At 33.5% G+C, this 72,089-nt stretch overlaps 2 protein-coding genes across 2 annotated transcripts; both read right to left on the minus strand.

The window, feature by feature from the left end:
* Window positions 1-7,997: 7,997 nt before the first annotated feature.
* LOC120075019 (transcription initiation factor IIF subunit beta-like) lies at window positions 7,998-13,332 on the minus strand. The gene is made up of 6 exons (XM_039028156.2): window positions 12,749-13,332; window positions 11,586-11,694; window positions 9,166-9,296; window positions 8,987-9,061; window positions 8,751-8,900; window positions 7,998-8,456 (listed from the first exon to the last, which is right to left on the minus strand). The coding sequence occupies exons 1-6, from the start codon at window positions 12,941-12,943 to the stop codon at window positions 8,337-8,339; spliced, it is 780 nt and encodes a 259-aa protein (XP_038884084.1). The 5' UTR covers window positions 12,944-13,332; the 3' UTR covers window positions 7,998-8,336.
* A 6,448-nt stretch (window positions 13,333-19,780) lies between these two features.
* Window positions 19,781-35,578, minus strand: LOC120075324 (glutamate receptor 2.9-like). The gene is made up of 6 exons (XM_039028617.2): window positions 35,076-35,578; window positions 33,804-34,111; window positions 30,440-31,351; window positions 28,528-28,843; window positions 27,008-27,405; window positions 19,781-20,472 (listed from the first exon to the last, which is right to left on the minus strand). Exons 1-6 carry the CDS (start codon window positions 35,356-35,358, stop codon window positions 20,062-20,064), a joined length of 2,628 nt encoding a protein of 875 aa, XP_038884545.1. The 5' UTR covers window positions 35,359-35,578; the 3' UTR covers window positions 19,781-20,061.
* Between the last annotated feature and the right edge of the window lie 36,511 nt (window positions 35,579-72,089).

The following is a 72,089-nucleotide window of genomic DNA, read 5'->3' on the forward strand; positions in this document are numbered from 1 at the left end:
AAGAGCAAAGTGTGAAAATTGAAGGTTTCTGGACAGATTAAGAAGAATTTGAAGCTTAGATTTTAAGGTAAGCAAGTTAAGACATTTATAAACAAGTTTGTAGAAGAAAATTTTCCAAAATAAGCTTTGAAAAAAAAAGTTATTCGAGCTCAAAGATGAATCTGGAAATTTTGGTTGAATAAGCAGGCAGTTGCAGTTGTTGAGCAAAAAGACAGCTCAACCGGGCAGGCTGCAGGTGTGCGCGAAGGCAAGGTGTGTGCTAGGTTGCACGTAAAGGTTGTGCACGTGTGTGCGTAAGGCGCTGAGTGCAGGCGTGTTGGGTGTGCAACTGTGTTAAAAGGATGTGCGTTGACGTATAGGGTGGCTTGGTGGCCGTACAGCTTAAGCAACTTCACCCAAGAAATTTTCTAAGTGTTGAACGCATGGAGGAGGTATGCGTTGATATGGGAAATGATGTTTTTAGTTAAATGTTAAGCTTGTTTAAGTGAGTTAGTCTCACAAGGGGACTAATAGCATTGACCAAACATGTTTATCATTTCCATAGGGTTAACACCAATAGGGAAGGCTTATCAACCCTAGGAGGAATGATCTGTTTGGGTTGATGCCCTAAATCTCGTAGGGTCTTATAGTTTGTAAACCTTGTATGAACAAACTTGTATATGATTAGTAATATTTGATATTTATTCACTTTGTCTATGAAATATGTGATATTGCATTAACCACAAACCAATAAACTAACATCCAAGGCTATCGTTGTAACTTAAACATGCATGTAGAGACATACAAGTGGATCGTGTTTTAATGACAACCTAAATGGTCTATAGTATATGGATAAGGCTGGATACCTTATCTTGGTGACACTACGAGTATGATCCGCTTTGTAGATGTTACAAATATTATAAAGTGCTACAAATGATTTGATCTTGATCATTCATGTATTAGACATGCGAGCGGGGATATTCTATACAAAGGAATTTATATAAGACTGGACCACGAAATGTTTAGTCTCATTATATAACACCGTTCATAATAAAGACTTTCATTTTACTAGCATGACCATAGGTAACATGGCCTTAATCCTGAGTGAGTTGTGAACTCCTGCCTATGAGGGTGATCCTTTGATTTGTATGAGTGAGGGTGGCCAGGTCGCCGACTCAATAAGCCTACCATTTTGGAGATTTGTCTGATTGAGGAGCTGAGAACTCAACTACACAAGATGGAATTCACTCCTTTCTCGAAGCAAGGATAAGTAGATAAATTGCTCCCTTAAGGGCTGACCCCTGGCCCGAGAGGGGTTTAGTCATAGTAGGACTATGATCTATGTTCATTAGAGGAATCAGTGGTACTTAAGGAGTTAGATGTAACTATAGGAGCAAAATGGTAATTTGGTCCAGTTGTACTTACGAGTGATTTGTGAAGGGTCATCGTACTGTTGATTGGTTATATCCAATGGACATAGAAATAATTTGTAGTGCGAAGAGTGCAACTGTCGGTCTTTAGTAGAGTGTTCAACAGTTAACAGATGGTGGATAATATAATTAAATAGTTTAATTAATTATTCAAGTACGATTGGAGCTTCAAGCTACAGATCCATAAGACCCCCTTGGTAGTTCAAAAGAATTTAGTTGAGAATCGATTAATAAGAGAGAATTTAATTATATATGATATAATTAAATTGATTCAATTATATATGATATAACTGACATAATGTATTTTATACATTATAGTTTAATTGGAGGAATAAATATTTGAATGTGATTCAAATATATTTTCTATGAATGAGATTCATAGTTATTAAATTTAATATAAATATGATTTATGTTAAATGCCAAAAAATAGAGGAAAAAAACTAAAGTTTATATTGTATATGATGCAATATTAAATCTATAGGTTATAAATAATATGATAAGTTGGTTATCATATTTATTTATATTAATTAGTTTTCAAAATGTTACAATTTTAAATTTTTATTTGAGTTTTATTTGAATTTGATCCCTAAACTTTAAAATTTACATTTTTAACCTTGATTTTCACTAAATGTTCACTCGAATTTTTGGTGCTAATAGCTATTAATTAATTTAAAAATAACTTTTTTGTGAAATTTAAAAATTAATTTTAGTGATTAAAAATAGTGAAATTTAATTGATTATAATTTCTTTAATTTTTTAAAAATTAATTAATATATAATATAATAAAGGCGGAAAATAATTATTTAGTGAAAAATCAAATTTAAAAAGTGAATCTTTAAACCTATGATCAAATTGAAACAAAGCTCATATCTTAATATGATAAAAATTTGAAATCTAAAAACTAAATTAAAATCAAACTCAAAACTTAACTAAAATGTAACATTTTTTAAGTATAGTACTGGGGGATTGAACCTAGGTTGGAGTGCATGACAATATTTCTGAACTAAGCTCACTTTGGCACTAAAAATGTAACTGTTTAAAACTTATGAACCAAAGAAAACTTGACATAAAACCCAAGAACGAATGGAGATACAAGATATCTTTTGGGCAGTTTGTATGAGTACAAATCTATACTATATTAAAAGGAGCTATAACGGGAGAATTTTCTCCTTTCCCTTTTGCCCTTACATATTTTAATAATTTCCTTCTTGCCCTCAATAATAGATGACCCTTTAATCCACGTAGTAGTTAATGTGTCTGTTGATGTTGGAAAGAAATAACTATTTAGGTTTGATGACGATGAGTCAAACTCTTCTATTATAAGTGTATGGATGTGCGTTGCACCTATAAAAATAAAGAAATTAATGATCAATGCATTCATAATCATTGCAAATTTTAAAATTCTACAAAGAAAAAAAAAACATTGAGAAGCAAAACATTTTGTTCCTCAAAGGAAAATATTTTACAACGTTAATGAAGAGGTACTGTTATCCATATTTTTTCTTTCTTTATTTATTTATTTTAAAAAAATATTTTCACCCGTAAATTTTGTTTTGAGGAAATTTTTGAAGTGAAATGTTTGCCTTAAAAATGTCATTCCATTAGAAGAAAAAAAACAAATAGAATATTTGAGACAAGACTTAAATTTGAATGGAAAGTAGTTGATAAATAAATTGGACAAAGTGTTTCACAACCTAATTGGGAAATTCTTATAAATAGAAAAATTCCAAAAATATTTACGCTCTGTAACAAAAAGTTACATTTGGAACTTTTTGTTAAATATTTTTAAATATTTTTTTTATATTTAAAAAGAACCCAATATATCATCATTGCAAATTTTCAAATTTTACAAAATATTGAAAAGCAAAACATTTTTGTTCTTAAGTTAATGAAGAGGTAATGTTATCCATCTTTTTTCCTTATTTATCTATTTAAAAATTTTATTTTCATTAAGTTATGTTTTGAGGAAGTTTTGAAGTGAAAGATTTGCCTTGAAAATTAGAATATTTGAGATGAGATTTAAATTTGAATGAAAAGTAGTTGATAAATAAATTGGACAAAGTATTTCACAACCTAATTGGTCCTCTATTCATTCTCAAAGTGAGAAGCAACTAAAATTTTTTGCAACAAAGCGACATCATTCAATGAATTAAGAAGCGAATACTTACCTCGAATAATCGTTATTCTAAGGTTATGACAAATTTTGATTGAAATGATAATTAAAACTTGAGAGTGAAACGAAATTTGATCGATTGGTGATGACAATTTTGTCGTTATAGGTTTGCTTTTTATATAATTTTTTTTAGAGAATAAAGAGATATGATAGAAGAGGTTAGAAATTTAAGCAACTATCATATAGGAATTTATTTAATTCTTTTAATTTTAACTTTGTAATTGTTGCTTCTAAATTTATCTCTTCCTTTTCCGTCATCCCATTTGATTACTTTTAGGTATTCTATTTAATTAATATATTATTTATTGTTTTTTTAAAATTATTAAGAGGTGTTTGATAAATGAGTATGAGTTATTGAGTTGGGTGAGTATTTATTACCCATGTTTGTTAAGTCCATAAAAAAAACCTATGGGTTATACTCAAAACTCCTTTTTTATCTCTTCAAAACTAACCCTAAGAATCAATATATTTTCATTTCTTTCTCTCTCCCTCATGTTTGCCATTTGGATTTAGATCTGATTTTTTTTTTTTTTTTTTTTTTTTTTTTTTTTTTTTTTTTTTAATCATGAAACCTTTAGATTCTATTTTCATTTCTTTCTCTCTTCCCTCATCTTTGTCGTTTGGATCCTTTTTTTTTGCATACGTCATGACATGTAATTTTTGTGTTTGTATTATGATACAGATATTATAAGTATCGAAAAGAACATATATTTTGTGATTTTTTTTTAGAAACGGCCACATGTTCGGTCGGTTCATATTATTTTTGTGATCTTATAAAAAATATTACTGTACTACATCACATTCTCACCATCATAATCAAATAAAAGGTAATTATCCTATGTACAATTTCAATTCCAAATTTACTATCCATATTATATAAAAATAAACTGTATGATATGTGAAATAATAAAGTTAAGTCAGTAAGATTCAATATATATACATACAATATACCAATTAGTAATTGGGTTAATTACCTTCAATATATATACATACATTCAATATATATACATACAATATACAGTATACCAATTAATTGAGGAGCAATATGAAATATATTTTGTTGGTATGTTTTACCGATTGAAGAGAATTAGAATTATTACAGATTTTGAAAAGAATATATGAAAAACAATCTATTATGTTCTACAAATTGAGAAAAAATTGAGATTGTCTAGTTTATGTCATAAATGATTTGAGAAAATACGTGTATATTTGAAAATTAATCAACAATAGCAAAGCATAAAACTAAAAAATAAAAGAATGAAATAAAAAAACAAACAGAAAAAAAAAGAACTAATCTCATTTACAAAAAACTACATCAGATCCCCAACTCACAACAAACACAGACAATAATTATCAACTCAACTCAACCCCGCAAACAAATATAGACAATTTAACTCCCTAGATAATTTAACTCTCCAGATAATAATTACCAACTCAACTCAACTCAACTCTCTACTTTTATCACGCACCAAATACACCCTTAGTAACTTATTTAATTTTGTTTGAATTTTTTATTTTGCATGGAGATGAAGAAGGAGAAGAGGAAAATGAGAAACCAATAATGTGCATTTTCTTTTTCTATATGATTTCTTAAATTATGTGATTTGTTTTACTCCATTTTTGTTCTTTTAATCTATTTGCAATGGACTTATATTATTTTACTTTTTTTTAATCTAATTGCAACTCATTTAGATACGATGATCCACCGTAGTAAAGTTCAATTAATTCATAGATACATATCTTCAACCATATTTATTTTAGCTAATTTTCTAAATATAATTAACATGAGGAAGATAGAAAAAGTTGGTCAATGTCAAAGGAGAAAAAAATGGAAAAGATGGAGATATTCGGATGACATGAAAAAGATTAGGTAATGTGGAGATATAGAGAAGTTGAGAAAAATACCGAGATATAAATGTAAAAAATTTAGAATTATGAGGTTTTTGGAAAAGAAAAATATGCTTGACGTTTTATTTTAAAAATTATAAATAAAGTATCTATTTTACCTTCTTTTAAAAAGTATCTATTTTGCATTTTAAACCAATATTAAACAATATTAAAATTGTTGTAAAATTTTTTGACAGACAATAATTGTTTTTCTTAAAAAAAAAAAAAAAAAAAAAAAAACTAAAAACTAATTCTTTGGGTGTAATCTCAACACACACATATAAAACGTACAAAAATTTATTTAAGAAAAAACCTTTCAAATGTTTGAAAAAGAAACTAATAATTAGGCTATCTTTTTAGTACGCTTAATAATTATTAAGCCTTATACATTGAATAAATATATCCTAATACATTAGAGTAATTGACGCCATTTGATTTTAAAAAAAAATAAAAGTTACATTTTTTTGGTTCATGAATAAATTATGAAAAAAATTTAGAATTAGGATTTCATTAGTGGCAACAAATAATACAAATATAAATAATTTTCAAATAATTAATATCTTTCAAACTAAATAATTAAAAAAAATGAATTTTCTTTTTATCAAATTTATGGTTAATAAAAAACTTTGGCATGATTCACAATTAAAAAAAAAAAAAAGAATTTTCAACATTCACTACAATATTCAAATGCACAAAATTCCTTACTAGTAAATTAAATATAGCGATCAAGTGAACGGCAACAATGCGACCATGTTGCCATGTTTCCCATTTAGATTGGCTCAGTTGACTAGTTCCACGAGTGGAAAATACTGCAATGGATAGTATTTTTTTGTAACGAATAGAGTTGGTTATGTAGCATTCTTATCAGGAATATACTTCTTATTTTAAGTTGGTAATTATTAACGAGTAGATTGAATTATAAAGGCTATTGAGCTTGGTGTAGAATCACAATCATTACACTGAGTCGAGTAAAACCAATAAAATAAAGAAATAAATCTATTCACCGAGTAAACGGAAAGAGGGGGATTCGAACTCTTGATAGTTCTAATACCAGTTTTTAAGACCGAAGCTACCAACCACTCGTAATATCCTTAAATTTTATATATTGTGTCAAAAATATACTTAAATCTTCAAAGTTTTTTTTTTCTTAAAGAAAAAAATATATACCTTTAGACTTCCAGAAAAAAAAAGAAAAAGAAATATTAGACAAAAATTTTAAATGGAAACTGGGAGTGTTTTACGAAAAGAAAAAAATACCCTTAATAATTGAATACGTATAAACTCTTTTGTATTTAGCTATTCACCGCTTAGATATATTTTAAGAGGATATTTGGATTATAAAATTTTGTGAGATTTTATGTTTTAATTTAAAATTTTGGTTTTTATTTTAGTTGTTGAGAAAATTTACGTAAGAATTAGACAAATAAGAAAATAAATTGAGAGTATTAATATGAAAAAACAAAACAAAAATATCAATATAATTTAATTTACATTTGTTTTAACAGTAAGAGTATTTTTACTTTTTTAAAAAAAAAAAAATTTAAAGTCATTTTTTTTAACAAAATATTAACTGTTTTTGTCATATATTAATAGTAATGATATATCCTTTTAAGACGTCTATAAGTTTTAAGGATATTTTCAATACTTTTAAAAATTCAAGAATATTTTGTTAACAAACGAATTTTATCCAAAACTAACAACAAGAGGGCATTTAGTTTACACAGTTGAGTTAAGTTGATAATTATCATCTTGAGAGTTAAATTATTTATGTTTTGGATGCAAAGTTAAATTGAGTTTGTAATTAATATGTGTCTTGAGATTCTGAATTGAGTTAAATAAGTATATGTTTGTTATACAAAGTTGAGTTTGATTAGAGTATCTGGTACAAATTTTATGAACAAAATTGTTTATGTATTGGAATTTTTTCCTCTCCCTATTTTTTTAAAAAAATTTCCAACTATACACATTTTTTTAAAGGTATTTTTTAACCCATCATGTCGACAAATTGAATAGTGTATAATTACAACTGCTATAAGTCGACATAATAATAATCAATTGCACAAGTGAAGTTAGATCACCTAAAATATTAAAATCCTAAAAATTTTCCATCAAAATCATTGTTTTTTAATAGTTGTGAATTCAACTTGCGTGCACATAGGCTATCCGCACAATAAAATCGTCTCATTCTACTACATTTGACCATCAACGTAATTCATTAGATATTAAATCCAAAGTATGTAGCCACCATGAAAGAACTCATTCCCTATTAATCTCTTCCTATTTTCATTAACCGTTATCGACCACTAGGCCAATCCATTTTGGCTAATTTTTTATTTTCAAATATCATTGTGATCACAAATCTCACTCACTCACTCTGAATATCTCAGACAAGTACCTATGAGATAGTCAAAACCGAGGTTTTGACTCCTCTCGCCACTGCAAACTACGCTTAGGCAGGAGAAAAACAATTCCCTTGACTAGTAATTAGAAAAAACACTATGCAAAACAGAAGTCAATGAACAATCAAGTTTGTGAAATCCGTTTTCCATCATCTTCGCATGCTCATAAAATTCATTATACAGATTCATTTTGCAACTTCCTACGGCCTTGTACGTAATTTTGGATGAACATGCCATAAAAACTCCCCCCAACTTTCACTTCTCCTTTGGTTTCACTTTAGTATAAAGCTACCTAGCAATTATTTTAAACCAACTTGTTTCAATTTTCATCCTCCCATCTCTCCATTCCCATGAAAACATAGTAAAAGCAAAATAATTTTCCCCCTCTTAATTAGCAACTTTACTTCTGATCGTTTTCACTTACCCCAAGAGAAAGGAATCTATATAATGGTACAGTAAAAAACTAACCTATTCTCCGCCGGTATCTTCAACAGATTTCTTGTATTCGGGCTTAAGCTCGTACGTTCCTTGATTAGTCCCTCTTTTGTTGTAGACACAAAGCTCATTCAGTATCTCTTTCAAAAATTGCTGCAAAGAGAAGGAACAGAAATCATTCTGAGAACTCCGACACCATTTTAAATAACTTAAAAACCAAGAATCACTATTATGAACACTGGCAATAGACGGAGTTAGCCACAAAATTTATGATCTCTTGGGTGTATGGATTTATGATGAACTTTTGAGTTTGGGGGAAGGAAAGCCGTGTCGTGTATGTCGAGTTCTCATTCAATATCCTCTCTAGCGACAGTGTCACGGAAACAGAATAGAAGAGTAATATTTTAAAAAATCGTTGATATATGAGGAAACAATCAGTAGACGTACTGCAGGTTGATCAGTCTCTTGGACTAGCTGCTTTAGGGCCCAATTCGGCTGTCTTTCAAATAGCTTGAACATGATATCTTCTAGTTCCCCACGATCTCTTCTGGTTCTCTTCACGTCTGATTGTTTAACTGGCGCCACCTTCTTCTTTTCCTGCAATAAATGATTGATTAGAGAATCATACTTAGAACACAAAAGTTCAGAAGGATGATGAAAGAAAAGGCAGAGAAAAGACGTACCTTCGAAGTTGAACTGATTAAACCAACCATGCCAGGCATAGGCCTCATATGCACTCCACGGTCATTGTCTATCACCTTACCAACACATCAGATGAACGTGAAACATAAAATTAATTACAAACATGGAGTATTAGGATTTAAGGAAAGTATTGAGGAGAAAAAGACTCTTGATGATGTACTTGAATTTGTCTATTCTTAACCATGGACTTGTTTGTCCTTTCACGGCACAATTTGCCATACATTTCAAGATTTTCACTATGAGGCTTCATATCAAATTTATGTTCCACTTTCCCTTCCATAGACATCTTGCCTACAAAAGACAAAAATATAAACTGCGTCAAAAGAAACATAAAATATGCAACATAAAGCTAAAAAAACATGGATTGATTCACTACACGCATTCCAAAATAGCCTTTGTTGAAAGACAATCTCTGAGAAACAAGAGGTGAATGGAAAAGATAGGCTTTGTCCAAAAAATTGATCAAGGCTTATAAAAAAAAAAAAGAGAAAAAAAAAAGTCAAAGGAACTGCTTGGATACTATCATAAACAGAAAAGGGTTTGGTAACAAATGGTGAAGTTAGATCAGGAGATAGCTTTCTTCAGTTAACTACTATTATTGTCCACAAAGGACCTAGAAAGCAAGATCCACAATTCAAGAGGAATTTGTTACGGGGATCCCTCTCCTGCTTCCTGTCTAGTGTCTACTATAGTTGTTAGACTCCGAAACCATGCCAATTTTTTAAGATCTTGTTGAAGGTTTCAGGGAAGATGATCAATATATCCACATTTCATAAATTCATTATGCCGATGACAATATTACTTTCAGCTTTAACAGAGAGGTAGTTGAAAGCGGAGGTAACTCCTTAACTAATTTCAGCAAGCTTCTGTTTGTCAGTTATTTTATCCGATCCTTTCTCAGTTAGCATCAACTTTGAGAAAGGCAAAGCCAGAATACATGTTGGCACTGTGACAGTGAGTATTACTTATTGCCCTAATCTCTCCTTGGCCTCCCTATAGGTGAAAATATAAAATCTTGCATCTCCCAGGAGCCTTCTTGGACAAAGTGACTAATAAAATTGCAAATTTGAATAATAACCCAAACCCAAAGAACAGTAGATTCAAATGTTCGCTTAAGAGGTTATCTCCATCAATCCAAACTATTACTTCTCTCTATTTAAAATCCAGGCAACGTTTGCAAAAAGTCTGGAGAGATTTCACTTGGAAGAAGAAAATCTCAGCCAAGGCAGCCCCATTTGGGTAAGTGGAAATCAATCACTCTTCCATACCCAACTCGAGGCATAGGGCTTGGAATCACAGGAAAAAAGAAAGAGATTATACAATTCATATGGAGATACTCAACGAGGAGAATGTTTTAAGAAGCAGCGTTCTTTGGAGCAAGTATAGTTCCAACTTTCTTGAATGGTTCACAAAAAAAGATTGAAGGTAACCGTGGAAGGGGTTTATGCCTTGAGATTAGAAAAGGGTGCATTTTCTTCCTCCTTTTATTAGAAAAATGCATTTCCTTCAAAGTTGGAAACAGAGCAAATTTATTTTTTCTAGAATGATTCCAGTATACTGAGTACCTCCTTCCCCCACAATTTAGGCTATTTCATAAACTAAATGTTTCAAAACAAAGACATAAGGAGACTTAGGGTGTGTTTGGTTTAACTTTTCAAGTGTTTAATTTTGGAAATAAGTCATTTTGGAAAAAATTGAAGTGATTGGCAACCATTCAAAATATCTTTTGAAACACTTTTAAAGTGTATTTTAAACGGTTCTTATTAAAAGAATTTAAATAAAAATGACTTTTCTAAAAAAACATTATTTTTTCTCTAGTCCATCTAAATGCCCTTAATTCTCTGGACAGAGTTGTAAATTTCAAGTGGAACCATTCTTCCAACATATTAATTTCCATCAGGCCCTAAACTGAATGAAGTGGCTCTTTTCTGGTAAATCAAGCTAACTTAACAACTTAAGATCCAAATCCAACTGCTCTTAGTTGAGTATCCTGCTACAAAGATGAATTCTAGAAACTTTTGGGCTCAACTCCTGTTTCCCAAACAATAGTCTGATTGGCTCCCACAACTGCTCTCAAATTGGTGACTTAAAAGTTAAATACTAAAATGTTATTGAAAAGCATGGCTAGATGACTTTCGTAGTCCATTTAGCTAAACAAGAACGATGCGATATTTGGTGACACTTTCAAGATTGAATGTACCCCATATGACTCCCCATTTGGAGCACCTCTTCTAGGGGTTTTTGTAACCATAGCCGCTTCTTGATAAGTTTAAAATGGAGAGGCTTTTTAAAACCTCCTTGGCAAAGGGTGAAAGGGAAGCCTCATCTACGTTCTATCCCTTTTTAGTTCAATGAACTTCCCTGATGCTTATCTAAAAAAATACACAAATGTAACTAAAATAAAATTCAACCAAAAAAAAAAAAAAAATCAAGCCCAAATTAATGTTCATAACAGAGGAAACAATATCCAGAATAGAGGAAGAAACATTTCTGGATATCAGAAATATTCACATATTAATTCAGGGTGGCAGCATAGTCAAAGAAAGAATAGACTATATGGATAAGGATCATGATGCTCACCTTGACTTGCCTCTGAAAATACACACATAGGAACAAAGTCTTTAAACATATTTAAGGAGAAACTTTTCGGCACGTTTCCAGTCTCAGTTCCAGCCATCTCCATCTTGAACTGAGGTTCATTTTGAAGTATGTAAGGGAAAACAGTGTTAGACTAGAAAAGGATAAATAATGAGCCACAAGTCTGCATGTTGGCACGCATATAAGTGTGTATGATCTAACAGATACTTAAAAGAGTTAAAAAATAGCCTGCACAAAGAACAGCAAGACAAGAATAACCAAAGCAAAGAAAGAAGGTGGAAAATATAGAACCGCGCCATAGAAATATCGGAGCATATACTGGTTGTTTTTTGTCATGAAACCAAATTTTCATTAGAACAATTGACAAAATACTGAATACAGTTGAACAGTGCAAAAATGTATGACAACATTGCTACCTTTCTACTTAAGCTGCTAATCACTTTAGTCCAATTAATTTCCCAACTAAAACATGTGTCTGTTAACCGGTAGTCATTAAGACTAATTGAAGAGCCATTTCCTAATCTCATATGTACTTTCCGTATCACCATCGGAAGACTTAGTCTCTTATATTAATAAATAAACAAATAAACAGTGTTCCTGACGTCAATATTATCGTGAGTGAGCTGCCAAGTGAAGATTTTAACTCTTTTAGGATACTCAACATTCCAATTGTAGTTTCAAGCGAAGGGAGTAAGGGCACTAACCAAATCTATCAAGATTTCACAGCACACACCAATGGAGACATTATCCAAGTAGGACATATCTTTTGCAACATTTCATAACTATTTCAGCTTCATAACAAATAGTCCCAAAGAAGATTTGAATCTTCTTGCACAATTTGAGGCCAAAGCTCAGTACGTACGATAAATAAACTAATCACATTCCCGTTATCTACAACGAATTTGTCAAAGAACTTGGCAACACGTATCACAAGATCAAGCTAACCCCCCCCCCAAGGTATCAAAATTACAACAAATCAAAATCTAGGGTTCTGGTTCCACATTCAAACGTCGATCAAAGTCACGATTCGAAACAACATAATTCACAAGATTTAAAGCCCAAGAAAACAACTAAACCTACTAAGAAAACGAGTTCAATTAGTTCACCACTTAACCATGAATTACAGGTCTTGAACTAGAGGTTACCTGGAGAGAAGAGGACTCGTCGGATTGAAGAGGATCGAGAGAAAGAATGACCTTCGCGAGAGGAAGAGGATCAGATGGAGGATGAGCCTGCCATGACTTAGCAACTAACAACGGGCACTTCATCAGCCACACCGACCTATCCGCCTTTCCTGTATCCAAGTTACTGCTACTACCGCCGCCGTTCTCATCTTCCATATCTATTGAATTACAAAATCACACACTCTCTCTCTCTCACTCTGGTCTGAACTTTCGACGGCGAATTTTCTGCAACTCTGTTCTATTTTATTCTTTTCTTTCTTTGAGATGACGGTGGCGTGAAAGTCCGCGGACGGGAGTGGACCCTAAAGAACCGGAAGGCGGTGGTCGGAAGTCGAAAGGAGCTTCGATATTACGCAATCAATACCAGAAGATTATCGTACAACTGATGTAATCTGGATTCTCAAACAAGTGTCTCTCATCTATCTATCCAATTTTGACTTTTTTATGATCTCGACGCTGGTTTGTGGTGCGACCGACTGCTTCCTATTATTGCTCTAAATAAGAGTTTTTTTTAGTAAATTTTGTTGTGAAATCAATAGCACAACGAGAAAATATGATATAATAATATGTTTATATAATAAATAAAGAAAATATAATTTAAAATAAAATAACTAAAATTATAAAATTAGATAATAGAAAATTTAATAGAATTTCAAGTGGATTTCTTACCAATGGATGTGTGATTTTAAGATTCACTAAATGCCACTATTTATAGGCACAGTGACAAATAGGATATAGACTTACATGGACATAAGTATAAATAACTATAAGACACATGGACAATATGAAGGTGACACATGATTTTTGGGATACTATGCAATGTGCATCTATTTATTAGTATAATATTCATAATAAATTAATATTTTTTTTAAAAAAATATTAATATTAGACTACGATAAGTGTTCAAGTGCTCTATCACTACTATACCATACGTATTTTGATTGAAGTTTGTCCCTTTAATCATTGATCACTAATAGACAATTAATTAAAGATGAAACGAGAATTAAGAAAAAGTTAAAAACTAAATTTACGAATCAATATAATCATTCTATTGTATTAACTAATAGTTAATTTAGATTAATAACGACTCTTGGCTTCCTTAGAAGGGTAACCGAAAACCTCTTTTAGTGCCCCTCACTTGTAGGGTTATAGTGTGACATATCTTATTTTGAACGTTGATCATTGGAAGGAAGATAATTCATTCGAGCTTTCTTCAAGACGACGAACACAATTCTCCAAATCTAGCTATCGAGATGACATCATGATGATGAGATCACTTGGGACCTCGATAAGAAGGGAGTTTTTAATGTTAAAAGTGCTTATTTTTTGGGTTTGAGATTAAATAACTTGAATAATGCTTGTTCCTCCTCTAAGGATGCCTTCAAGAGGTCGTGGCAATCCTTATCAAATGCCAAAACCCTTCCTAAATCTAATATTTACTATTGAAAAATTATTCATGACATTTTTCCTAACAAAACGAAAAATCTTGCGAAGAAAGGTATCTTGAATGATATAAAGTGTGTTTTCTTTTGTAGGATTATGTGGAAATTGTTGCTCACTTGATGTGGCATTACCGATTTTCAAGGAGATTTGGTGCTGGTTCCTTTCCACTAATATTAGCCCTTTATGTGATGGTAGGGCTTCATGGAGTTATCGAGATTACTGACATTGGCTCTATGATCCTATCTCCTCCATGAAATGGGATAAAGTGGTGATCATTGTCTGATAAATTTAAGAGGTAAGGAATAAGATGATGTTGTTCCAATTTTAGTCGGTTGATGTTGAATCCATTAAAGAGTCAATTAGCTGGCATATGTAGAAGAGGTGATTGATGAGGTGAGGTTCAATGAGAAAGACAAGTTGGAAATCTGCCTACTACATTCAATGCTCTTCCTGAAGGAACTCTTAAAATAGAGAACCAATGAGCGAAAGTAGATCGTCCCAATTCCCATTGTGAAAGAACATGAACATTTATAATCTGACATCAAGATAGTTATGCATCAAGTAAATTACAACATACTTCAAAGACTAAAAACGAAGGGATCGAGTGAATCATACCTTTGAAGAACTTTTCTTCTAGTATTCCCTCGATCAACACCAACAAGGTGCCCAACAACAAACTCAACGCCTTTAGAATATCCTCGAACACAATCGAGTAACACTCGATCCTCGATCCCCGAACAACAAACTCGACACTACCAAGAGGTAACCTTAGTATTCTCGATGTGAGAATCCAGAAGGTGTGGGCTTTGTATGGATTTGGTAGAGGGAAAGAGGAACTATACGATCGAGTAAGTGGGAGAATCAAGAAACCTATTGTCTAGAATTGGATACTCGATCGTTGAGTAACGAGGAACTATCGTCTAGCAATCACTCGATGCTTGATTGTTTACTCTCTTAGGGCTACCGAATATCTATCTGCCTTATGCGCGATTGATTATGAAAAAAATGGAAACGTTTTTCATTTTATCCATCAGTTATCAAAATCGATTAAAACTTCCTACTCACTCGGTTAATAGAGAAAAAGATAACCAACAACAATTATCTCATAATTGTTTTGTTATAAATATAATAACTATTATCATATTATATTTATAACCTATAGTTTTAATATTACAACATATGTAATATTTAAACCATAGTTTTTTTTCTCCTTTATGGCATTTAATATAAATCATATTTATATTAATTCTTCCAATCAATTAATGTATCAAATACATCAAATCAATTATATCACATATACAATTGAATTATATCATATATAATCAACTTCCTTCTTGTTAATTTGAACACTTCAAACTAACCCAAAAACTGATTCTCAACATGAATCCATTAAGCTACCAAGGGGACCTTATGAACCTGTAGCTTGAAGCTCAAACAGTACGTGAATAACTGACTAAACATTTTAATCATGATATCCACTATCTATTAACTGTCGGGCATTCCACTAAAGATCGATAACTGCACTCTTCGCACTACAGATATATTTTTGTGTCCATTGGATATAATCAATCAATAGTATGATGACCATTCACAAATCCTTTGTAAGTACAGTTGGACCAATTTACCGTTTTGCCCCTGTAGTTACATCTAACTCCTTAAGTTCCACTAATTCCTCTAATGAACAATACGTCATAGTCCCACTATGAGTAAACCCTTCTCGAGCCAAGAGAAGGTGTGGCGCCATATCGTTCAAGCCCCGGAATCAGCCCTTAAGGGAGCAATTTATCTTCTCACCCCTACTTCGGGGAAGGAGTGAATTTTGTCTTGTGTAGCTAAGTTCCTAGCTTCTCAATTAGACGAATCCCCAAATTGGTTTGAGTTGGTGATCTGGCCACTCGCACCCATACAAATCAAAGAACCGCCCTCATAGACAGAAGTTCTCAACTCACTCAGGATTAAGGTCATGTTACCTATGGTCATCCTAGGGAAATGAAAGTCTCTGTCATGAACGACATTATATAACGAGACTTAACATTTAATGGTTCGGTCTTATACAAACTCCTTTGTATAGAGCATCTCCACTCACATGTCTAATACACGAATGGTCAGGATCAAACCATTTGTAGCACTTTATAACACTTGTAACATCTATAAAGTGGGCCACACTCGTATCGTCACTAGGATAAGGTTTCCCTCCTTTATCCATATACTACAGACCATTTAGGTTATCACTTAAAGCACGATTCACTTATATGTCTCCACATGCATGCTTAAGTTACAACAACAACCAATGATCTTAGTTTATTGGTTTGTGGTAAATGCAACAAAATAACTTATATTTCATAGATTATAGTGAATAAAATATCTCATATTATTACATCACAAAGAGTTTGTTCATACAGGTGTTTACAAACTACAAGACCCTACGAGATTTAGTGCATCAACCCCAACACTTCCTAGGTGGCGTCGCCTGAGAAGACATTTGGAAGGCTAAACATTGATGTTGTTTAGGGTCTTGTATCAAAGGCAGATGGGCTTAGGTGGGTGCTTCGAGACCATTTGGGTCGTGTTCGTCTTGCGGGTTCTAAATTCATTCCTAGATGCGATAAGGCTAAGACACTACAAGCTAGTGATGGAGATTTGTCTTGGGGAAAACATTTCCCAAAATTCTTCATTCTAGCCTCTTGCTTGAATCTGATTTTCTTAGAGGTGATCAACTTGCCAAATAACACTGAGATGATATCATAGAGGTTTCTTACTTTATTGAGGAGGCTAAGACTTGGAGTTTGGGAGTTATCTCTTTCTTTCAAGTTCATCGATGCCAAAGCTTTAGAGAAGTCTGAGTCTTCCCATCTTTCTACTCCTTACCCCAAGTGGTTTTCTATGCTTATTTTGTTGGGATGTATGCCTTAAAGCCTTGTAGTTATTTGTTATATGAAATAATGGTTGATTATTTTATATATGCAATTATCCATTGAAGAAAGATCCAAAGTTATTTTATGTAACATAAACATGTATGTGGTTGACATATTGGTGGATCATGTTTAAGTGACAACTCATATGGTCTATAGTATAAAGATAGGTTGGGTGCCTTATCCTGGTGTCACTATAGATACGACTCACTTTGTAATTGTTACAATAGTTGTAAAGTGTTAAAACGATTTGATCTTAATCGTTCATATGGAGACATGCAAGTGAGGGTATCCTATACAAAAAGTTTGTATAAAACCGGACCGGAAAATGATTAGTCTTTCTTTATAACGCTGTTACTTAAGAGATTAACCTATCATAGGATGACCATAGATGACTCGATCTTAATCCTGAGTGAGTTGTGAACTACTATCTATGAGGACGATCCTTTGATCTACATGGGTGAGAGTGACTAGTATCACCAATTCAATATGCCTACCATTTTAGGGATTTGTCTGAGTAAGAAGCTGGAAACATAGTACATAAGGTGAAATTCACACCTTCTCATCCTTAGGGTAAGTAGATGAATTACTCTCTTAAAGGCTGATTCTGGGTCTTGAACAATGAGGTCTCACCTCTCATTTGCCTAAAAGGGATTTAGTTTATAGTTGAACTATAAACTGATTGTTCACTATAGGGATCGGTGGTACTTAAGGAGTTAGATGTAACTATAGGGGTAAAACGACAATTTGACAAAACTATAATTATCGACAGTTTGTGAAAGGTTGACTTACTGTTGATTGGTTATATCTTGGGACATAGAAATATATCTACAATGCGAAGAGTGCAGCAGTGAGTCTTTAGTGGAGTGACCCGTAGATAATGAATATTGATTAATTTAATTAAAGAGTTTAATTAATTAATCTAAAATCATCAGAGCTTCTAATCTATAGGTCCATTAGGTTTCCCTAGCTCACTAAGGGTAAAATAAGGATTAATTAGTTTGGGAAAATTTGAATTGTTCAAATTAAATAAGGGAAAGTACAATTAATGTAATGTATGTAGATACATTATAATATATGGTTAATTTTGAATTAGATTCAAAATTAAACTTTATAATATGAGAGTATTAATGTTTGAATAAGATTCAAATATTAAATTATTATGAATAAGATTCATATTGTAAGGAATTAAATGTTAGTTGTGTATGAAACTATATAATACGAGAGAATAATATATTTGAATAAGATTCAAATATTAAATAATATGAATGAGAGTTATATTAAACCTATAATTTAAATATAATATGAATAATATTTACATTTAAATTATAGGTTATAAGAAGAAAATACATTTGAATATGAATCAAATGCAATACTAATTAAATATATGATATTTTATTATTTTTTTTTATTAAATTAAATATTGATTTAATTTAACTAAAATTAAATTTTAACTCTACTGTCAGGAGTTTAAGAAGGTTATGAGAAGTTAATACGTAAATTAACTTCCCTTTTCTTGAGAGTGGCTAATTAACACAGAACGTGTTTATGTTTTTCTGGTAAAATTCTCTCAACCTCGATGAAAAAATGGTGATTATCTCTCAACTCAAAAACACACGAAAGAAAAAAGAGACAAGGTTTTATATGTTTTCCTTCCCTCTTCCCTTAGTATTTCAAAAAGGGTTCCTACATAACATAAATCTTGCTTGAAAATAATAGGGAAGACCGTGTGGTACTGCCCTATTCAAATTCGAAGAGAAAGTTGCTGAATCGTGATCACAACAAAGATTTGGAGAAAATTGAAGAGGTTATCTTCAAAGATATATTTTTTTCCTTTATCTTTTTTTTTTTTTCTGTAAAATGCATGCCGTAAATTATGTTTATTCTTTCTTTTTTGTTTTTTTCATAATTGACATAAGGCATTCACACGCTTTCGTATTGGGACTCGATCCTTCATATTTTACGTGATGTGGTCTTTTAGTTTATTTATCTTTCTACTTTTCTTGTATTGTCCTAAAAAAAGAACCTAATAGTTAATCTATCTAAATACCATTTAAAAACTATTTTCGAACTTTAGAGGATAAAATCAAATTTAAACTTAGATAAACACATATGTTACATAAGCTATTAATTTATTATTTATTTATTTATAGAACATAAGTTAGTTATTGTAGTTTTTGCAAGGAAAGTTTTATTATTGTAAAAATTAATCAAAAAATAAATAAGTATATTAAAACGAAACTTGAAATACTTATCAAGCATACTTTTTAAAATACCATTAGCTTTTATGTATGTTGAAAAAAAAAATTGACTCATCAAATTTTGTCACGTCATCACAACAAAAGCTCTCTTATTTGGAGACAAATAAATAGTAACTAAAAAATGCCACGTGTCTCATCTAATTAAGTTTAACAATGATTAAGACTCAAAATTAATAAAATTGGCTAGAGAACCGATTGGGCCTGAAATTGTAGGTTGAATCGGATCGAGTAATTGAAGTTGCTTGAGTTCAAAATCCGATCCAAATCAGGCCCATAGAAAAATGTCGGGCCATATATAAAAGTTTGGCTCTAAGCTCAATCTTTGGGCTTAAGCCCATGTAACACTCAAGAAAACTCAATAAATAGAGGTATTACCCTTCATCACAAGACCATTTATTAGAGATTGTACTCATCATACTAAAATCATTACAAATTTAAAGTTCTTTTCAACAAATTAAACTTCTTCAAAAATCTTGTCGGACAATATTACTAAATAATATATATGGAGCGGTTTAAAAATTACTTTGTCCTTGTAAAATATAAAAGGTTTGACAAATTACACACATACTTTAGTTCAAAGAAAATATAAATTGGTCCCATAAATTCGGATCCGCCCTTTATTAAGATGTTGATGTGTAGCATAGAAGTCATACAATCATCAAACAGTGGAAGGACTCGGTAGCTTGGTGTCGGTGCTAAGAGAGGCCTCCTCCGCTACTTCCGCCGGCACCGATGATTCCACATTATCGATCCGACCGTCGTCTTTCGTTACGTTAATACGGTAAATGGCAGCAATAATTCTTGTCCATATGGTGGGCGAGTCAGAGTGACGAAAGAAATAAAGGGTGAGAGCGAAGATAACCGCAAAGGTAGTGATAAAGAATAAGTTCCTAAAGTAAGTCAGGTCAAGGCTTGAAGAAGACGCATCTGAGCCGTCGCTACTATCAGATTGGTGGCTGATTTTCTTCCCAAACCATCTCTCGTCTATTTGGTTCATTTCATCACTCTGAGTCACTTTCAACACCGCCTTTGATATATCATCCACCAAAGATGAACCTAGTGTGAACGCCTGCAATTAAACATTATTTTGCTTCATTTCATACTGCGTTTATATACCCTGAATAATTGATGAATTGAATAAATTAGATTATTTGTATTATTTAGTTAATAATAATTTTGTTGTTAATTTATATTAGGGTTGTTTCAAATATTGGAAAATAAGCTTACTTCTTTTCAAATCTACACCATCTAAAAGGGGTTATGCGAGAGAAACTTTTGATTTTCCACTTTATCTCTTTTAGATGATGGTTATAAGGTTATCTTGAGTAATTTGATATTTAATCATTGAAATTTGAGGCTGTTTAATTAAGCTATGTTGACTAAGCTGAGTTGGCGAATTTGTGAGGAATCTGAATAGCCTTATGTCGAGAGTCTTGAAGGGGAAATATTTTTGTTAGCTTCATGAGCTTCAATCTTACTAGATATTTTGATAATAACAAACATTTTTCTTAATGATTTTAGTGTTCTAAAGTATCCATAACCTATAGCTCGAGAGACAATTCCAACACATTTTGGATCACTCGAATTGGACATCAAATGAAGAAGTTGTTGAGCATTAAACTCAAATTATCAGCTTTTTAAACGGACTTTAGCAGGCATTTGGAAGGTCAAACGATGTCCAAATTAAATGTTTGACCTATGAATTTTGATGTCCAGATGTGTACTTTCTGATGGTTCAAGTATCAAGTCATTTGGTATTTTCTGTGGAAAGTTATGATAGTTTGAGTAACAAATGGTCAAAAATTACTGCAACTTTTGAAATTCTGTCTTAATTATTGTAATATCTTTCATTTGTTTTTATTAGTGATTTATTGAAGGAATTTAAGGAGACATTTTGTGAGACTATATATAGTGGTATTGTAATATTTGCCAAGACAAGGTTGAGAAAGAAATCAACAGAATGATTGAGTATTAATGTCCATACTTTATTGTTTCTCTCTTCAATAAAAAGCTCCACCACTCAAATAATTTTTTTTTTACGTGGTTGATGATGTGGCAGTGACATGTCAAATTTGAACCAATTCTAAGATAACATATGGTAGCTTATTGAGGAGAGATGAAAAGAAAAAGAAGAGGAGAAATGTGAGATCCCTCACAATCAAATGAGATTTCAAAATGTGGCATCCCAAATTTTTTAATTTTAAAAAATGAAAAATATGAAGAAAAAAAAGTGATTCCCTTCCAAAATCTCATTTTTCAGTATTTTATTTCTTAAATTCAATATCTACCATTTTTTCTCTCTATTTAATCTCAACCTTTCATTCCCTTTATCCTAGATCCAATGGTTGAAGCTAAATCCTTCAACTTTTATAATCAATCATTCTTCATCCTCCTAGCCACCTTGAGAAAAATAAGGAAAAAAAATTTAAGCACTCAAATTCCTCCATTGATTCATTCTTCAAGTGCCCAAAAGCTCATAAATCTCTCATTCTTTTCAATTTTTTACAAGTGTAATAGTTGAGAGAAAAATTGTTGAAACGTTGGTAGAGAAAAATTTGTAAGTCTTACCTACTTAAAGGTGACTTTTTTATTTTAATTTTTCATTAAGATTTTGTATTAAGATGTGGGTGCACATTGGGTTGTGAGAAAAAGAAATTGGTTAGGTCCTGAACTAGTGAAAAGGATCTAAATTTATTTTTAGTCTAGGTGAAAAAAAAAAAGAGAATTGTGTAGGTTTTGTTCTCACTTGAAAGAGAACGTTTCTTAATAAAACAATGCCAAGAAGGAGTATTGGAGAGTGGACACAGGTAAATTGCTAAATCACTATAAACCTCGGTGTCTTCTTTCTTTAAACTCATTTTACTTTTCTTAATTTATTTTTTAATTTTGTTTATCGCATGTTAAGATTGATTTGTTGTATATTAGTTGTTTGTTGGGTGAAATGGGTGGTTGGAAGGAGAATTTGATGAGAGGCAATATGAATTATTTGGACTCCGAGGTGGTTTTTAGCCTTCCATCTAGGTCCCTTTCTTCTCAAAATGAGATTACTGGAACATGAACCATAAAGGTGTATTTATTACGTTGTATGCCCTAAAACTCATAGTTTGTAAAATTAAATATATTCTATTTTGCAATAACGATGTTATTGAGGTTTTATTCAATAAAACTGTTATTGAATATGTAAATCACACTAAATTTAATAAACTAAGATCTATGGTTATTACATGAGTGCTTGGACTTGATATGGAGACATAAGAGTGGATCAAGTTCAAGTAGATAACCAAAATGGTCTATAGTATATGGATAAGGTTGGGTACCTTATTTTGGAAATACTATCGGATGCAACTCACTTTGTATTTAGTACAAATATGTGATCCTGAATCATTCATATAGAGATATGCGAGTGGGAACGTCCTATACAAATAGTTTGCATAAGTTCGGACCAAGAAATAAGTTACTCTTACTCTATAACGTTGTTTACTTTTTGAGACTAACTATTTCAAAGCGATGACCTAGGTAACTTGACCTTAATCCTGAGCTAACTATGAACTCTTGTTTATTTAGGATTATCCTTAGATTTGTATGAGTGAGGGTTGACTCAACAGCCAGCTTAATAAGCCTCCCATTTCAGGGGTAAGATTAGGTAGATAGTTGAGGATATAGGGTGCAAAATGGAATTCATTCCTACCCGTTTTTAGGGATAGTAGAGAGGTCGTTCCCTTAAGTACTGACTCCGAATTTTGAACAAGGGACCTCATCCTCTCATTAATCCAAAAGGACTCGGTTTAGTGATTGGATCACAAACCAATTATTCATTAGAGGATCAATGGGACTTAAGGAACAAGATGTAAGCTCGGGGGTAAAACAACTTTTTGATGCAACCATTATTACGAACATGTGAAGGGTTGACTTACTGATTATGGTTATATCGAGTGGACAGAAATACATCTACAGGAGTACAACTACTGGGCTTTAGGGTAGTTAATGAATGTTGGTTAATTAGCTTAAAGAGTATAGTTGGTTAATCACGGATCATTGGAGCCCATGATTTGTAGGTCCATTAGGTCCCCTTACTAGCTCACAAATAGATTAAACCTTAGAATAGTGTGATGAGTAAATTTGACGCGTTCAAATTCAATTAAGGGAATCAGTAATTATATACGATATAATTATACGTTTAGTTATCGAATTAAACGAAATTAGAGAATTAGATAATATTTAAATATTTAATAATGAATAGGGGTTCACGTTAGGAATTGGTTTTTAATTAATTTAATATTTGATATTAAATTAATATAATTAATTAAATTATTTAATTAAAGGATCAATTTTATTTGAAATTAATTATTGAATTAATTTTTTATAAAATTAATGAACTTTTATATAATATTATTGAATTAATATATAAAATTATAGTTTCATATTAACTTTGAAATTTAGATTTCAAAATTTAAAATTGAATTTTGAATTCAATTTAAAATTATAAAAATTTCACTAAGTGGATTATTCCCACTTTGAACACCAAATATTCCATTTAGCCTAAATGTTTGAGGTGTCATCATGTTATGCAAAGGTATTGCATGATGGATTTGAACAAAACCTCACTCCAATTTGCTGAGAGATTAAAGATGAAAAATGAAAATTTATGGAATTTTAGTTGAGGAAGTGTTCTCCAACCTTGGAACCTAGAACCAGTCTTTCTTCTTAAATATTCCCTTCAATTCCAACTCATTTTGGGTTTCATCACCCAAACTAAGGTCCTAGGGAAGATCAAGTGGTGGTCTACAAGCATTTGGAGTGAAGATTCAAGCTGGATTTGAAGATTGAAGAGTTTTTCAAAGGTATATCTTTAAAACCCTAGTTTTAGTTTATGAACTTGTATGTTTCTATACTAAAATTTATGGAATTAGAGTGCTTAAGATCCTAATTGCTTCCACTAATTGCATACTAACTCTAACAATGTTCTCGGTTAAAAGTGCTTATAACTTGGCGCTTAATCTGTATGCTTATGTTAGGGCATCCTGTAAACCCCTAAACTTATTTGACTAGCTAATTATATTTAAGTCCTCTTAATTATGTATTTAAACTCTTGTAAGTATGTATTTATGATGTTTGTATTAGTTGAAGTGTAGGGAAAGTTTGATGTGTATGTATGTAAGATGGAATGAGGAAAAATATTTTAAGTGTTAGAAAGCCATACCCTCGGGTACTTAGAGGACAGGAAAAATAGGCTAAGTGTGGAATGTTAAGCTCCCAGGTGAATTAGGGAAGAGTTAACACTTAAAAGAAAGTAGAGGCTTTTAACGATGGAGCTATGACACGTCATGTAGCCAGTTTTGTTGAATTATGCGACCAGAAATCCAAGAAGGGGACATTATGACTAAGTATAGCTATATGGTATGCAGCCATGGAAGAAGTAAGATGGCTCTTGGATGAGGAAGAATAGTCGAGGCTGGTATAGGGGAAGTATACGAACGACCAATCTCGTATGTAAATTGTGAAGGCTAAGTTGGCAAATGAGGCGGCTGTGGACCAATGCGTCAAATATGTTGTTCAGAGGATGCGATGATGAGTAAAAGTATGTGATGACTAGGAAAGGGCTTAAGTTGATGCAAGTCCATGAGATGAAGTTAAGCTGGAGTGCTCAACTTAAACAAGTGGGCTAGATGACGATCTTGGAAATGTTAATTGTGGATTAGCATGCAAGGTAGCATTTAATTAAATTAGATGATTCATGCAAGCCTAAGTATAAATAGGCCTCGTAAAGAAGGAAACTGTTTTGCCAAAATTTTACTACACCTAAGGGTAAGTGTTGTTGCCATTTAAAGCTCAAGAAGTGATGAAGAACCCTCGGGCAAGCTTAGGAGAGTTGAGGGTTTCCAATCGATCCAAAGGAAGTTGATGCTCAAATTCTAAGGTAATAGAGAGTTAAGGTGTTATGGGCAAATTCACTAACAAAAATTTAGTTAGTTAATGGTCGGAAGTAGAGTTATGGAATCTGGAAGATTGAAATCTGAAATGATATTATGGATGAATAAGCAGGTAGCTGCATCTAAGGAATAAGCAAACAGCTGACCAGCCGATGATATGCGATGATGCGCGTAAGCATTAACAGTGTACACGAGGTGTGAGATGCGTTAAGTGTATCGCATAGTGGACGTTCATTGCATAGGCTTGGAAGTGTGCACCAGGGCCTAACTGAGCAACGTGGTGAGGGATTGCCACCATTCACCCAAGTTGTAAGGTAAAATGGCTAAGCGTAGATGATGTGGTGAGATGAGTTAGGATGCGATGAACTTGGTCATGGTGCGATGAGATTACCAATATGCGATAAAGTTAAGTTTATGCATTAAGCTTAAAAGAGAGCTAATTATACTGATCAAGGGGCCTTTCTTATTTCAGGGCGATGCAAATAGGAGAAGGTTACATACCTTTGGGAAAGTAGCTTAAGACTATGAGTGACAAGTTTTTATAAATATTTTTTTAATGATCCGTTTTACGTATGGTTTTCAACGCATACCCAATTCAACATGTTGTTTAAAACCATAATTTCTACAACGCATGCTTTACTCATATGTCAGTCACATGATCCATGTTTTTAAATAAATGAGATTTCATATGTGAATTTAGCATGCGATTTTAGTAAGCTTATGTCTACGATTTATACTTATTGTTTACAAGGCACTATGCGATGACATGAAATTTATTAAATTTATGAAATGTGATTAACTCACATGAATATTCTGCTATTATATTTGTAGTATGTTTTAAATGTTTTGTGCCTTGTATAAGCCCTACTCCAGCTCCATGTATAGTAAGTTACCCAAATTTTAGTTACGCTAGGGATACTTGACATTGAAGGTATGGTAAGGTGATCAGGACCCAATCCAGCTCTATATGCACATATGACCCATATTGTCAACGTTGATAAGATCGAGTAAAAGGACTCTCTCTCAACTAACGTTATTAGGGATTGAGCAAAATGACTCCCCCATATGTTCAGACAGAGGAGCAGGAGTGCTTTACGAGAATAATAATGAGCTTCATTTCAGGGTTCTTGTTCCCAGTTTTATTTCCAAACTTTGGAAATGATCATGCAAATGTTTTATAGGAAACCAAATAGGACAAATTCTTTTCTTTCAACAATGCACAATTGTGGAAGTTGGCTAGTGAGACCCATCTTAAAAATACAAATAAAAAAGGAGCTTTCACCTTGAGTTTGAGGAAGGATGTTACCCTAAATAAATATTACTTTATGAATTAGCATATTATACTCCCTAATTTAGACTAATTTAGAACCTTCAATATCTAAAATGTTTTTTTTTTTTTTTTTTTGTGTGTGTGTGTATATTTACCTCTTTCATAATATGTTATAGACATTCAATTATCTGAATAATATACCCTAAATTTGTCCGATATTAAGATGAAAACAACATAGTATGCTATCATAGCCTAAATGGGTATTCTGCCCTAAAAAAACCACTTAAGAATGGTGAACACAGAATTCAGAAAATACCATGTTGAAGATTAGACAAAGAGAATGAAACTAATTTGTTCGCTAAAAGTAAAAATCGTAATTAGATATAAAAGAGAGAAGGACTTACAAATCCGAAACCGCCACTCTTGTATTGAGAATCCCCCATGGTATAGTTACCAGAATAAGTTGCAAGAAGGAGCTTCATGTAAGGGATCTCGTCAATGGCAACATCAACACCGCCTTTGCGGCCTCCTTTAGTGAAGAGCTCATGCAGTTCCTGTAATGTGGTATAGGGTACCAAGTTTTGTATGCCTAAAAACTTTAATGTGTCGTAAACAAAGGAGCCATTTTGATATCCAACACGACAATTTCTTTTCATAATCTGATTCATGTCGGTGACTGGTTGAAGTTGTTGCACTGTTAACCACGATGTTAAGCTTGCTGTGTAGCTCTGTGTTAGGACGAACACCACGAAGAACCATATCACCACCACGAACCTTGATAAATTGCTCGTTAGTTTCTCCCCTTGGTATCCATAAAAACAAATTAAATTAATTAAAAGGATTTTTAAAATGAAATAGTTGAAAAGAGAAAAGTTTGGTTGGCCGGCCATTTGACTTCTAGTTTTTACTTTTACAATTTTTTTGAGGTAGATTTTTTGTTTTTGTTTTTAAATACAAAACGTACTTCCAAGTTTTTTTTTTTTTTTTTTTTTTTAATAATCTACTAATTCAAAATTTAAGTCAAAATTTAAAAAATACATATAGATTCTAAAGATATATACTTTTAAAATTTTGGGGCTACAAATTTAGTAAAAATAAGAATAGTTGTTAGGAAATATGAAAAAATAAAAAAAATCCAAGAACCTGTGTGAAATGACTTTTTAAGTAGAATTGTTTAACCTAAAAAAAATTCAAATCACTAGACAGTCGATTCAAGCGGCAAACTCAAAAAATTAGGTAGGTTAGCAAATTTAGCCTTAGTTTTTCAATGCTTAGCCTTTTGAATAGAAAATAGATAAAAAAAAAAAAAAAAAAACCAAAGAAACTCATGACGAAGGACATGTTTGATAGCAATTTAATTTTTTTTGTTTTTAATTTTTAAAAATTAAATCTATATACAGTATACTTCTACTAATAATTTTTAATATTTTGTTTTCTTCTAATATTTTTTTAAAAACCAAATTAAACATGAAAAACTAATAGAAATAGATTTCAAAAACTTCCTTTTGTTTGTAAAATTTTAATAATTTGAGTAGTTCTTTCAAAAATGTGAAAACTAGATGATAATTGAAATAAAATATGTATAACTTTCAAAATTAAAAGACAAAATACGAAAAATGTTGCATGCATCTTTATGCATCATCTTCTACGTACTAAGAAAAAAAGGAAAAAAAAAATTGTTACTTAATAAATATTGATTGGATAACTGAGTGAATTGCATAAAGATAGGTGTTGCTATCAAAACTAAATTGTTATCCAATTAAATTTTAAAATGAAAAATTTTTATAAATAGAAAACTACCAAAAATATTAGTAAAAAGTTTCAAAAGTGTAAATATTTTAAAATATTTTTTTATATATAAAAAGACCCATTTTTTTTTAAATGTTTATAAACTTAAAAAAAAAAAACAAGGCTTAATTATTACTTTGGGCGAAGACGATGATGCTGAAGGAGAAGCAGAGACTGGTGCCGATTTGCTGATAAAGAGGACCGCGACGAAATTCTTCAGTGTTCTGATGTTCGAGAATCCAAACGACGAAGCCCATGAAAACGAAGAAGCAGAAGCTAGTGATCCAGAGTTTCAAAGTCAAGGGCTTCAAGAACAACCATCCATGGTCCACCAAGTCATATCTTACAGGAACGATTACAGCAATTCCAGGATCGGTAAATGGCAAAGTAAAGTCTACAAACGAAGATCTGTTCGCTAATATTGTTATGTCTCCTACCGCAGCATCAAATTCCTAGCCACAAAAACATTCACCATATATTAATTTGTAAGTTTTGGATTAAGTTTCAAAATATCACATCTTTAAATTTTGAATTTGATTTTTATTTAGTACTTAGATTTCAAAATGTTAAAATGAACATATTAATTAATTTTAAAATAATTATAAAGTAAAATTTTAAATTTAATTTTAATATTGATAACAGTGGTGAAACTTAATTAATTATAGGAAAATTATTTTAAATAACAAAATTGTTGAAAATATTTATAAATAATAGCAAAATATCATGGTTTATCTAAACATAGACTACTATATGTGTCTATCATGATACAACTAGACATGGATACTAGTCTATTGATGTTTATCTCAGATAGATAGTAAATTTTTTATATATTTGTAAATATTTTGGTTCATTTTCCTATATTTGAAAATAGTCCTTAATTGTAATTATTTTAAATCTTTAACTTAATTAATAAACATTAATGCTAAAGATGAATATGAGTATTTAGTGAAAAATTGTGATTAAAAGTGTAAATCTTGAAACCTAAATACCAAATTCAAAAAAACTCAAATCTAAAGGATAAAATTGTAATTTTTTATAACCTATGGACTAAATTGAAACTAAACTCAAAACTTAAAACTAAGATGCCGTATGATAACTATTTGGTTGTTTGTTTTTTCTTTTAAATTTTTTAATATCTATGAGTATTTAGGCCAGCTTACACGTACATCAATTGTATTTTAAATTTAAGCTTATAGACACTACTCATACCTCCAAATTTCTTCCTATATATTATCTACTTTTTATAAATAGTTTAAAAAAACAAGTCAAAATTTGAAAACTAAGAAAAATAACTTTAAAAAACTTGTTTTTGATTTTGGAATTTAGCTAAGAATTCAACTATAATGATAAAAAAAGATACAAATTATTATAAAAAATTAGGAGGAAATAGACTTAATTTTCAAAAACTAAAAACAAAAAATGAAATACTTACCAAACGGGGCTTAAATAGGTTACATTTTGAAACTTATAAACCAAATAGAAACTAGTATTTTTCCAAAAAAAATTTTAAAAAAACCCTCAGAACTTTTTGCCATATTTATTTTTAAAATATGCATATTCTTTCAAAACTCATATTATTATCCTTACTTTCTATAAATGTTTTAAAACTATTGATGCAAAATCTTGGAGAATTGTCAAAAAATGTCTTTAAAAAAGGACGAAAATTAAGATATGAACTAAAGTAATTAGACTTGAAATGAAAATTTCCTAATGTTTTTTTTAATAGTAAAATCAGAAAAATTTTCCAATGTTACTCCCACATTAATCAAAGTTCAAATTTCCATCAACATTCTAATTGTGATAGATTAAGTAGAATATAAAGTAATATATTTTAAAACAAATTATATACATTAAGAAATTGGGGTGCAACCAGATCTGCAGATCTATTCCTGTGGCAGATTTTTTCTTTTTCTTTAAAGTTAGATTTTTGTTTTTAGCTACACCTAATCATTGTTTTTTTTTTTAAAAAAAAAAAAGAAAAAGGAAAAAAGAAAAAAGAAAAAGATAAGATAAGATAATTTAACCTAAAGAAAATTATATGTACTCACCCGTCTATACACTGCTACTATCAAGTCGTCGTATGAACCTTCGAAAGGAATATATAAATGAAGTGGAAAAGTATAAGGAAGCTTTCTAACGGCCGCCTTGAAGATATCTAAACAGTATCCAGTGATGTTGCCGTCGTTACTTACCAAGGAAGGCATAAAAGTACTTTTCAGTGGAACTCCTATCTTCAATACCTTCCTTGGATTAAATGGAATCCACCCCTTAGGAGGTTGAATGGAGTATCCTGGCCATATAATGGGTCTTAATGTAACGTTCCGATTAAATTCTCCAGTCAGCTTCATTTCAGGCGTCCAATACCCAACCGTACTAATATCTCCATCTCCAATTACATTTACTATTTTTAAATTTTGTTGGCCTTTACCCAAACTAAACTCCCCGCTCAGACCTTTGAAGCTTACCATAGACAGCGACTCCATGATTGTCGTTCCATTTTGAGCTATCCCAGAAACGAAGTTACTCTCGGCCGCAATGGCTAGCGCCCAAGTAGCATCGTAAGCCCACAGTCCAAAAACTTCTGGGTTTGGGTAATATCCGATGATGTCTGGATTGTCTTGTAAAAATTTATTTCTCCATCGAATGGTGAAGTTGTCAAGTCTCATTGTCTTTGGGACATAGGTTTTTACTCCCAAAACTCCCTGCATCGATCTTAGAGTTGAATAATGCATGGAATTTAAGGCACTTGCTGTGGCGTCGGTGAGAATCCAAGCATAACCTTTGCTCATCATCCTAATTTCATTAGCCATCTCGAATACTCGAGATGCAAGGCTGTGAACCATATGGGCAATGAAAATTGTTGCTTGTTCCTTCCCGCTCAATCTTTCAAGCTCTTTTTTAATTTGGTCGCCTGAAGCTGCTGGGTCGATTCCGTATACATGGGTGTATATTTCCTCTTCCTGTCACTCACCAACATTTTTTTTAGGGTAACATAAAAAACTTGGCTCAATAAAAATCTGGGCATGTGTCAGTTTTTCTTCTCAAAAAAATGTTTTTTTTTCTTTCTTTTAAGCTGCACCTAACTATTGTCTAAAGAAAAAATATTTAGGATGTTACCAAGTATTTTACTTCTTTTTAACGAAATATTTAGGACAATGATTAGGAGCACTATGCTCCCATTTTTAACATAGTACAAATTAAATTTAAAAAAAAAATTACTACGGGAGAGGTTGGACCCAAATTTTTCTCAAACATTCATCCAACTTTATGTTACTATTAAGACAGTGAATTAAATTATTTAATCACACTTTTGAAAAATGGTTAGAAATAGTACCATCAAGTTTTTACTTTTCAAAACTCAAATTTTTTGAAAATTAGTTAAACTATTTTTTTTGGTCCATTTCGGACGACCATCGAGATTTTGTTAAAAAATATATTTTTTTCCATCTTATCGATTATTTTGGACCTTCTGGATACATCTCCATATAAAAATTTTGCTAATGTTTTCAAATATTATGTAATATTCACAAATCTTATATATTTTCAAATTTACTCATAATTCAATTATCTTTAACAAATATCATATCAAATACTTACGTAATTTTTAAAATTTTTAGCCTAACTTCCAAAACTACATAAGATTCCAAACTTTGAAATGAATTTACCAATTATCCAAATGGACATCAAGGGATTGCATTTTGATTTTTAAATTTTAGAAAATATTAAATTTTGCAAAAAAGAAATATTAGGTAAGATATAAAAAATATATAAAATATCGATATTAATCTAGGTAAATTAAAAACAAGATTCTATATATTTGACCTTTCTCTTAGTGCATTCTCGGACAGATTAAGACCGAGATCTATACATTTCTCATGTCTTAATATATATATGCATTTAAAAATTTTGATCCTTCTCAAATTTTAAAAATCACGAGTCAATCACTTGAAAACCATATAGGTCAATAAAAAATTCATATAATTGTGGAAACAGAAATTCATATAATTATGGAAACAGAAATTAGGCTAAAAATTTGAAAATTTACGTAAATATTTTATTTAATATTTGGTAAAGATAATTGAATTTGTACACAATTTGAAAATATATTAGATTTGGAAAAATTCTTGGTGTGTATTTTGCGAGAGATGTACTGAGAAGCTTTAAAATAATCAATAAGTTATAAAAACAAATTATAAACTAAATCTTGGTGGCCGATCTTGTTGGAGATGAACAAAACTAGTTTAACGAGTTTTCAAAAAATATATTAATTTTGAAAAATGAAAACTTGAGAGTGCTATTTTTGACAAATTTTCTACAATTTATCACATGATAAATTATTCTTAGTTCTTTTTTTAAAATATTTTAATTCATCTTTTGTGTGTGATGATCATGAGATGGATAAATATGATGACTCATCTCTCTTATTCATTACATTTAAGTGTATTGGGCCTAAGGATTTGAAGTTGTGAGCTCTACCATTTATTCGATTCAAAGAGTTTCGTGGGCCGACAATTAAAAATTTTCAATTTTATACTTTATTTATTCCTTATATTATGGCCACAGGTTCACAACTTTATTCCTATCTCTAAACACCTCTACTAGACCTCCCTTATTTTTAAATGTAAATTCTCAACTGTTAGATTATTGTTATTATTTATTTATTTATTTATTTTTTTGCCGCCAACCATGTGGGTCCAATTACATGGTGTCACTGTTGTGCGATTGGACACAAAGTGGAAAGAAGGTTGCAGCCTACCAACAATTGCGTATTAGTCTATGAAAATTAAAGAGACAAAGTGGATAAAAACTTCAATTCACGTACAACTTCAATTAAAAAGTTAACCTTTTTTTATTGATGTAACTGTGGTCCTTTTTAACTTTTAAAGTTTGTCCAATATGTCTCTAATAAATTAAAAAATATAATGGATAATATGGTTTTTAACGACTCTTAAATAACTTTTAAAATTAAAAAAATCAATTAAACACAAAAATGAAAAAGTTAATATTTTGGTTAGACACAAAATTTTATTAATTTCTTTTAGACATTGAAAATGATTGAGGCCGATAAGACACTCTCACTACCTTTCCACTCAAGTCCTTTGAATGTAATAAAAATGTATGAAAATTCAGTAATATGGTAGACCTAATTTTTTAAACTTCAAAAAAATCCATTAGATATAATTTTGAAAGTTTATAACTAAATCTTATGTGTCATATTTTTTTTTTTTTATCTACTTATCTTTATACATCACACTCTCACCAAATATACATAAAAAAAAACTAAAATGAATTTTTCACGTGATAAATTATGCTTTGGAAATTTGATGGGATGTACAAAAATTAAGTTTATCAATATATATATATATATATATTGAAATAAAACTAATTAATTAGAGGAAGGGGACAATTGACCTGTAAAGCCTGGATGAGATCTAGGACAAGCCACTTTCCAAATTCATCATCTTGGTAAATGGTAACAACTTGGTTCCATTGAAAAGCTTTAATGATGTTGCATATGGCATAAATTTGGGAGAAATGGTTGTAGGCTCGGAACAAGTATGGAGATTCTAAATTAGAGAAAGTAGAGGCTGGTGGTGGGGGTGCAAAGGAGAGTAATGGAACCTCATATTTTTCACCCAGTTGGATAATGTAGGGAGCCTGGAACGAACTTTCTGGCCCCAAGATAGCTTCTACTTCATTCTTCTCTATTAGCTCCAAAGCTATTTTACCAAACACATAGATAATAAAAAAAATCATCAATATTTTCATATGTACGAGTCAAAGTAAGTATAATTCAACTGATATAGGAGTGTATGTAGTTTGAATTCCCTTATACTAAAAAAAATGTTAATTATTGTCGGAATTGCTATATAGATACATACGGATATACAATATTGCAATAATCAAACAATAGACAGAGTAAATGAAAATTCATTTGGATAAACCCATTCTAAAAGGTTCAAATGATCATAATTGACCTAATTTTTGAAAAATATATATTTTTTGAGCTTCTACTTATGTCATATTCACGTAAAATTCCCAAAATGAAATATTGTGCATGCATATTGGGATCTCGCTCTCGCTCTTGTGGATTTGAGTGTTTTTCCTTTCTTATTCTCTCTATTTTCTCTTCTTTTCACTCTTTAATTTTTGTATGCTCTCTCTTGGATTTAGGTTTTTCACCTCCTCACTCTTGCTTTTTGCTCAGCATGTGCATGCACAATAAGTCTTTTTGCTAATTTCCATCCGACGATGATGACATAAACAAAAGGTAAAATCCATTTGGTAATCATTTAGTTTTTTATTTTTGTTTTTAAAAATTAAGTTTATATACACTACTTTCACTTCCAAATTTCTTCATTTGTTATCTACTTTTTACCAATAATTTAAAAAGCAAGCTAAATTTTGAAAACTAAAAAAAGTAACTTTCAAAAACATGTTTCTGTTATTGAAATTTAGCTAAAAATTCAACAATTGTACTTAACAAAGATGCACATCATTATAAAAATAGGGAGGAAATAGGCTTAATTTTCAAAAACCAAAAACCAAAAACAAAATGGTTATCCAATAGAGCCTTAAATTTTAATAAATAAGAAAAATATCATTTTGAACTCAAATTTTGAGTGAATGATAGGATTGTATCTGTAAATGAAATGAAACTCAAAAACAAAAACGAGATTAAACCTTGAGAAGCGGCCAGCAGAAGATCATCCTTAGAGTCAGTGATATGAAGTTGGATTTTGGTGTTGTATTGAGAATTAGAAGAATAGAAATCAGAGAGGGAGATATTGATACAGCTCAAACCCATCTTTCCAGCCCAACTTTTTAAACCAAGAACCACACCCACATTCACAAAGCTCGTTTGTTTGTTGATCTCATCTGCACCATATACCATCCAGCTCCACATCCCAACCATCACAACAATACTTGCAAACAAATCCCTCCGGTAACTCCATTTTCCTTTCATTTTTACTTACAACCCTTTTATTCCAACTTAGAAAGTTCTTGTAGGGTTTCAACTAATCTCAACACTAACACGCAATAATTCTCAAATACAATTACAGTAGAACGAACTTCATAATTTCTCCGAAATAATCTGCAAGCTTTCACACCAAGGATCAGGAGCAATATACTAATATAATTAGTAATGCATTAAATTATTCAAAAAAACATCTTTATCATCCCCATAAATGACTTGATTGATATATGAGTATATTGCTCCTCATCCTTGGTGTGAAAGCTTGCAGATATTTCGGAGAAATTATGAAGTTCCTTCGCCCGACGACTTCTACGGTAGACTTTGAAAATTAATATTAATTAAATGTTAATTATTATTAAAGATTTAGACTTTGAAAAAAATGAAATAGTAACAAAAATGGCTTCCTGGATAACTATTTATTGTTTATTGTCAAAGTGAGTTTAGCTCGTATTGACATGCACTCCTATTTAAAAGATGTATTTTTTTTATCCACCTTTTTTCTTGTTTTATAGTTTAAATACAATTTAGTTTTTATAACATGAAAAATATATAACATTCATTTTAGAATAAAAAGGTGAAAATAATTTATCAAAAGTTTACATTATCTAATACAAATAAGTCTAGATGTGAAATTAACTCTAACAATACAATTATATCTATAATTTAAGGGAGCCTTTGGGGCATTGGGTTAATTAGGGCACTGAGTTGGTTATTATAGTTGGTGGGTTGTAATAGTCAATTGGTTATTATAATTAATGTTTGAAGTGCAAACTATTTTAGTATGAGATAGTTAATTTTAGGGATGTGAACTATTTTTGCTTGGATATGAAATATAAACACTATAATAATAATAAAAAAAAAAGACATGGAAAAAATAGTAAATATTATAACAAATAATAAATATTATAATAAATAGTAAATACCTTAGTGAGGAGGGGTTTGAGATAATATTTACTATACTTAATTATCAATAGTGGTACACATCACTATTATATTTGGTGTCGCAAATACATAGAGTTAGCTATAATAACCTACTCCACTAGCTTTTAGTTGGTATCCCAAACAACCCCTAAATGTTTCCAAAATTTGATTTGCAATGCTATTTATCACTTAAACATTTGACTTAAATGATATCAACTCAGATCCAACTCTTTGTAAATTTCATTGTTTTTTAAGTGGTTGTAAAATACTAAAGTGAGTTTAAATGTATATTTGACGGATAGAAAAGTTTATATGGGAAAATTTGAATTGATTCTAAATGTAATAAAATAAAGGAAAATTATTTTAAATGGTAAAATTGTTGAAAATATTTACAAGATATAGCAAAATTTTAGAACTATCAATGATAGACTTCTATCACTTAAATTGTTTATTACTTAATTTTTGCCTTACCATTATGTAACTAATTGAATTAATTTTATTCAACCTCACTGTGTCTCAAGATTAGTTAGATTCTTCAAAGCCGTCATAACTGACACAGAATCAGACACGGTCGAATCACCATTTTCTAACTTCATCGTGAGTAAAATAATTTAACTTTTATTGTGTACATATATTGTTTATGTGTGATTAATCTTTATACATGAGTTGTTCTGAGTTAATTGAGAAGTTAGTGTTTGTTTTTTTTTTTTTTAATTGTATAGGCAGGTGTAATTAATTGTTTACTAGTTTAATTTATTTTATAGATGGATAGCAGCAGTGGTAATGCAAGTGGAATAGGTAATAATGAAATGCCGCCTTCCTCCTCCTCCTCCTCCCTCTACCTCCCAAGTCCAATAGAAAGAGACCTAATAAACCAACTTCGTCTGTGTGGGATCATTTCACGAAAATGGAAGCGCGTGCTAACGATGAAGTTAGGTGCAAGTGTAACTTGTTAGGAATGGTGTTCTAAATCTCCTGGTAGTCTCGTAGTTTGTAAACTCTACAAACATATTGTTATTAATAAAATAAGTGTTATTTTATAAGCATTTACTCAATCCAATAAACTAAGATCCAAGGTTATTTTATGTAAATTTAAACAAGTATGTAGAGGCATACAAGTTAATCTTGTTTAAATAATAACCTAAATGGTCTCTAGTATATGGATAAAGGAGGGATACCTTATCCTAGTGACACTACGGATACGACCCGTTTTGTAGATGTTACAAGTGTTGTAAAGTGCTACAAATGATCTGATTCTGATTATTCATGTGGAGATATGCGAGTGGGGGTATCCTATACAAAGAGTTTGTATAAGACCGGACCACGAAATGATTAGTCTCTTTATATAACACCATTGATAATAGAGACTTACATTTCACTAGGATGACCATAGGTGACATGACCTGAATCCTGAGTGAGTTGGGAACTCCTGCTCATGAAAGCAGTCCTTTGATTTGTATGGGTGAGAGTGGTCAGATTTTCAACTCAATAAGCCTACCATTTTGGGGATTCATCTGATTGGAGAGATGGGAACTTAGCTACACAAGACGGAATTCACTCATTCCCTAATACAGGGGTAAGTAGATAAATTGTTCCCTTAAGGGCTGATTCTGGGTCTTGAACATAATGGTCACACCCTCTCTTGGGAAGAGAGGACCGGGACTATGACTTATTGTTCATTAGAGGAATCAGTGGTACTTAAGGAGTTAGATGTAACTATAAGGGAAGAATGGTAAATTAGCCCAGTTGTACTTACGAGCGATTTGTGAAGGGTCATCATATTGTTGATTAGTTATATCCAATGGACACAAAATATATCTGTAGTGCGAAGAGTGCAACTGTCGGTATTTAGTGGAGTACCCGATAGTTAACGGATGGTGAATATCGTGATTAAAGAGTTTAGTCAGTTATTCACGTACCGTTGGAGTTTCAAGCTACAGGTTCATAAGGTCCCCTTGGTAACTCAATGAATTCAAGTTGAGAATCATATTTTGGTTTAGTTTGAAGTGTTAAAATTAAAATAAATCAGTCATTCGAATCGCCTCACAAAGAATTCACTATTGAGAAAAAAGGTTTTACTACACGATAGTTTAACAGAGACTAAACGATCAAGCGTCGAGTTACTGTAGATAGTACTCATTGCTACACGATCGAGTATCAAGTCTATACGTCATGCTTCTTCTTCTACACGATCGTTTGATCACATACTCGATCGTTTACCTCCTCCTTCCCTCTATCTAAAATCATACAAATCTCACAACTTCTGGATTCTCGCACAAAGAATACCAAGGTGATCTTGTGGTAGTGTCGAGTTCTATTCGAGGATCGAGGATCGAGTTCCACTCGCTGATGATCGAGGATCTTCCAATTGATCATTGCATTTGTGCTGTTTGGACGCGTTCGAGTTTGATCGAGGGAACTACATGAAGAAATAGTTCTTCAAAGGTATTATACTCGATCCCTTTGTATTTACTTAAGAAGCATGCTGTAATTTATTCTTTATGCATAACTGTTTCTGAATGACTATAGATGTTTGAGTTCTCTCACAATGGAGTTTGGAATGATCTGCTTCCGCTCACTGATTTTCTAATTTTAGAGTTCCTTTATAATTATTGTGGTAAAGATTATGCATGTGATAGTAATACTTGTGGAACTAGTACTTTATGGAAGCACTTAAGAAATCAATGTAAAAAGTACCCATATAAAGAAGAAGAAAAAGGACAAACCACCTTAACTCTTGTACTTCAAATGATGGAAAAGGAGTCAATGCTAGTAATTTTGTGACGACATTGTTTAGCTAGCAAGCGTGTAGACTAGTATGTGCTAAGATAATAATTATGAATGAGTTGTCATTCAAATTTAATGAGATAGAGGATTTTAGACACTTTTGTTGTGTTTTGTGTCCTAAGTTTGATGTTCCATCGAGATTAACAATCACTAGAGATGTATATCAACTTTAACTTGAGGAGAAAAAAAAGTTGAAATCATTTCTAGTTAAAAGCTCTCAAAGAGTTTGTCTTACTACCGACACATGGATTTTGGTACAAAATGTGAACTACATGGTCATCACTGCACATTTTATTGATTCTGAATAGGTTTTGCATAAGAAGATTTTGAGTTTTTGTCAAGTTGCTAATCATAAGGGAAAACTATTAGGAAGGTGATTGAGAGTTGTTTGTTGGAATGGGGGATTGAAAAAGTTTTTTCCATCACTGTTGATAATGCAAGTTCTAACGATGTGGTTATTTCTTATGTTAAAAGAATACTCAAATGTTGGAAATCTGTTGTTTTAGATGGAAAACTATTACACATGAGGTGTTGTGTCCACATTATTAATCTTATTATGAGTGGTGGACTGAAAGATATGTATGATTCTATTGCCAGTGTTCGTAATGCTGTGAGATATGGTCGACCATCACCTAGAAGAATGGAAAAATTTAAAGCTTGTGTGAAAGTGTAAGACTCTTGTTTGTTTAGATGTGGCAACTAGGTGGAATTCTACTTATTTAATGCTTGAACATGCAATTAAATTTGAGAAAGCTTTTAGAACTTTAGATGAGGAGAAAGAGGATTCAGATTTTGTTGATTACTTCAAGGAAGATGACCGTGGGAAAAAAAAATTGGGGCCCCCAAGTATATCTGATTGGTTGACTATAGGTGTGCTTATTAAGTTTTTAAAAAGGTATTATGAAACCACCACAAAGATAAGTGGATCTTCATATGTGACTTCTAATGTTGGTTATAAGGAAATTAATAAAATTCAGTTTGCTTCAAACAAATGGAGCAACAATACTAACTCTGTTCTAAGTATCATGACTATGAATATGAAGACAAAGTTTGATAAGTATTGGGGTTCACTTGAAAAAATGAATAAATTGATGTTTGTGGCTATAGTGATTGATCCTCGGTACAAGTTAAAATATCTTAATTATTGTCTTTCCAATGTTTATGAGAGTGATGTTGTTAAGAGTATGGTTGAGAGTGTGAAGTTATATTTGTATTGTCTATATGACTTTTACAAATCTCATAATAGTTCGCCTCGAGGTAGTCATAGTACCAATGATTCTCAACAATCAAAGACTGTCACTATAAATGAAGATGATCATGGTGTGTACGATGAAATAAATGATCCGTGGATAACTTTTAAGAGATTGAGAGAAGAAGAAAGTTAATTGGAAGTGGAGAATGATTTGACTTCTTATTTGTCTGACAAGGATATAGAAGATAAAGATGATTTTGAGATTTTGTACCGATGAAAAATGAATGGCTACAAAAATCCCATTTTATAAAAAATTATTCAAGATGTTTTGGCAGTTTCGATATCTATAGTGGCTTTTAAATCTGCATTTAGTACCGGAGGGAGGATTTTTTATTCCTTTCGAAGTTCTTTGACTCCAAAAACAGTGGAGACCTTGATATGTACACAAAATTGGATTCATGGCGGCTCAGTGATTAGATCTCCATCCACAACTTGAGAGTTAGAGGCTTGTGAAAATATTGAGTCAGGTAATTAAATGAATTTTTTATTGTACATATCTAACCTATTTATTGTACATATCTATAATATGCTCAAATAATTAATATATTTAATTTTGCATGATTTTTTTTTTTTTTGTAGAGAGTCCATCATCATCATCTGTCCTTTTGAAATAAGGAATTGGATTTGGAGTATAATGATGATTTTAATTGTAAGCTTTACTACCATAAGATCAAATATTATTATTACTTATAAACAATCCTCTTGGTTTAATGTATTTATAATTTTTACAGACATTGAGAAGTGAAAAGACCAAAGATGAAGAGGAAAACTCACTCAAGTCATTCATCATGCCTCATGTTGCTTTTGAATGATTATTAATGAACTTGGAATTTTATGTAATAGGCTAATAGTTCTTATTAAACTTGGACTTTTTGTTTCTACTTTGAATGCTTTTGAATGTAGACTTTGAATATTTTGAGTATGAACTTTGAAGTTGAACATTTGAATGATTTGAATTAGTTTCTTTTCAAGTTTATATTGAATTTATGGTGATTGTATTTTAAGGTAAATGCTAAAACTTTTGCATAGATTACATGTTGTTTGATTATTAAATTTTTAATAATTGATGTAATATATTTAGAATTAGTTCATTTCTATAAGTATGAAGGTTTATTGACCCACAAAAATCAAACTGTTCAATAGAAAAGGAAGTAAGAAAAAAAATTCAAAACCCACTCGACCCAACCCGACCCAATCCGAAAATTATGTGTTTGTTTGGGTTGGGTTGACCCTTCAAAAATGAACCGATAGGGTTCATTTAAAGGTAACCTAAATTTTCGGATTGGTCCACAAAATTCCTCCAATCCGGCCCATGTACACCCCTAATTGAAATTGATAATTTTTTTTTTCACTTTTTCCATGTTTTATTGTTTAAATACAATTTAGTTTTATAATGTGAAAAAAATATATAACAATCATGTTAAAATATAAAAAAATAATTGAATGTATTTCAACCTTTTTATTTTTATTTTATAAATCGATTTTATCAGTTATATTTAGAAAAATGATCGAAAGTGACACATCAACTTTCTTAGAATCTTATTATGTATTCCCTCTCTTCGAAGGTATTTCAACTTTGTGATTTTAATTTTATAAGTCAAATTTATCAATTTTATTTAGAAAAATGAACGAAAGTAACCCTTGACTTTCCTAAAGTCTTATTATATATATTTTCTCAAAGCATTCCTGCTGACGTCCAAATAATACTAAGATAATGTTTTTTTTTAAAAAAAAAATACTAAAAGAAAGTAAAGAAGTTGTAGAACAGTCTCTCGTTACCGTTCTCTCTCTACATCCATTCGATTTCTGGGTTCTTCATCTTCTAAACATTTCAATTCTTTCTTTTTTTTAAAAAAGTTACTTATATATAGTCATTTTCTGATTTCTATTTAAAATAATAATAATAATATATATATATAAAACGCTACTTATACGGTCATACTTTTTATAATTTTTTATGTAGTCATTTTATCTCTTATACTTAACAATATTCGTGTGTATGATACTACAACTTTTTTCCATTTGAGACGAAAAGAAAAAATTTCGAGGGTTATTTTCCATGACTAATATACACTTTATATAACATATATCTCCATATATCAGTATATTGATAATCAGTTTGTTTAATTTCGAAAAAATATGGGAAAAGTAGTTTCCTCACAATAGAAAGTTTTTTTTTTTTTTTTTTTTTTATAATTATTTTAAAGATGGTTCCAAGTATTATTTTTTTTAAAAAAAATATGAAGGGATCAGTGGGTGGATTCTAATATCTCTATTTGATGGATACATTTTTAGCACCATTATCATCTTTCATTCAATAATATTCAATAAGCCATATGGAGATCAACCAAAGTCAAAGAGGACTAGAGACAAGTCCAGAAGTAAAGTAAATTAAATGATACATAAAGCATTGAGATTAATTGCTGTGGTTGAGTGTTATAGTTTTTGGAAAGTCGATTCATGTGGCCCAATGGTTCCAAGTATTATAAAACGAGTCTATAACTTTGATTTTGTTGATACCAAATTTGGATGAGGTAAATACTTACTTGCCCTCACATGGTAGCAACCGTGAATTTGACCTAAATCCTTTTGTTTAGGGTTTTTGTGCCATCTCCTGAACTTAGATTGCACTCTTGGGCTCTCTTCTACAATCCACCCCATTTAGGTAGGCTCTTCGGGTAGGCCTTGGCCCATACTATTCCTCTCCTAGTCTTGATATGGCCTCAACCTCGATATCCAATTAAATTTCCTCTTTATATTCTCTAGTATGAGAGAGAAAAATGGTGTGAGTAGTACAAAAAATTTGAAAAAGTATTCTTATAATGGGAATAGTGAGAGAATTTTTCATGTGAATGGAACAAATTTTTACAATGTATTTGGTGTGTCGTGATTTTTCTCGAGTTCTGGAATTTTCAAATAAATTCTTATGTGTTTAGTTTTATTGCTTTCTTTTTAATTTCTCATCTATTTTTCTATTTATGAACTTGGTAGTAGGAAGTTTTTCTTTTCCAAACAAATTTATACTAGTAGGGTTTTGAAATTTTAAAACTTTGAGGGTAATAATTAAAAAGAAAGAATGAATACTCTCATGCTTTTTTTTTTTTTTTTTTTTTTTTAAAAAAAAAACTCTTTCAAACTAAAAATATCCCATGAAAAAAGTCTCACCTCTAAGAAAGGTTAAGAAATCTCATGGTTTAGAGTTCTTATCACCTGTCTAGCTACGTTTTAAAATAAGTTGGGTAAAAATCATTGAAATGAAACAAACGTCCATGAAAGTTCATTCCTTTTTTTTTACTCTCTTAATTACATTATCTTGTTGACTAGACAACTATCTAAATTATCTTATTATTACATTGGATGTTAGCAGTTGACTAAACTAATATCTTGTCTTATCTTAGTAATACTTAGGACGTCAGGAACAATCAGAGAAAATATATAAGAAGGTTCTAGAAAAGTTGACGCGTCACTTTCTTCATTTTTTTAAAAATATAATAAATTAATAAAGTTTACTTATAAATAAAAATAATAAAATTGAAATGCATACTTCTATTATTGGAACGCTTATTAAAATGAGCATAATTTAATCGATAAAAATTTACTATCAATCTTGAAGTTAGTGGTTTGATCCCCTCTCCCTACGTATATATTATCTTATCTCACTATTTAATGTCGTTACCCAGAAAACAATATTTGGCATTTAAATGGATTGTAAGGATATATATGCATGTCTAATATATATGAGTATATATAAGTACATACAAAGATAATCAACCATTTCTAGTAATCCTTCATTTGTCTCTACAACATAGCTGCTCTCCCTATTATGGTTGTTTATTTTTGGGTAGAATCCAAGATTTTCAATGGGATGAGCAATTAGATTATCCATTTATTTGCATTGATCTGAAATATCTAGGTATCTTAGAGATATCAATGCTTATATGGAGACATGAAGGAATGAAATTCTTTTGCGGAAGCGTGTGGACATCGTGTATTTGTAGATCAATTTTGAGAACACAAAAATATTGAGAAGTTTATATACAGAACAAATATGGAATTACAGAATAAACATTAAATTAACTATATAAGCATGTCGTTCTACTGAGAGGAAGGGAAGAAGAGGTGCTTACCTTTGTAGAATTACTCTTCTTCACGAAAAAAATTTCTCCAAGATCACAAACTCAACACTGAACGAAAACAACAACTTTTTCTTCCACCAAATAGGACAACGACACTTAGAGTTTTTGTTATTCTCAGGACAAGAGATAGGAAGTGTGGTCACCTTTTTTATTTTTGGGAGAAGGGAAAGGCAGAGAGATTTAAAAGGGAGTGAGAGAGTTCTATTGAAGAGAGTTCTTTGTCTTCAAAAATGAATTCTACACCTCTGTGTTTTCTCACATCACATGCATAGAGGAGAAGGGAGGGATGTGATGGTAACTCCCTCCCACACAGTTACAAACATAAGTCTCATATAAAGGGGAGTTATTTTATTATAATATTAAAATTCCATTAATAATATAATATATGGTTGATTAAGTTGAAGGATCTCTTACCGTTCCATGAGCACGTTCGGATTGCTCCGATCTCACAGTGACCAAAATACATATTATACATTCAAACACATAGTTATGAAAACAAATCTTAATTAACGGCATGCTATAAACAACAAAAAAACAAGGGAAAGAGTGTCATACCAGTTGAAGACAATCTTCAAACTTTGGAACTCAAAGCAGCGGAACCCTCCACTCGATCAACCAACGCCCAACAGCAGCATCGACTACAGCAGCACGAACACGAACGTTGCAGGGACGACACCACCAGAAAAGAGTCTCGGGTATTCTCGGAGTGAGAACCCAACGCATGGTCTTTGGTGAATTTGGTAGAGGAAGGAGGAAACATGGATCGTGTAGGCGATAAGTAGGTGGGAGGAAAAAAGGCGCTATCGCATAGCACAATGCTTATCATTTAAGAGACACTACATGATCGTGTAGGTTTTACTAAATGATCGTTTAGGAAAAGGTATATGATCGTTTAGCAAAATCGGCATACACTACGATTGTTTTGAGAAGCTATGCGATCGTGTAGGAACTAGTGTGCGATCGTTTAGGTGCGAGGTGGACGATCGTTTAGGTGGAGAGTGACTATCGTATAGGCTCTCGTTTTTCTTAAGCGATCGTTTTCTTTCACCAACGCAATCTCTTCTATATCTTTTGGACGGGTGATTAAACTCACGATTCAAAATGAAAAAATTTCATTTTTATTTCATCGGTTACAATAACCGACGTTGCCCCACTAATGCACGTCCAAACATGATTTTTGGCTTAATTATCATATAATTAACCAATTAATTAATAATAAATATAATCATATTATATTTTTACCCTATAGTTTGATATCACATATCTACTATAGTATTTTCTCCACTACTTGATATAAATCATATTTATATCTAATTTCCTCCAAAATAATGTATCTCATACATTTAGCCAATTATATCACATATAATTAACCAGTCCAATTATATCATATATAATCGAACTTCCTCTTGTCAATTTGAACATTTCAAATTAACCCAAACACTGGTTCTCGACTTTATTCAAGCCATCCAGGGGATCTAATGGACCTGTGGCTCGAAGCTCTAACGATCCGTGAATAGCTGACTAAACTCTTTAGCCACAAGATCCACCATCCGTTAACTGTTAGGCATTCCACTAAAGACCAACAGCTAAACTCTTTTTACCACAGATATATTTCTGTGTCAATTGGATATAACCAATCATGAGTACGATGACCCTTTACAGATGCTCGTAAGCACAATTGGACCAAATAACCGTTTTGTCACTGTAGTTACATCTCACTCCTTAAGTACCACTGATTCCTCTAATGAACAATATAACATAGTCCAACTATGTGTGAACACCTCTCGGTCCAAGAGAAGGTGTGTGGGGCCACATCGTTCAAGCCACGGAATCATCCCTTAAGGGAGCTATTTATTTACTTACCCCTGCCTCGGGGAATGAGTGAATTCTATCTTATGTAGCTAAGTTCCCATCTCCCAAATCAGACGAATCCCCAAAATGGTAGGTTTGAATCGACGACCTGGCCACTCACACCCATACAAATCAAAGGACCGCCTTCAATGGCAGGAGTTCCCAACTCACTCAGGACTGAGGTCATGTTACCTATGGTCATCCTAGTGAAGTGAAATCTCTGTCATGAATGGTGTTATATAACGAGACGTTAACACTTCGTGGTTGGGTCTTATACAAACTCTTTGTATAGGACGTCCCCGTTCGGCATGTCCCCAATACGAATGATCAGGATTAGACCATCTGTGACAAGTTACAATACTTGTGACCATTCCACAAAGCGGGCCGCATCCATAGTGTTACCAGGATAAGGTTTCCCTCCTATATCCATATACTACAGATCATTTTGGTTATCACTCAAGACATGATCTACTTGTATGTCACCAAATACATGCTTGAGTCACATACAGATAACCAAGAATTTTATGTTTATTGGTTTGTGGTAAAGCAAATAAAACAAGTAACTGAGCAAAATACAAGATGTGAAGTAAATATCATATATTAACAACACAAGCGTTCGTACAAACTGTTTACAAACTACAGGACACGAGACTTTAGGGCATCAACCCCAACATAATTAACCATTAGTTAATGAATCATATATTATGCATGTTAATCATATTAAAATACAACTCTCCCTTATAACCTTTAGTTTAATATGAATCTTATTCATATAAATAATATTTGAATCTTATTCAAATATTTATCTCTCACATATTTTATATAATTTTAATTATAAATAATATTTATAATTAACTATGTATTATAGTGCATCAACATACATTATATTTTATATTAATCACATTAATATAATTAAATTCTTTAAATCCCTTATACAATTTGAACAATTCAAATTATTCCAAAAAATAATTATCCCTTATTTTATCCTTAGTGAGTTAGTAAGAAGACCTTATGGACCTACAGATTAGAAGTTCTTATGATAGGAGATTAATTAATTAAACTTTTTAATTAAATGAATCAACATTCATTAACTGTTGGTCACTCCACTAAAGACTAACAACTACACTATTCGCATTGTAGATATATTTCTGTGTCCACAGATATAACTAATCAATAGTAAGTTGAACCTTTACAAATTACTCATAATTACAGTTGGGTCAAATTATCATTTTACCCCTATATTAAGTATCATTGATCCCTCTAATGAAAAATTAGTTATTGTCCAACTAGACCCATCTCTGGTCAGTGAGAGAGTGAAATGCCTCATTGTTCAAGACTCGAAATCAGCCCTTAAGGGAGAAATTCATCTACTTTCCTTCAAGACGGGAAGAAGTGAATTCTATCTTGTGTAGTTGTGTTCCTAGCTCCTTACTTGGACAAATTCCCAAAATGATAGACTTATTAAGTTGGAAAATCTAACTACTTTCGCTTATACAGGTAAAAGGATTGTCCTCATAGACAGAAGTTCACAACTCACTCAGGATTAAAGTTAAGTCACCTATGGTCATCCTAGTGAAATTTTAATCTCTTCAAGTAATGGCGTTATAGAGAGAAACTAATTATTTTGTGGTTCGTTCTTATACAAACTCTTTGTATAGGATACTTCTACTTGCATGTCTTCACATGAACGATCAGGACCAGACCATTTGTAACACTTTACAACTATTGTAACAATTACAAAATGGGTTGCATCCGTAGTGTTACTAGGATAAGGTACCTAACCTTATCCATATATGTTGCATTTATGTGTGGTTGTCGTGTGTTATATGCATAATAAAAATATTCTAATAAATTTGCATAAGTTTTACTTCTAATCAACCCAAGTATAAACCAACTAAAAGGTAGTCTCAGTGAGGATCGAGGTTGAACACGGGGATGGTATGTAAAAGATAAACTAACTTAATTAGTGATTTTCTAGTTATGAACACATGGAGGAATGTATCAAAATGGAGTGAGTGTTGCGAAATTTGTAAAATAAAGAAAGCAAATAAAATAGTGGTAATGGTGATGGATGTGTGAGAGTGGACACAAGGCACAGAGGTAAGTAGGAGAAGAAATGGGGTGAGAAACTAGAGTTGGAATGAGCAATCCTCGAACCTTTGAACCTAATCACAAGCTAATTTTCATGTTCATAACCTCTAAGTCTCCACCCCTTGGTGAGTTAGCCACATAGATCATGTCTTCTTGATGCATGCTTAGATTTCCTTGGAATGTAAGGATGCATTTTCATGATCTCTTGAGTGAAAGTACATCTCTTATTTTATTTAGTGAGATCTACAATCACATGCTCTCTCGAGTAGTTTATTGTTTCTACTTACATCGATTGGCCAAATGAATGAAAGCAATTAAATATGTTCACACTAAATCAAATGAACCTTCACTTGTCATTGAGCTCGCCGACATGAGAATTAACTCATCCCAACTCACTAATGAGTTAGTGATTAATGGAAAAATATGCAAAAATGGTAGATAAAGAAGATGAAGATGGAATCATATAAGTATTAAAATAGAAAGAGTTCACTACAAAGAAAGTGGGTGCAATAGAAATAGAAACAAGATACATAATGGTAAGAGATAGAGTAATAAGATGAATGGAGGAGATGTGAACACTGATGACATTCTCGTGCTCCCTGATTGTGATTGTGCGATATCGATGGATGCTTATCTATCTTTATGGTGAAAAATGGATGGAAAAGATCTTCTCTCGAGTTGTCTTTTCTGGCGGTAATGGAAGGTGGAGTCACTCCCACTGGATCTCCCTCTCGAGTAGAATTCCCCGATCCTCTCTACTCCTCTAATGTTGAGCTGGCGCGAGACCACTTTTGCCACACAGGACATGGTGGATTAAATATGCATAAGCAAAAGAAAACAGAATCATTAAACACTCTAATTATATGTAATTTGAGCTACAAAAGCATGCTTAAAACAATTTCAAGAGAAAGATGGTTTCAAGCATGTATACCTTTGAAGAATCCCTCTTAATTCTTGCTATACTCTACGAATTTGATCTTCAAATCAGTAGTAGACAATCAAGAGAGTCTTCTCTACTATTCTCAACCTTGGATTGAGTGGTGGAACTCTCAATTGAGATGGATTTCAAGTGAGTGGGAGACGGATTGAGAGAATTTCACCAATATAAGGATTTTAGAAAAATCCACATGCAAGCTCACTTCAAATATAAATTTACAGTTCTTTTATCCAATGAAAGTATGCAAGCACTTAGTCTTTGAGCTAATTGACACCTCATTAGCACTAAGTGAGTGGGCAATGTGTCAAAATGTAGAAAACTCCACTACCAACTTCAAAGTTGGATTTTTCCACTTAAAATTCATTTTTCTATTTTTTAAATTAATTTAAAATAAGAATAATTTAAAAACTAAATCCAATTTATAAAAAATGAAAAATGATATTGAATTTTGATTGATTAATTAATTAATTAATTACTAATTTAATATCAAATATTAAATCAATAAAATACCTAATTTAAACATGAATTATATTTATGTAAACTATATTTAAATAAACGTTTAAATATCTTAAACTCTCCAAATACGTTTAATTTCGATAAATTTAAATGTTAATTATATCAAATATAATTATCCAAGCCCTAGTTTGAAATTGAACACTTCAATATTCAAACCCTAAAAATGAAATTTGAACACTTCAAATTGAAATCCTAAATTGAATTTGAACACTTCAAATTCATTCAATGTTCTAATTCAAGGTGTAATGTTTTACGAGCTAGTTGAGAGACCTTATGGACCTACAGATCACGAGTTCCAATGATATGAGATTAATCAGTTAAACTCTTTAATCCGAATTAATCAATATTCGTTAACCACCGAGACACATCACTATAACTCGATGGTTGCACTCTCCTCATTGTAGATATATTTTTTTATTTGCGGCAATGACCTAAATCTTGTAGGGTCCTATAGTTTGTAATTGTATAAACAAAACTTTATGTGATTAATAATATATGATATTTATTCACTTTGTCTATAAAATATGTGATATTTTAGTTTCATTAACCACAAACAAATAAACTAACATCCAAAGTTATCATTGTAACTTAAATATGTATGTGGAGACATACAGATAGATCATGTTTAAGTTATAGCCTAAATGATCTGTAGTAGATAGATAAGGCTGGGTACCTTATCTCGGTGACACTATGAGTATGGCCCGCTTTGTAGGTATTACAATTGTTGTAAAGTGCTACAAATGTTTTGATCCTGATCATTAATGTATTAGGCATGCGAGTGAGGATATATTATACAAAGGAGTTTGTATAAGACCGGACCACAAAATGTTTAGTCTCATTATATAACACCGTTCATAATAGAGACTTACATTTCACCATGATGACCATAGGTAACATGACCTGAATCCCGAATGAGTTGTGACCTCCTGCCTGCGAGGGTAGTCCTTTGATTTGTATGGGTGAAAGTGGCCAAATCGCCAACTCAACAAGCCTACCATTTTGGGGATTCGTCTGATTGGGGACCTAGGAACACGGCTACACAAGATGGAATTCACTCCTTCATAGAAGCAGAGAAAAGTAGATAAATTGCTCCCTTAAGGGTTAATTTCGAGTCTTGAACAATGTGGCGCCACACCCTCTCCTGGCCCGAGAGGGGTTTAGTCATAGTGGGACTATGATCAATTGTTAATTAGAGGGATCAATGATATTTAAGGAGTTAGATGTAACTGTAGGGGCAAAACGGTAATTTGGCCCAACTTTACTTATGAGAAACTTGTGAAGGGTCATCACTGTCGATTGGTTATATCCAATGGAAACAAAAATATATCTGTAGTACAAAGTATGCAGTTGTCGGTCTTTAGTGCAATGCTCGACATTTAATGGATGGTGGATAATATAATTGAAGAGTTTAATTAATTATTCTTGTACCATTGGAGCTTCAAGCTACAGGTCCATAAGGTCTTCTTGATAGCTCAAAAGGATTTAGTTGAGAATTAGTTTTTGGGTTAATTTCAATTGTTTTCAAATTAACAAGAAGGATTTAATTATATATGATATAATTAAATTGTTTCAACTATATTTGATATAATTGTCATAATGTACTTAATGCATTATAGTTTCATGGGAGGAAAGAAATATTTGAATGAGATTCAAATATACTTTTTCTATGAATATGATTCACAATTGTTAAATTTAATATAAATATGATTTATATTAAATGCCATAAAATAGAGAAAAGAAACTATAGTTTATATTGTATATAATATAATATTAAAACTATAGGTTATATGTTATATTTGATATAACTTATAATTTAATATAAATATAATATGATAAGTTAGTTATCATATTTATTTATATTATTTTATTATTATTTGAATAATAACTTCCATTCTTTTCTCTCACCACCTTAGTTGGTAGTTATTATTTTATGGTAAAAGGAACAAAAGAAAATTTTGTTTTTCTTCTTCATGGAACGTTGCTATTGCCGAATGATTGAGTGACAGAAAAGTTTTGTTTCCTTGTTCTTGAAAGCTCTCTCAATCTTCTTCCTCTTCCACCCAAACTATCCCTCCTAACCAAAATAGTCAGAGCCCACCACTCATGGGTTCTCACCCCGAGAATACCAAGAACTCTTTGTGGTAGTGTCCTGGTTGCTGTTCAAGAAAATCTTGAAGAAGGTCCTCAAGGAGTTGCTGAGTTCGTGACTGTTCAAGGGAGTTACGTGAAGGAAAAGGTTTTTAAAGGTAATGTATCTTGAAACCTTTTTTCTTGTATCAAACATGCTGTAATTTATTTTGAATGCATATCTTATCTATTTACAGTAAATTTAGTTTTCAATAATTAATGAAATTTGGACGATCTGCTTTTGCTCAAGGATATCTTTCAATACGAATTCCTTTAATCGGTATTAGAGTCAGGATGCTTGTTTCTGATTCCAAATTCCATTTTTGTATTGAATTTGTTTAAATTATTAGTGGATTTTATTATCTGCATTCTGTTTATGTGATGAATTGTTATGGATATCTGTTGATGGATGTTTTGGGATAGAAATCTCTTTTTATGACTCTTTGTTTAATTTACTGTATTGTAAGGTCCCCTGCATTTTTGGGCAATAAATTGCAATCAAGTATGTATTTTTTTAAGTTTTGAGTCACTCGTGAAGCTTCAGAAGAAGGGTTGCAGTGTGTTTCGATGGAGAAGATGAAACGGAGGTTGTCGCATCGTGTAGCTAGAGCTAAACGATCGTTTAGTTTTTGTTATGCGATCGTGTAGAGTTTGCTACACGATCGTGTGGCATTTGCTAAATGATCGCATAGGTAATGCTATGCGATCGTGTAGAGTTTGCTACACGATCGTGTTGCATTGGCTGCATGATCGCATAGGCATTCGCTTGGTGGACGATCGCATGTATTAGATACTCGACGCATCCTTGCATGCTAAACAATCGTGTAGACTATCATGCTCATCGCATAGTATATGATACTTGACGCATGGATGTTTACTACACGATCACATAGACTTTCATGCTCATCACATAGTCATAAGTTATGCAATTGCATATAAACGATTGTATATACTCGTGGCCTTGCTACTTGACGATTAGACATTTGCTACACGATAGGTTGTAAGGGTTCTTTGTGGAGAAGTTCGAGGTGAGCGGTTCAAGACCCAGTTCACTTGTTCCAAACTGGTGGACTCAAATTTTGTAATAGTTAGCCTTAGTTTTTCTTGTTTAGAGAGTTTCTATCCCAGTCCATCAACTTTAGTTTAAATATATATGTGATGTATATTTATATTATATGCCATAATGTTTGTCATATAATTTTAAAACCCACCATGCATTTATTTTCATGCATCATTTTTTTTTTATATTTTAAGTGTTATAATACAATAGTATGCATGATTTAAATTACATAAAGCATGCTCATGCATCATATAATATAAAAGATATAGTATATGTATGCATGCATTATAGCATATCCATGCATCATTTATATTATAAGTGTTATAATTTAAGCTTGAATGGTTGTATGGAATGTATGCTATAGTATAGTTCATTACTTAGTTATATAAATTTTATATATTAGCTGGCAATGAACTATACTATAGCATACATTCCGCTACATTTAGTTTGCTTGTCGCCGATAAATTAACTGGCAAGAATTACGCTAGTTGAAAAAACACGATCAACATAATTTTGATCATCGATGACCTACGTTTCGTCCTGATGGAAGAGTGTCCTGTTGGGATTGATGCCTTAAAGTCTCATTTTCTGTAGTTTGTAAACAGTTTGTATGAACGTTTGTATTGTATAATATATGATATTTTACTTCACATCTTGATTTTGCTCAGTTATTTGTATTATTTGCTTTACCACAAACCAATAAACATAAAATCCCTAGTTAACTGTATGTAACTTAAGCATGTATGTGGTGACATATAAGTGGATCATGTCTTAAGTGATAACCAAAATGGTCTGTAGTATATGGATATAGGAGGAAAACCTTATCCTGGTAATGCTATGGATGCGGCCTGCTTTATGGAATGGTCTCAAGTGTTGTGACTTGTCATAAATGGTCTGATCTTGATCATTCGTGTAGGGGACATGTGAGCGGGGGCGTTCTATAAAAATAGTTCGTATAACACCTGATCACGAAGTGTTAACATCTCGTTATATAACACCATTCATGACAGAGACTTCGTTTCACTAGGATGACCATAGGTAATATAACCTCAATCTTGAGTGAGTTGGGAACTCCTGCCATTGAGGGCGGTCCTTTGATTTGTATGGGTGAAAGTGGCCAGGTCACCGATTCAAACCTACCATTTTGGGGATTCTTCTGATTTGGGAGCTGGAAACTCAACTTCACAAGATGGAATTCACTCTTTCCTCGAAGTAGGGGCAAGTAGATAGATAGCTCCCTTAAGGGCTAATTCCAAGGCTTGAACGATGTGGCACCATATACCTTCTCTTGGCCCGAGAGGTGTTCACACATAATTGGATTATATTGTATTGTTCATTAGAGGAATCCGTGGTACTTAAGAAGTGAGATGTAACTATAGGGGCAAAATGGTAAATTGGTCTAACTGTACTTACAAGCGTCTGTGAAAGGCCATCGATTGGTTATATGCGATGGATAGAGAAATATATCTATGGTAAGAAGAGTTCGGCTGTTGGTCTTTAGTGGAATGCCTAGCAGTTAACGGATGATGGATCTCGTGGCTAAAAAGTTTAGTCAGCTATTCAAGTACCATTGGAGCTTTGAGCCACAGGTTCATAAGGTCCCCTAGGTAGCTTGGATAAAGTCGAGAATCAGTTTTTGGGTCAGTTTGAAATGTTCAAATTGACAAGAGGGAGTTCGATTATATATGATATAATTGAACTAGTTAATTATATAAGATATAATTGACTAAATGTATGAGATACATTATTTTGGAGGAAATTGGATATAAATATGATTTATATCAAGCGGAGGAGAAATTACTATAGTAGATATGTGATATCAAACTATAGGCTAAGAATATGAGATACACGATCAGCCTGTTCCTCCTTCCTCTACCAAATTCAACAAAGACCACTATTTGGATTCTCACTACGAAAATACCAAGGGCTCTAAGTGGTGGTGTCGTCATGGCTCCTGCTTGCTCGTACTTGTTCGTTTGTTGTCGTTCGTGTAGATGAATGTGTTGCAGTAGCCGACTATTTTGCTGGACGATAAAGATCGTAGAGGGTTGCTTCCGCTGGGTTGAGTTCGTTGTGAAGACAGACTTTAACTAGTATGTGAACTCAATCTATTGTATTTTATTTATGAAAGCATGCTGTTAATTAGTGTAAATTGCATAACTGTTTATTAGAATGTGTGTGTGGTAATTTCGGTCATAATGAAATAGGAAAGATCCAAACGCACTCATGGATACTCTTCTTAAAGAGTTCTTTCAATTGGTATTAGAGCCATGTTAGCATAATCTTGCATTCTTTGTCGGAGAGCTTTCTGCACTTTGTTAGTAATATGATTGTTAACAAAGTGAAATATAACCTTACAACTCTCCTCAACGAGTTGCAGACTTATCAATCTTTACTGAAAAGTAAGGAGAGGAAGAAGGGTGAGGCAAATGTTGCTTCATCCTTCAGGACATTCCATGGAGTTTCAACCTCAGGAACGAAGTTTGCACCTTCTACTTCTAACTCTGTAGAGGGGAAGAAAAAGAAGGGAAGGCGTCTGCTAACCTGCCACCTGTCGCCCCAAAAAGGCGTCCACCGTCGGTTGAAAAGGGAATGTGTTTCCATTGCAACCAAGATGGACACTAGAAGAGTAACTGTCCTTGCTGACTGAAGGAAAAGAAGGCCGCCAAGGCAGATAAAGGTAAATATCATTTACTTGTACTTGAAACTTGTTTAGTGGAGAATGACTGAAGGAAAAGAAGGCCGCCAATCACGTTTTTTCTTCTCTTCAGGAGATTAGATCCTGGCGATAGCTGGAGGTTGGTGAGATGACGATGCGAGTAGGCACCGAGCACGTCGTCTCAGCTGTGGTAGTGAGAGGGCTCCAGTTAGCTTTACAGAATAGGCTTCTAGTTTTGAATGATGTATATATTGTTCTGAAACTTAAGAGGAACCTTATTTCTGTAAAGTGCTTGTTACAATATAAATACACTGTTAGTTTAATGTGGATAAAGCGTTTATTCATAAAGATGATGTTAATATTTGTACAACATATCTGGAAAGTAATTTGTATGTACTAAGGTCGTTAGCCATTAATTCCCTCCATAACATAGAATTGTTTAAAACTGTCGTAACTCAAACAAAACATCAACGTATTTCTCCAAAAGAAAATGCCCATCTTTGGCATCTTCGTTTAAGGCACATCAATCTCAATAGGATTGAGAGATTGGTGAATAATGGACTTCTAAGTGAGTTCGAAGAAAATTCTTTACCAGTGTGTGAATCTCGTCTTGAGGGAAAGATGACTAAATGACCTTTTACTGAAAAAGGTTATTGAGCCAAAGAGCCTCTTGAGTTAGTACATTCTGACCTTTGTGGTTCTATGAATGTGCAAACCATGGCTATGAGTATTTTATCAGTTTTACTGATGATTACTCTAGATATGGGTATGTTTATATTATGCAACGGAAGTCTGAATCCTTTGAAAAGTTCAAAGAGTCCAAGGCTGAAGTTGAAAATGCATTGGATAGACTGATTAAGGCACTTCAATCGGATCGAGGTGGAGAGCTTTTGGACTCGAGATGCCAGGACTATTTGATAGAACATGGAATCGTTTCCCAACTCTAGTGCCAGGTACACTTCAGCAAAATGGTGTAGCGGAGAGGAGAAATAGAACCTTGTTGGACATGGTTCGTTCCATGATGAGTTACGCTCCCTTACTAGACTTGTTTAGGGGTTTCATAGTGAAGACTGCGGTATACGTACTCAACTACGTTCCCTCCAAGAGTGTTGTGAGAACACCTCTGGAGTTGTGAAACGGGCGTAAAGCTAGTTTACGTCACTTCTGCATTTGGGATTGCCCTGCACATGTGCTTGAGGCAAATCCGAGGAAGTTGGAACCACGCTCGAGGTTATGCCTCTTTGTAGGCTACCCCAAAGGTACACAGGGGGTTATTTTTATGATCCATTGGAAAATGGTATGTTTGTTTCCATGAATGCTACTTTCTTAGAGGAGGATCATATAAGAGAGCACAGTCCACAAAGTAAAGTCATGTTGCGTGAGCTTTCCAATGAAACTACTGAAACTTCAACAAGAGTTGTTGGAAAGCCTGCTACATCAACAAGAGTTATTGATAGGAGTTCATCTAGTAGGTTGGTTCCACCTCAAGAGTTGAGGGAACCTCAACGTAGTAGGTGGGTTGCAAACCCGCCCGTTCGCTATCTAGGTTTCACAAAAATCCTTGCTATGTTAGCAGATTGCGACGTTGAGGATCCGTTTTCTTATCAGAAAGCAATTAAGGATATTGACCAGGATGAATGGTTCAAGGCCATGGATCTCGGGATGGAGGGATGTACTTCAACTCAGTATGAGATCTTGTAGATCAACTTGATGGGGTAAGACCTATAGGTTGTAAATGGATCTACAAGCGCAAACGGGGTACTGATGGAAAGATGCAAACCTTCAAGGCTCGACTTGTGGCAAAGGGTTATACCCAGGTAGGGAGTCGACTATGAGGAGACTTTCTCGCCAATTACCATGCTAAAGTCAATCTGCATCCTCCTGTCCATTGCCACTTATTATAATTATGAGATCTGGCAAATGGACGTCAAGATGGCCTTTCTGAATGGAAATCTTGAGAAGACCATTTACATGGTGCAACCCAAGGGATTCATAGCCCAAGGTCAAGAGCAAAAGGTTTGCAAGCTGAATCGGTCCATTTATAGGCTGAAACAGGCGTCTCGATCTTGGAACATAAGGTTTGATATTGTGATCAAGTCGTATGGCTTTGACTAGAACGTTGTTGAACCTTGTGTCTACAAGCAGATCATCAATGCTTCAGTAGTCTTCTTAGTGTTGTACATAGACAATATACTACTCATTGGGAATGATGTAGGTCTATTGACTGTAGTTAAGTACTGGCTAGCGACCTAATTCCAAATGAAAGATTTGGGAGAGGCTCAGTTTGTTTTGGGTATATAAATCTTCTAAGATCGTAAGAACAAAGTGCTAGCACTGTCTCAAGCATCGTACATTGCTTAAGTACTCGGTGCAAGACTCCAAGAGGGGCCTACTGTCGTTCAGGCATGGAGTCACTTTGTCTAAGGACATGTGTCCTAAGACGCCTCAAGAGGTTGAAGAGATGAGACAAGTCCCATATACGTCTGCCATTGGCAGTTTGATGTACGTGATGCTCTATACTCGTCCAGACATCTGCTATACCGTGGGCATAGTCAGTAGGTATCAGTCTAACCCAGGCCAGGGTCACTGGACCGCAGTGAAGAATATCCTCAAGTATCTTGGGAGAACGAGGGACTATATGCTCGTGTATGAATCTAGGGATTTGATCCTGACTGGATACACGGATTCTGACTTTCAGACTGATAAGGATTCTTGCAAGTCCATGTCAGGGTTAGTCTTTACTCTTAACGGAGGAGTTGTAGTGTGGCGAAGCACTAAGCAGGGGTGCATCGTCGATTCCACTATGGAGGTGGAGTACGTAGTAGCTTGCGAAGCTGCTAAAGAAGTCTTCTAGCTCAGAAAATTCTTGACAGAACTGGAAGTTGTTCCAGATATGTCTAGACCCATTACCCTCTATTGTGATAATAGTGGGGCAATGGCGAACTCCAAGGAGCCTAGGAGTCACAGGTGCGACAAACATATAAAGCGGAAGTATCATCTGATTCGCGAGATAGTGTATCGAGGAGATGTGATGATGGCGAAGATCGCTTCGGAGCACAATGTTGCTGACCCGTTTACAAAGGCTTTCACGGCTACAGTGTTTGAGGGTCACTTTCAGAGCATGGGTCTACAGAATCGCCCACAGCTGGACTAAGACAAGTGGGAGATTTTCTTGTACTGGCCTTTTATGCCTTAGTTAATTGTTTTGTACTAGTTTTATGTACACCCCACTGGCCTTTTATGCCTTAGTTAATTGTTTTGTACTCCTGTAGTTTATAAACAGTTTGTACGAACATTTGTGTTGTATAATATATGATATTTTACTTCAAATCTTGATTTTTCTTAGTTATTTATTTTATTTACTTTACCACAAACCAATAAACATAAAATCCCTCCTTATCTATATGTAACTTAAGCATGTATATGGTGACATACAAGTGGATCATGTCTTTAGTGATAACCAAAATGGTCTATAGTATATGGATATAGGAGGGAGACCTTATCCTGGTAACGTTACGGATGCAAATCGCTTTGTGGAATGGTCTCAAGTGTTGTGACTTGTCACAGATGGTCTGATCTTGATCATTCGTGTAGGGGACATGTGAGCGGGGGCGTCCTATACAAATAGTTTGTATAAGACTTGACCACGAAGTGTTAACGTCTTGTTATATAACACCATTCATGATGGAGACTTCGCTTCACTAGGATGACCATAGGTAACATAACCTCAATCTTGAGTGAGTTAAGAACTCCTGCTATTGAGGGCGGTCCTTTGATTTGTATGGGTACAAATATCCAGGTTTCCGATTCAAACCTACCATTTTGGGGATTCTTCTGATTTGGGAGCTGGGAACTCAGCTTCACAAGATGGAATTCACTCCTTCCCCGAAGTAGGGGCAAGTAGATAGATAACTCCTTTAAGGGTTGATTCCAAGGCTTGAACGATGTGGCACCATACACCTTCTCTTGGCCCGAAATGTGTTCACATATAGTTGTACTATGTTGTATTGTTCATTAGAGGAATCAGTGGTACTTAAGAAGTGAGATGTAACTATAGGGGTAAAATGGTAAATTGGCCCAACTGTATTTACGAGCAACTTTTAAGGGTTATCATACTCATGATTGGTTATATCAGATGGACAGAGAAATATATCTGTGGTAAGAAGAGTTCAGTTGTTGGTCTTTAGTGGAATGCCTGGCAGTTAACGGATAGTGGATCTTGTGGCTAAAAAGTTCAGTCAGCTATTCACGTACCATTGGAACATCGAACCATAGGTCTATAAGGTCCCCTAGGTAGTTTGGATAAAGTCAAGAATCAGTTTTTAGGTCAGTTTGAAATGTTCAATTTGACAAGAGGAATTTCGATTATATATGATATAATTGAACTGGTTAATTATATATGATATAATTGACTAAATGTATGAGATACATTATTTTGGAGGAAATTATATATAAATATGCTTTATATCAAGTAAAGGAGAAATTACTATAGAAGATATGTGATATGAAACTATAGGTTAATAATATACTATGATTATATTCATTTATTAATTAATTGGTTAATTATGTGATAATTGGCCGAAATCTTCTCCTCATTTGTGCATTAGTAGGGAAAACTTATTCGATTATTGTAATTAAACAATAAAATGAAAATTTGTTTCATTTTGCAAGGAGTTCGAAAAAATCGCAAAAGGTGTGAAAACATTTTGATCGCTTAGCTGAGAGCCTATACGATAGCACCCTATCGCTTAAACAATCGCACACCCTGCGTCTAAACGATCGCACGCAGTCTCTAAACGATTGCTTAGCTTTTCTAGACGATCGCTTAGCGTACCGACTAAACAATCCTTAATAAATACTAGACGATCGCTTAGTAAAACCTACACAATCGTGTAGCTTTCTCTAAATGATAAGCACTCCACTATATGATAGCCTTCTCCCACTTGTTTATCGTTCTACACAGTAAATTATCCCAGTTGTACTTATGATAGTTTGTACCTTCTTCCTCCATCACCAAAAAGTTTTAGAAGAAGAAGGGTGGAAGGGGGAAGGCTACTGCTAGCCCAGGAGTTATTGCACCAAAGGATAGACAACCTGTCAGGGTTGATAAGGGAAAATGTTTCCATTGCAACTAGGACGGACACTAGAATAGGAACTGCCCCAGATATTTGGTAGAAAAAAAGAAGGTCAAACAAGGTAAATGTGATTTGCTTGTCTTGGAAACTTGTTTAGTGGAGAATGATAATTCTGCCTGGATTATTGACTTTGGGCCCATTAACCATGTTTGTTCTTCATTTCAAAGAATTAGTTCTTGGCGGCAACTTGATGCTAGAGAGATGACGATGTGAGTTGGAACCAGGCACATCGTCTCAGCTGTGGCAGTGGGAGGTCTTCGATTAACTTTATAGTACAAATTTCTCATTTTGAATGATGTATATGTCGTTCCTGATTTAAAAATGAACTTAGTTTCTGTAAAGTGTTCTTTAGAACATTATTTTCAATTGAACTTCTCTTTTTATAAACTGTTTATTACAAAGAATGGTGTTGATATATGTTCTACTAAATTGAAAAAAAAAATTTGTATGTGCTAAGGCCGTTAGCAACAAATATCCTCCATAATATAAAGATGTTTAAAACTATTGTAACTCAACATAAAAGACCTAGAATTTCTCATAAAGAAAATGCCCAACTTTGGCACATAAGACTAGGACACATTTATATGAATAGAATTGAGAGTTTGGTGAAGAATAGACTTCTAAGTGAGTTAAAAGAAAATTCTTTTCTTGTGTGTGAGTCATGCCTTGAAGGAAAAATGACTAAAAGGCCTTTTACTGGAAAAGGTCATAGGGCCATAGAACCTTCTAGAACTAGTGCATTCAGACCTTTGTGGTCCCATGATTGTAAGATCTAGGGGAGGTTATGAATATTTCATCACTTTCATTGATGATTATTTAATGCAACATAAGTCTGAATCTTTTGAAAAGTTCAAAGAATTTAAGGCTGAAATTGAAAATGCATTAAATAAAACGATAAAAACATTTCAATCTGATCGAGGTGGAAAGTTTATGGATTTAACTTTCTAGAACTATATGATAGTATTGAGGATGATGCCCTAAACTCTTGTGTCCTGTTGTCTTGTAGTTTGTAAGCATGTATGTAGAGACAAACAAGTGGATCATGTCTTAATTCATAACTAAAATGGTTTGTAGTATATGGATATAGGAGGGAAACCTTATCCTGGTAACACTACGGATGTGGACCACTTTTTGGAATAGTTACAAATGTTGTGACTTGCTACAGATGGTCTGATCCTGATCATTCATGTGAGGACATGCGAGTGGAGGCGTCCTATACAACGAATTTGTATAAGACCTGACCACGAAGTGTTAACATCTTGTTATATAACGTTGTTCATGACAAAGACTTTACTTCACTAGGAGGACTATAGGTAACATAACCTCAATCCTGAGTGAGTTAGGAACTCCTATCTTTGAGGGCGGTCCTTTGATTTGTATGAGTGTGAGTGGCCAAGTCACCGACTAAAACCTACCACTTTGGAGATTCATCTGATTTGGGAGCTAGGAACTTAGCTACACAAGATAGAATTCACTCCTTCCCCTAAGAAGAGGTAAGTAGATAGATTGCTCCCTTAAGGACTAATCCCGAGACTTGAACGATGTGGCACCACACACATTCTCATGGCCCGAGAGGTGTCCACACATAGTAGTACTATGGTCTATTATTCATTAGAGGGATCGATGGTACTTAAGGAGTTAGATGTAAGTATAGAGGCAAAACAGTAAATTGGCCCAGTTGTACTTATGAGCATTTGTGAAGGGTTATCGTACTATTGATTGGTTATATTCGATAGACAAAAAATATATCTGTGGTAAGAAGAGTTCAACTGTCGGTCTTTTGTGGAATGTCTGGCAGTTAACAGATGGTAGATCTTGTGGCCGAAGAGTTTAGTCAACTATTCACATAGTTGGAGCTTCAAGGCATAGGTCCATAAGGTCCACTTGGTAGCTCAATGGATTCAAATTGAAAAACAGTTTTTGGGTCAGTTTGAAATGTTCAAATTGACAAGAGGGAGTTCGATTATATATGATATGATTGAACTGGTTAATTATATATGATATGATTGACTTTATGTATGAGATACATTATTGGAAGAAATTGGATATAAATATGATTTATATCTAGTGGAGGAGAAAACACTATGGTTTATATGTGATATTAAACTATAGGTTAATGAATATAATATGATTATATTTATTATTTTAATTTGACAATTATAGGATAATTGTGCACGCCGTTTTCTCCGTAACCATGTGATAGTGGGAAGTTCCAATTAATTTTCGTAACTGAAGAATACAATGAAAATCGTTTTCATTTTGCAAGAGATCATGTAATTCGCTCACGCAAAGTGTATACTACCCATCACTTAGCTAACCGAGAGACTATGCGATAGCTCTAAGTTGCTACACGATAGTATACTATCGTGCATCTTTCTAAAAAATCGCCTACATTTTACTAAACGATCGTCTAGCACCCGAGCAATTACTAAACAATCATCTAGACGATCGTTGCCTTTTTCCTACACGATCGTGTACTTCTTCTAAATGATCAAGCTTTTTGTCTATACGATAGACCCAACCCTTCTCCCACTTGCTTGATCATTGTATACGATCTTCATATCCTCCTTCTTCTACTAAATTCCAACAGAGCCCACTATTTGGATTCTTACACTGAGAATACTGAGGGTTCGAAGTGGTGGTGTCATCCCCATCTTTGTTCTGCTCGTGTGGAGACCGTTTGTGAGTAGACGACCGGGTGTTGGTGAACGTTTGCTGGATGTTCCGGTGAGAAGGAGAAGAGTCGTCCCTATTCGAGAGAACGCGTTCTAAAGCGAAGAAGAAGTCTTCAACTGGTATGTATTCGTTCTCTTGTTATTTATTGTTCCAAGCATGCCGGTAATTTTGTAGTATAATGATATCTGTTTGTTTGAATGTAAATGTGGTAATTCTGTCACAATGTATTTGGAAAGATCCGCTTTCGCACAGAGTATTCTTGTATAAGATTTCCTTCAGATAGAACATGGAATAGTATCCCAACTCCCAGCACTTAGTACACCTCAGCAAAATGGTGTATCAGAAAATAGAAATCGAACCCTATTGGCCATGGTTCGGTCTATGATGAGTTACGCTTCCTTACCTGACTCGTTTTGGGGTTATGCAGTGGAGACTGCAGTGTATATCCTGAACTGCGTTCTTTCCAAGAGTGTTACCAGAACACCTTTGGAGTTATGGAATTGTCATAAAGCTAGTTTACATCATTTCAGACTCAGGGGTTGCCCAACACATGTGCTTGAGGCTAATCCTAAGAACTTGGAACCATGTCAGAAGTTGTGCCTATTTGTAAACTTCCCCAAGGGAACGAGAGGTGGTTATTTCTTTGATCCTAAAGAAAATAAAGTATTTGTATCGATAAATGCTACTTTTCTTGAGGATGACCACATAAGGGAGCACAGTTGCAGAAGTAAAATTGTGTTGAATGAGATTTCAAAAGAAACTACTGAATTTTCAACAAGAGTTGTTGAAGTATGTTCATCTAGTAGGTTAAATCCACCTCAAGTGTTGAGGGAACCTCGACATAATGGGAGAGTTGTGAATCCACTTGTTCGCTATATGGGTTTAACTGAAATCCTAATTATGGTAACTGATGGCGAGGTCAAGGATCCATTGTCTTACAAGAAGCCAATAGAGGATGTTGGTAGGGATGAATAGATTAAAGCCATGGATCTCGAAATGAAGGCTATGTACTTCAATTCAGTATGAGATCTTATAGATCAACCTGATTGGGTTAAACCTATAAGTTGTAAATGGATCTACAAAAGGAAACAGGGTGCTGATGGGATGGTACAAACATTCAAGACTAGATTGGGGGCAAATGGTTATAACCAAGTAGAGGGAGTCGACTATGAGGATACTTTCTCGTTGTTACCATGCTGAAGTCTATCCGGATTCTCCTATCCATTGCCTTATATTATAACTATGAGATATGGCAAATGGATGTCAAGGCTACTTTTCTGAATGGTAATCTTGAGGAGACCATTTATATGGTGCAGCCCGACGAACTCATAATCCAAGGTGAAGAGCAAAAGGTTTGCAAGCTTAATCGGTCCATTTATAGACTGAAACAAATATCTTGATCTCGGAACATAAGGTTTGATACTACAATCAAATCTTATGGCTTTGATCAGAGCATTGATGAACTTTGTGTTTACAATAAGATCATCAACAACTCAGTAGTTTTTCTAGTATTGTATGTAGATGATGTCCTACTCATTGGAAATGATGTAGGTTTACTACCTATAGTTAAGAATTGGCTAGCGACCCAATTCCAAATGAAATAATTAGGAGAGGCTTAGTTTGTTCTGGGTGTTCAGATCTTTCGAGATCGAAAGAACAAAATGCTAGCACTGTCTCAGGCGTAGTATATTGATAAGATGCTTGTCAAGTATTCGATGCAGAACTCCAAGAGGGGCTTATTGCCTTTCAAGCACGGAGTTACTTTGTCTAAGGAAAAAATTCCTAAGATACCTTAAGAAATTGAGGATATAAGACAGATCCCTTATGCATCTACCGTTGGCAGTTTTATGTATGCGATATTATGTACTAAACCTGACATCTACTATGTAATGGGGATAGTCAGTAGATATCAGTCTAATCCAGGGTTAGATCACTGGACAGCTGTTAAGAACATCCTCAAGTATCTACGGAGAATGAGGGACTACATGCTTGTGTATGGTTCTAAGGATTTGATCCTTAGGGACTACATAGACTCTGATTTTCAGGCTGATAGGGATTCTAGGAAATTCATATCAGGATCAGTGTTCACTCTTAACGGGGGAGCAATAGTATCGCAAAACACCAAGCAGGGGCGCATCGTGGACTCCACCATAGAGGCTGAGTGTGTAGCGGCTTGTGACACTGCTAAGGAAGCCATTTGGCTCAATAAATTCTTGACTGATCTGGAAGTTGTTCCAGACATGTCAATGCCCATCACACTTTATTGTGATAATAGTGGTGTTGTGGCTAATTCTCAAGAGCTTAGGAGTCATAAGCGTGGGAAGCATACAGAGCAGAAGTATCATCTAATCTGAGAGATTGTGCATCAAGGGTACGTGATTGTCACGTAGATAGCTTCGGAGCACAACGTTATTGATCCGTTTACAAAGGTCCTCATGGCTACGGTGTTTCAGGGTCACCTGCAGAGTATGGGTTTATGGGAGAAACCACGTCTGGATTAAGGCAAGTGGGAGATATTATACTGGGCGCGTGTTATGCCCTAGTTTATTATTTGTGTACTTTGTATTTTGCTTATATTGTACACCCCATTAGCTTTAGGTCAAATGGGAGATTGTTAGGGTTGATGTCTTAAATCTCATAGGGTCCTATAGTTTGTAAACATTGTTGAACAAGCTCATTATGCATTTAATAAAATATATGATATTTTATTCATTGTCTATAAAATATATGATATTTTAGTTGCATTAACCACAAACTAATAAACTAATATCCGAGGTTATCTTTGTAACTTAAACATGTATGTAGAAACATACGGGTGGATCATGTTTAAGTGATAACCTAAATGGTCTGTAGTAGATGGATAAGGCTAGGTATCTTATCCTAGTGACACTACGAGTATGACCCGCTTTGTAGGTGTTACAATTGTTGTAAAGTGTTAAATGATTTGATCCTGATCATTCATGTATTAGACATGCGAGTGGAGATATTCTATACAAAGAAGTTTGTATAAGACTGGACTACGAAATGTTTGGTCTCATTTTATAACACCATTCATAATAGAGATTTACATTTCACTAGGATGACCATACGTAACATGACGTGAATCCTGAGTGAATTGTGAACTCTTTCCTATGAGGGTGGTCCTTTGATTTGTATGGGTGAGAATGGCCAGTTCTCTGACTCAACAAGCCTACAATTTTGGGGATTTGTCTGATTGAGGAGCTGGGAACACAGCTAAACAAAATAAAATTCACTCCTTCCTTGAAGCAAGGGTAAGTAGATAAATTTCTCCTTTAAGGGCTGATTACGGGTCTTGAACAATGTGGTGCCACACCCTCTTCTAGCCCGAGATGGGTTTTATCATAGCTGGATTATGATCTATTATTCATTAGAGGGTTCAGTGGTACTTAAGGAGTTAGATTTAACTACATGGGCAAAACATTAATTTAGCCTAACTGTACTTACGAGTAATTTGAGAAGGGTCATCGTACTGTTGGTTGGTGATATCTAATGGACACAGAAATATATCTGTAGTGTGAAGAGTGTAGTTGTCAGTCTTTAGTGGAGTGTTCGACAATTAATGAATGATGGATAATGTAATTAAAGAGTTTAATTAAATATTCATGTAACGTTGGAGCTTCAAACTACAGGTCCATAAGGTCCCCTTGGTAGCTCAAAAGGATTTAGTTGAGAATCAGTTTTTGGGTTAATTTGAATTGTTCAAACTAACAAGAGGGATTTAATTATATGATATAAGTAAATCGTTTCAATTATATATGATATAATTGTCATAATGTATTTGTTGCATTATACTTTAATGGGAAGGAATAAATATTTGAATCAGATTCAAATATATTTTTCTATAAATGTGATTTATAGCTGTTATGATTTATATTAAATGCCATAAAATAGAGAAAAGAAACTATAGTTCATATTGTATATTATATAATATTAACACTATAGGTTATATGTTATATTTGATATAACATATAATTTAATATAAATATAATATGTTAAGTTAGTTATCATATTTATTTATATTATTTTATTATTATTTGAATAATAACTTCCCATCTTTTCTTTCCAAACTACCTTAGTGGGTAGTTATTATTTTATGGTAAAAGGAATAAAAGAAAATTTTGATTTTCTTCTTCCTTGAATATTGCTATTGCTGAACGATTGAGTGACAGAAAAGTTCTGTGTGCTTGTTCTTGAAAGCTCTCTCAATCTTCTTCCTCCTCCACCCAAACTATCCCTCATAACAAAAATAATCAGAGCCCACCACTCATGGGTTCTTACCCTGAGAAATACCATGGACACTTTGTGGTAGTGTTCAGGTTGCTGTTCGAGAAAATCTTGAAGAAGGTTTTCAAGAAGTTACTGAGTTTGTGACTATTCGAGGAAGTTACGTGAAGGAATAGGTCTTCAAAGGTAATGTATCTTGAAACCCTTTTTCTTGTATCGAACATACTCTAATTTATTTTTGAATGCATATCTTGTATGTTTACTGTAAATTTAGTTTTCAATAAATAATGAAATTTGGATGATCCTCTTCCGCTGAAGGATCTCTTTCAATATGAGTTCCTTCATTTCTTTCCACTTGATTGAACCATAATTATTAAGTCGGCCATTCACAGTTTGTTCGTCATAATAGATGGGTCAAAAGTTGTTTTACCCCCGAAATTACATCTTTCTCTTTAAGTCCCACTGATCCTCTATGAACAATTGGGTTGTGATCCAATCACGAAACCGAGTCCCTCTCGAGCCAATGAGAGGGTATGGCCCTTTTGTTCAAGACCTGGAATCAACACATAAGAGAACAACCTATCTATTACCCCTAAAATAAGTCGGAGTGAGCTCCATCTTGCTCCTATATCCCCAGCAATCTACTCGGTCTTACCCCTGAAATGCGAGGCTTTTAAGCCGGTACTGTTGAGCCAACCCTCATCTATGCAAATGTAAGGATAATCTCGAGTTAACAGGAGTTCATAGTTAACTCAGGATTCAGGTCGAGTTTCCTAGGTCATCGATTTGAAACAGTCAGTCTTAAGAAGTAAACAACGTTATAAAGTAAGAGTGACTTATTTCTTGGTCCCGATCTTAATGTGATGAAACAGTTAGTCTTAAGCAGTTCAAAGTTTTTTTTTTTTTGAAGGAAATGACCGCAATTTGATGAACGCAATTCTCTGAGACCACTGCCACCCCCTAAACTTAGAGGATGGCAACATTCTCACTACAAGCTAAAAGCAAACTCAACAGGAATGTGATAAAAAATGCTTGAGCAAAGGTTTGCACATAATAAAACTATAGACTTTCACCATTTGAAGATGCTATTAAAAGTAAAGAGCACCTTGCGATGCCTAGCTAGAGAACGCATTGAATTATTTTTACCATCATAGATGCATCACAAAGAACCGCATTCAGACAAAGAGAATTCCAAAAGGATAATGCATAAAAGATAAGAAGAAAAAAACCTTAAGTAGAAAAACGCATGCGACAATGCTTTGGAGTTCATGCGATTGAAACTATGCGTTACTGGGTGTGGAGGATTCTTCCATTGTAACTGTGCACCAAGGAGAGTTACTATCGCACCTATAAGAAGCAAATGCACCACAACCAAGGAAGCAACCGCATATCCAAAATAACAATAAATAAAAGTGATAACCTAAACTAAGAAAGCAATGTAAAAGATAGAGCAGAAGACGTCCCTGGAGGAATTGGAGTGTTGTCACCGCAAGGAGTCTCCCATATAGGAGATGGCTCTCAACTACTTAGGTTAAGGGGTTCGCCCTGACAGTTGGAGCTTCCAGCAGTTGTTGGACGCATGATGGTTGCCAGGCGTCTAAGACTGCTTCCAGCTCATGCGACAGATAGCCTTTCTATCTCGGGGTTAATATTTGACTTTCGACGCATCACCTATACTTCAAATATTGTTTGCAGCTTGGTCGCACAATCTCCAACATGCCTAAGATTGAAGGGTTCCTACAAATTAGCAGCTAAGTCCCCGGCAATCACGCCAAAAACTTGTTGGGATAATTTAAGGGTGTGTTTTGTTTTATTTTATTATTTTAAGGACGAATGGGTTTGAACATGTAATCATGCGTTAGACATAATTGATGTGTTTGCTCCCATGCGTCTGAGGTCATGCATCGGAATGATGATGCGTTAATCTTAGCATACAACGACCACGCGTTCCTATCACAAGTTTTCTTACGCTTGCGCCAAGTATAACGCAAATGCAAGTTTCTCAGGTAATCCGAGGTCGAACACGGGGATTTGTCACTCAATAATATATATGAAATGATGCGTTTGAGGCGATGAATAAGAATAAAAATAAAGCGAAGAAGATTTAAATGTTTTACACACTACTCCTACTCCTAACTAAACAGATTGGGCAATAGAAGACTTACAATAAGAATAAGTAGAAACACAACAACCATTAATGCATAGTAATGTTTACTATCTTAAATCACCCGAGTAATCCCGGCTCGTTGCACTAACGCATCACACCTCTAGGTGGTCAGCCGCATGACTATATCTCTATAGTGCATGGTTGCATCAAGCATAAGAATGTGCCTATCTCTAGGAACAATACAAACCTTGCTTAGTGCGTTCCATCCCTTACCTTCTCAGGCAGTTAGATGCGGCTATTTAACTTATAGACAAGCAATGCAACATCCCATAGACAGGCGTTGTCACAGCCTTTCACCAAGCAAAGAGGATTAACTCACTTATACTTGCACAACACACACCTCTCAATGGGTTGCTACATGCGTCCTATCTCTAGGCTACACGATTAAGCATACGATTGACTTTGATAAATAAACGCTGAAGATAACTATGATAGAGATGAAGATAACTACACGCATGTGCTGAAGATAACATCTGCAAAAGAGAATGTTCATTAGGCTCGGAAAGATTTGCTGAAATAATTACAGATAAGGTTTTGTTTGTTCCAAGGAAAGCATATTTAAGGTGATTAGGTAACGATTTCAGTTCTAGTTCTGGTGGTTCTTCTAATGATGGACGCGGTTGTTTCGTCTGCCGCTCACTTAGACTTGGCGGCTTGAGTTCCTTCATGTTTTCTTCCAACGCGAGGAGCTCACAAACTTGGGTCACTTCTTCTTTAGGCAACTCTATTTTGTTCAGTTGAAATTTTTCATTATCTGGGAACTTTAATGCATTTAACACATTAAACTTCACTTCCTGATTGCCTACACGTATGGTCAGTTCTCCCTTGTGCATGTCTATCAATACTTTCCCAGTGGCTAGAAAGGGTCGTCCAAGAATGATTGGTACATCCCTGTCTGCTTCATAGTCTAAGATGATGAAATCCACTGGGAATATGAATTTGTCAACTTTTACCAGAACATCTTCAATCTTTCCTTCAACGGCGAGTTGAAATGTTACAAAAGTGGGCTGTGCTTCACCAATTCCCAATTTCTTGAAGATTGACAGTGGCATGAGGTTAATACTTGCTCCTAGATCACACGACGCATGTCCCACGTTCAACCCTCTGATTGAGCATGGGACTGTGAAGCTTCCCGGGTCTTTCCATTTCTTGGTACTCTGTTGCTGATTAATGCATTGCACTCCTGCATTAGCAAAATTACTTCTGTCTCGCTGATTCCCTTTTTCTTTGTTAAAATATCCTTAAAAAATTTGACGTATTTTGGCATTTGTTCTAAGGCTTCTACAAATGGAATATTGATGTGCAGTTGCCTCAGGAGTTTAAGAAAACGCTTAAATTGTTGTTCATCATTCTTCTTCATCAACCGTCTAGGAAATGGTGCGTTCAGCTGCACCGCAGGTTCTCCCGCGTTAGACGTGCTTGGCTTCAAATGGCTTGTGGATTCAGGCATCCTTTCTTCTTGATCTTCTAATCTTGTTGGACGTGTGTTGAGTTCTTTTGAAGGATTGTTGGTTCTTGGGTTCATGGTTCTTTCTACAAGAGCTTTGCCACTTCACAATATCACCACATGAAATTGCTCTTTTCCATTATTCCCTGGGGTTTCCGTGTTGCTTGGCAAGACTCCTGGTTGCCAATTCTTCAACTCACTGGCAATCTGCCCCACCTGTATCTCCAGATTTCTGATGGAAGACGTCTGGCTTTTTAGCAATGCATCGTTCTGGGTGATATATTCCTTTAAGAGGTTTTCAGGCGGAGATGCTGAACTCGACACATGACCTTCTCTATTAAAGGATTGTTGGTGCGTCTACTGCGTTAGCTGGAATCCAGGCGGCGGTCCTTGCCTTTGCTGCTGGTTTACCCCTGGGTGGTGTGACTCCTGTTGATTACCTGCCTAAGAGAAATTTGGATGGTTCTTCCATCCGGGATTATAGGTGTTTGAGAATGGGTTATTTTTAATAAAGCATATCGATTGCGGATTTTGTGGGCAATCAAAGTAGGAATGGGGATCTCCATAGCCCATACAGCTACCCATGGGCTGAACGAATGTTTGTAACTGATTTACCTTTTGTAAGTTTGATGCATTCCCTAGTGACATATTCTGCAAAAGGTTTGTCATAGTAGCCACTTGTGTAAAGAGCGTGGTTATTGCGTTAGAGTCA

Source organism: Benincasa hispida, chromosome 4 (assembly GCF_027475165.1).
Source record: "Benincasa hispida cultivar pf3 chromosome 4, pf3_genome.v1.1, whole genome shotgun sequence".
Classification (NCBI taxonomy): Eukaryota; Viridiplantae; Streptophyta; class Magnoliopsida; order Cucurbitales; family Cucurbitaceae; genus Benincasa; species Benincasa hispida.

Coding starts and splice junctions, on each gene's coding strand:
- LOC120075324 (XM_039028617.2), bottom strand. CDS start 35,358: ATGAAAGGAAAATGGAGTTACCGGAGGGATTTGTTTGCAAGTATTGTT. Junction 31,352..33,803: donor ATCTCATCCAGGCTTTACAG/GTCAATTGTCCC, acceptor GGTGAGTGACAG/GAAGAGGAAATATACACCCA. Junction 27,406..28,527: donor CATCATCGTCTTCGCCCAAA/GTAATAATTAAG, acceptor ATGGATACCAAG/GGGAGAAACTAACGAGCAAT.
- LOC120075019 (XM_039028156.2), bottom strand. CDS start 12,943: ATGGAAGATGAGAACGGCGGCGGTAGTAGCAGTAACTTGGATACAGGA. Junction 9,062..9,165: donor TTAAGAATAGACAAATTCAA/GTACATCATCAA, acceptor TGTGTTGGTAAG/GTGATAGACAATGACCGTGG. Junction 8,457..8,750: donor AAGAGACTGATCAACCTGCA/GTACGTCTACTG, acceptor TTCTCTTTGCAG/CAATTTTTGAAAGAGATACT.